This window comes from Dromiciops gliroides, chromosome 2 (assembly GCF_019393635.1).
Source record: "Dromiciops gliroides isolate mDroGli1 chromosome 2, mDroGli1.pri, whole genome shotgun sequence".
Lineage (NCBI taxonomy): Eukaryota > Metazoa > Chordata > Mammalia > Microbiotheria > Microbiotheriidae > Dromiciops > Dromiciops gliroides.
In genome coordinates, this window is record NC_057862.1 from 568507863 (window position 1) to 568579951 (window position 72089).

At 36.8% G+C, this 72089-nt stretch overlaps 1 protein-coding gene across 3 annotated transcripts; it reads right to left on the reverse strand.

Moving 5' to 3' along the window:
- Window positions 1-980: 980 nt before the first annotated feature.
- On the reverse strand, window positions 981-55210 carry BTBD3 (BTB domain containing 3). Of its 3 annotated transcripts, XM_043982484.1 has the most exons (5): window positions 55073-55210; window positions 12110-12368; window positions 11528-11618; window positions 10796-10914; window positions 981-4919 (listed from the first exon to the last, which is right to left on the reverse strand). In XM_043982484.1, the coding sequence occupies exons 2-5, from the start codon at window positions 12250-12252 to the stop codon at window positions 3887-3889; spliced, it is 1386 nt and encodes a 461-aa protein (XP_043838419.1). In that variant the 5' UTR covers window positions 12253-12368; window positions 55073-55210; the 3' UTR covers window positions 981-3886. The 3 variants fall into 3 exon arrangements, with proteins under 3 accessions (XP_043838419.1, XP_043838417.1, XP_043838418.1); XM_043982482.1 differs by lacking the exon at window positions 55073-55210 and having other exon boundaries at window positions 12110-12868; XM_043982483.1 differs by lacking the exons at window positions 11528-11618; window positions 55073-55210 and having other exon boundaries at window positions 12110-12249.
- Window positions 55211-72089: the final 16879 nt, after the last annotated feature.

A 72089-nucleotide genomic window follows, 5' to 3' on the forward strand; every position in this document is an offset into this window, starting at 1 on the left:
AGTAAGTACTTAATACATGTTAACTATGGGATCCCCTCTTGACTCTCTGTCATTATGAGGCAAGCAGCTTTAGCACCAACTTTCTACATTCACCAGGAAAGAAAAGATAATTCTAACCAGTTGGTTCACAAATAACAAAAAAGAAGGCAGATAGGTTCACTCCAACAGACCTTAATCAATGGTGAGGAATTTACATACTTTAAAGTAGATTATGATAGTGGTAACAGCTAAGCCATTCATGGAGATAAAGATTTTTTTTTTTGCAATTCAAGTTGTATCAGGGAATAAGTTGAAGAGGAAAGACAGTTCTTTTTCTCTGGAATATTTCCAAATACACTTTTTATAGCAGGTTTGCTTCAGAAAGATGAATTCTGAATAGATGAACTGGGTCAATGAACACATAGAGGCTTCCATAATAAACTCTTTAGTTCAAAAGTAGCAGAAAGATACACAGAGGTTATGATCTTAATTTAATAAAGGAACATAAAATGTAAAACTATTCAGCTGATCTAGTAAAAAATGTTTATCTTTTAACTTCTGATATGTTATTTGAATTTTGAAATATTTTCTAGCTTGGCATAACAGGGACCAGAAGCATGTTCATATCTAACATTAGATGTCACTTAGCCTAAGCACAATGCATTTGCTTTCTTAGTTTGGCAAGATTCACAAAAATTTTCTGAAGCTATAGTATCAAAATGTCAGCCAATAAGGAATTTAATAAAAGGAATATCTATGCATCCATGCACTCCATCTCATTAGCTTAAAAGTCAGTCTTTTAACAATGTAATTTATTAACATATGCATTGTTCCAGAATCATTCTGTCTCAGATTTATTTCTTCTTTGATAATTAAAGATAACTTAAACTGAGCAAAGCAAGTGATTCTATAGCAATATCTATACAAATGAAAAGTGTTAAAAGTAGACACTGTTCCTGCTTATTTCATAAGAACTTAAAAAATACTGATGAAAGCAACTCTACGAACCAATTTTATGTTTATTTGTATTTAACATGATTATACACATTCATGTGTCTAACAAGATCTGCACTGTTACATTAAAGATACAGTACAATAAACATTCAACATGAGGTACTTCATATTTATATATTTGTCCTTCATAAATAATGCTATAAGCCTGCTAAATTCAAGCACCCTGAAGCACAATTGGCTGCTGTGATCTGAAATTAGCTTAGCTTAAGCACCTTAAAAAAATTCAGTGCAATAATTATGTAGAAATTAAACCATTTACTTAAATACTATTTAAGATATAAAGAATGTTACATTAGAATGCTAGTCTAGTTTCCCTCTATCCCCAAATTTAACATTGAAATACAAAGACTGCCAGGTACATTTAAAAATAGCATCTACATCATGTTCTGTTTATTGAAGTTGTGTTTATATACCAAAGTTGCCTGGTTTAGAAATATGGTCTAGTTTTATAACCTATAACTACCAAGAATATACTCAGAAAAGCTAAAGCAAGCACATCAGTTTTCATTCCACTTTGTCTAAAATATTGAAGGGATAACAGATTTAAAATAAAGTGTTCTACTGTAAGCAGGATGTCCAACTTTAACTCAAGAATATCTACCTAAGCTCATCACATGGTAGACCAGCACTTTAAAAAAGGAACAGAAGATAAATGTAAAAGGAGAATGAGTTTACTGGCAGACATAAAAGAGGTATTATACCATCTGACTGTCATTGGGTTAATTCTTAAGCCACCAAGAATATAGCTATTTAAGAATAGCATGAACAATGAATGATTCACTGCACTGAGCATACTTCAGAATAAGGTTATTGTGTCTACCTCAACTTCTTGGTGTAATGCCATTTTCCTAGTTTCCAATACATTGCTTTTTATATAAGAATGTATGATGCCTAATCAGGCTCATTTTTTGTACTTGTTTTGTGGTGGCAGAGTAACAGGCAAATTTAACTATATTAAAAAATAATTTGCAGTAGTTTTCTAGGGAATATTTCCCTTTATTCCATTAGTATTTTTGGCTCTTCTCCCTATCCACAATCTCCACAATATCATATTATTGTTAAAGCTCTTGGAAAGCTGTCCTGGGGGTATTCTCTAATTACCAGTGACAGTCAACTCTTGATTGCATAGATGGGGACAGCAGCTCAGAAGACTTTGAAATCTCAGACAATCCACTGTCCTCCTCTATTAAATTAGGTAATGAGAAAGCCATCCCAGTTTTTTAGGGAGAGGGAAAAAAGTGCCCTGGCAGCACACTAAAGAGGGTGGAGGAAAACTGCCTAGGACCATACTAGGGTGAACAGAGGAATAATTTCTGTTTCACTGCCTAGCTGGCAGACACGGAAAGAAGTAAATTCCTGAGTGTGCAAACACACACACGCACACACACCCCAATACTAACCCCTAGCTTCAAAAAGCCAGTCTATGACTGTGCTGAGCAAGGGGAAGGAGGCAGCCAGAAGCCGCACTCAGGGTGGCGGGGGGGAAGCCATCTCAGGATCATACTGGGCAGGAAAGCAACCCAGGAGTGCATGGATAATTCACATGCAAATAGCCAGGAGGTCAATCACATTGAACACTACCAATAATGTAGGTACCAAACTGCCATAAGCCATTTTACAAGGGAGATTATTTCTTATAAAGCAGACATATCCTTATTTATGTTGTGCATAGAACACATGAAAAGGCCTGATACAATGCTAATGTTTTAGATATTAAGTATGATTTACTTTAATGCCTTCAGATCATATTCTATATTTTGTAGGTATATAATACCACTTTATGGTGGCCAGAGGGCACTATTCTAGCCATGTAGGAATTTTAGAGAATTATCTTAATGGATATATTATCATATGTTCAAAGTATACATTAGGTAAAAGAAGTAAAACTTATTGTTATATGTAGTGCCACTCTGTTAACTAACTGGCATTCAACCAATCCAAACAACTGTATGGTCCTCTTTTAACAGAGAATATGGAAAGATAACAGCATATAGTAAATAATCTAGACAAGCAACTCTTTTGTTTGTAGAGCTATATGGGGGGGGGAGTGAAAGAAGGTCTTTTTTTCCCTCCAAATTGTGAATTCTAACATGTGCTATGAATTCAGTAACTTTAAGATTCCTTTTTTTCCAATAAGTGACAAGCCTGCAGCCCTTTTCAGTTATGAATGAAAACTATGATTTTGAAGTTACTTCCAAAAGAAATGTATGTGCTTCAAAAAATTCTGTCCTTCTAGATTAAAGAAAAATAAGTTAATTGTTCTCAAGGAGTCTCTTAAAAAAAAAAATCCAGCCTTTCAATTTTCCATTGACACCTCCAGGGAAATTGCTACCTTTAGCTTAACATGTACCAGTCCAATTAATTCACATAGCAAGTACAAAGCAAAACTTGCAAAGCAGAGAAAAGGAATAAAATAAAAGTCAAAAGTGATTATTACCTACTTGCTATATTAGTCAAACAAACTTAAAACTATTACTTGTAGGTAAAAGAACTTTCTTCCAAACTAGTCTAATTTTTCTTGAGTCGTAAAAATAAAATAATCCTTCCCCCCTTTTTTATACTACATATTTACACTATGATCAAAATAAAGCCCAAAGGGAAATTTAAGACAGTTACATAAAGGTTAACTAGACAAAACTAGTTAAGAAAATGTACACAATTTTTCTTAGTATATAGACGCAACTCTTAAAATAACATAGCCTTAATCAGAAGTTGGCTCTTTTGAGCAGAGTGGAAAGCTGCATTTTAGGCTAAAAAGTAATTAGGAACTACCCATAACATTATTAATTATAAATTACCTGTACTGATCACCTATCTGCAGATAAGCAAAGCATCAACATGTCTGAACCAGATATGCATTTCACAGATTACACTTTCTTTTGGAAATGATTTTTTAAGCATAAAATATAAGTTCAGGAATTTGTCCTCCCTGCACACCAGTACCATTAGTACTGTCTGAAGAGCACTGAAACTGGACAGTCACTTTGCCACACTGAACCTCTGTCATTCCTTCCTGTCCAAAGTAACTCAACTCATTGCCATCCAAAATCACACTGGCTGTGTAAAAGGTGTCTGGCTCAATCTGCACAGGATACTCAAACCACACTGGAAAAGTGTTGCTAGATCCATCTGAAAAATATTTGCTTAAGTTCTGTCCCAAAATGACACCCTGGCGTTTGAGTTCGATCTTGGCACTGTATTCTGCTGAGCCACAACTGGAGCCATAGAGGCCAAAGCCAGCAATGAAGACCCTTTTGTCCACAGCAAACTGAATGCTGTCACACCGACCTCGGTATCGCCACTGGTTGCTTCGGTAGGCACAGGACTGGAAGCGGTGGCAGCGCTGCGGAACAAGGCCTTTACGGGCATTGCTCACAAACTCTAGCTCAGGTTTTTTGGCTGCTGTGTACCAAAGAAAGATGTCGTTGGTTTCATTCAGAGTCAAAACTCCAGACTGGGCAGCGCCATTTGCAAAGTCATCAAGGGCCATGGTGGGAATTCGGATCAAGTACAGTGCCTTTCCAAGGACCTTCCGTTTATTTTCAATGCTCAGTGACAGCTCCTGACGCTGACACTCAACTTCAGCCCAATTGAGAGCAGCTTCAAAAACAACAATCTCTTTGGCATTCAGAGTCTCCCTTCGGAGGATACTCTCTAATGTTTGGAAATCAATATCACAGAATCCCTCAGACTTGAGTGCTAGCTCAGCTTGGGCATCGATCACCTCCCAGCAACGCTGGGTCAGGTCAGGTTCTTCAAAGAGGCAGCTCTGGGAAAGCAACACACAAGCATTCTTCGCACTCAGACTGGTCTCCAGGAAATTGACGCAGGCACGGGCTAGATGAGGGACGATATACTTTTTGGCAGCATAAAGGGTGGCAAGCACTGTGTCAGCAGCCAAGTCAATTTCATCGCAGTAGATGTATCTAAAACAAAACACACACGTGTAAATGGGACTTCGGCAGAACCCCATAATTAGCAGAAAACGCAACAATGTCCAAGTTGTATGAAAACACACATAGACCTACCATAAATCACTCACAGTAAGTTAAGTAAAGTATATACTAGGTAAGTTAGTTTATTCTTACTGAAATATATCAGTATAGAATCAAAACAACCCAAAAGCAGGGGTTAAATATCTAAGGCTTCTTTCAATCTTTGATCAGCTTTGAGAATGTACAAGAGGGTATTTTCAGTGTTAGATGGAAGAAGACAAGCAAAAAATATGGGGGGTCAATGTTCAACTGGTAACCAAAAAATGTAAAAGTTCAAATGTTAAAAAATATCACACAAACATGAATAAGAAATTCATCTTAAATAGCCTGAGACTTCCTAGTGTAAGGGAAATAGATCCTTTTGTATGGAGGACTACCCAGAATTGGCTGGTACAATAGGAATATTAAAAACATTATAAGATGATAAGCACTGATTTTCACTATACAAAGATCTTTTTGTAACATTAACACATATTACAAACGAGGAGGGTTTATTAAACAGGAGATTCTTTGCAAACCATCTGGTAATAACTAATACTTGAGAAAATGATACTTGGATAAAAAGGTGAAATGAACAACCTGTCTCAGAGAGATGTTTACAGTGGGTATGTCAGATACTTTGAATCAACCTCCATCCAAGTATAATACAGTTCAGAGACTAAACAAACACTGTGAATATATGGCTATTGAAGCATGAGGGAAGATAATAATTCTATGTTTATTGAACCTAGTTTCCCTTCATAATTTTCTTCTCATTTCACAAGAAAGTTTAAGTTCAATACATTTTATATTGGGTGAGGAGAAAAGGTTCTTAGAATTAGTTTATGGAGAAATATTTGCATATAACATCATGAGAAATTTCTTAATTACTACATAAGGTTTTCTAAGATGCTGTCAGCATCAGAGATAAAATAATGCAATGCTGGAAATGGTGGAGAGACAAAAATGAGCAATCTCTGTGCTTGGCAGAGTGTGCACTCTACTGGGCAGGCTGCATCTGGTGTACTCTGTTTAGTTAGGGGATGTCTTATTTTGGAAAGGATGCTGATAAGGATGAGAACATTGGAGAACATAAAGAAAGGTGTCCAGAACAGTGACGAACTTTGACATCAGGCAGTAAAAGAATCAGCTGAAGAACACTGGTTTAGATTGTAGAAGAGAAGACCCGGGGGAACAGGATGGTTGTCTTCAAGTATTTTACAGGAGAATATGTGAAAGAGGTCAGACTGTTTCTGCTTACCCAAGAGGATAAAAATAGGAGTAATCAATGGAAATTGCTGAGGTAGACTTAGGATCACATGGAAAAATTTTCTAAAAATTAGAAAGTAGAAGTTCATTCTACATACTAGACTAAGTTGCTTTAGGAAATAGTGGGTTTTCCCTTACTAGAGGACAAGGCCAAATGGCATTTATAAAGCGATATTTTTAATCAGCTGTAGTTTGAACCAAGTGGGCTCTGAGGTTTCTTCCAACTCTGACATTTTATGATTCTGCATATCTAATAAATCTTTGCCTTACCTTGCACAAATAGGGTTTATGATAATAAATTAGATAATGTACATGAAGTACTTTGTAACCATAAAATACTATGCAAATGTGAGTAGCTATTATATCTCAGCAGAGAATGCATGTTTTCTTTTGTGGAAATACATTTCACTATAAATGAGTATGTTTTGTACACTCATTCAAAAGTGAAAGCAAACAAATTCCTCCCATTTAGAAAGAAGCTTATCTACATACACATCTTAATTTTTTAAAAAATCTCTTAGATTTTACTGAAAAGGTGTGATTTTTATACAGAAAACAATTCAGGTAGTTCTACAACCAGTGAACAATGCAGAAGGGTCTTTATTTAACCAAAATTAGCAGTTAACCAAAGATGAAGTTTCCTTAAGTTGTCAAGAATCTGGAATAATTATATAAATGCATATGTGTGTGTGTGTACATATACATATATGCATATATACATACACACATATATATTTATATATTCCTTCCAACCTCAAAAAGAAATAGCACATTATTTACAAACTTCATGTTTTTAAAATGAAAGAAAGCTAACTCAAGTCTGCATATATTTCTGTGATACCATGATCCTTCCACTGTTATTTCTAGAGACAAGTACCTTCAAGGAGTATAGGATCACAGCTTCAAGATTGCAGGATCAGATTTAGATCTGGAAGGAACGTTAGAGGCAAAATGGAAAACAACCATCAAATCTAACCCCTTTATTTTTACAGATGTGGAAACTGAGGGATGGGGTGTTACTTAATTTGCCCAATGTCAGCAGTAAACATGAGAGGCAAGATTTCTGCCCAGGTCCTTTGACTGCAGAATCTGGGAATGACCTAGAATTACAGCACACTTTGGAAACAATGTCAGATTTAGAACCAATTATCTGTCCCTTTTGTATACTATAATAAAACATTCAACAAATGATCTCCAAAAAATTGTTGCCTATTATGTTTACTTAATTCTCTTCCCCTGATATGGTCACCATTTCTCACTCTCAAAAGAAAATGTTTAAAAATAATAATATTATATATATATATATATATATATATATATATATTTTGTGGGGGGCAATAATGGTTAAGTGACTTGCCCAGGGTCACACAGCTAGTGTCAAGTGTCTGATGCCGGATTTGAACTCAGGTCCTCCTGAATCCAGGGCTGGTGCTTTATCCACTGCCACCTAACTGCCCCATTCATTATATTTTTTAATCTCTTTCTTTTATTCTGAAGTACTTTTTTAAGTAATTGAGAAATTTACATGGATGGAAAGATATACACCCCCTCAAAAAAAAAGATACTTAAATGAACTAGCTTTAATTATTATGGGATAGCTACCTGCTTTGAGAACCCCTTAGTTAAAACCACTGGATTTCTAAAGGTTCCTTTGGTTTTTCTATTATGATTCAATCTTGTGAAAGATGTAACTCAAGAAGTTAGACCCACCATCAGTGAGATAGTACAAAGAACCAAGGATGGTATTTGATAAGTGACATTACATAACCAAAATCATAATCCTGATCTATTATTACCAGGGATCATGTCTTTAGACTAAGTTGTTGAATAAATGTACCAATTGCTGAACATGACAAATAGACAACTGAATAGTTAGGTATTGATGCTTCAGCATCAGTTGAAGGCAGCCAGGTGTCACAGTAGATAGAATGCTGTGCCTGGAATCAATCAGGCCCACTTCAGTTCAAATCCAGCTTCTGACATTTACTAGTTGTGTGACCCTGGGAAAGTCACTTAACCTCCATTTGCCTCAGTTTCCTCAACTGTTAAATTGAGATAATAACAGCACCACCTCACCAAGTTGTTATGAGGATCAAATGAGACAATATTTATTTGTATATAGCATTTAGTACAGTGCCTGGCACATAGTAGGCACTATATAAATACCTATTCTTTTCCCCTTTCAATAGAATAATGAAGAAATGTTGATATCCCCATAGGGGATGGTCAGTGCTTACAAAATCCTCCTTGGTAGCACTATCAAGTCTCTCAATCTGAGACCACCAATGGTGAATATGATGTGCTACTGACTACAAAATTAAAGAGTAGCAATTATCTTCTGAATTCCATTTCCCTTGACTTTAACAGAATAACATATTGACTATATTAGTATTATATGGCTTAAGCCCATATTTTACAATTTGATAGAAAACTGAATATGTTCATTAGAAAACTATAAGTAAATCAACCCCCTTAGATATTGATATAGTTATTTATAAGAAGCTTAGTCTTGAAGCACAAATGATTATTAGGACTTCTTAAAGAAAAGACAAAACTTGTGATTTTATATAGCAACTTATTATATATGTCACGTAAACTACATTCAATATATTTCTTTTTTCTTTGGTCTTCCTTGTCATATTCTCTAACTGCTGAAGATATCTACTGATTCATATGTGTTACTTAACTCTTCAGTTAAGTCATAATGCTAAATTAATGACATACTGTTATTTTCTTCAGTAACAGAAGACAATGTCAAATATAAGAGGCTGGAACTTCACTGCAGAAATAATCTTAAGGTGAAATTTTTTTCACACGGACATATCTAAAATGACTTCAAAGGGAATAAGGAAATGGCTGTTTTATTAAGTTTTGAAGCTATATGTTCCTCTATATATCTAATTTCACTGTACTCTAATGTTAAAGTTATATTCAGCAGCACTACTCAGCTTCCAAAATTTAGCAGGCTTTCAAATCACTGCTAAAAGGAGAAACTAAATACTTTTAAGTAAAGTTTCAGAGATATCAAGAACATTTTTCTGTAGATACCATATAAAATGTAACATTTATTTTTAGCCATTCATGGAATCACAACAGAATGTGGTGGATTAGTTGCACAATAAATCAGTGAATAGTTGTCAACATGTATGCTTTGTATATATGCTTTTGATTCCAATGAATTGAAATCCCTGCAGCAGTTTTTTATATCTAGCTCTGTTCCCTATATTGTGGCATACTAAAGGTTAAGAAAAGATATTTGACAAGCATTATTTAGGATGACTAATGGATTAAAAGGCAGTAATTGAGAACTACAGCATTATATTATATAGCATTAGTACCATGCTACATAGGCTGATTATTTTTAACTGCTTAATGTACACATAATTCTGGGAGATACCAGTGCTCATTATATACCAAATGACTTTAATAAACACATAAAGGAAAAAAACAACACTGTGTAACTCTTTGTTTTTATATTTTAATATCCACATTTTTAAAAAAATAGTCTTTCTGGGAGCCTCAAAGTCAAGAAGACCTGGATTCAATTCTTGCCTCTGACATATACTAAATGTATAACTACTGGCAAGTCATTTAACCCAAGACTATGAGTTAGAGACAAGTTGCTGATATTCATTCATGGAGGGAGTTTCTACACCAGAAGTTCTCCATATAAACTGCTGAAAGTATAGGTTGGACTCAAAACAACAATAGCATAAAATGAAGATCAGTTTATTTCAAAAGGTAGTTCAAGTTCTAGATCTTGGTGATATCCTAAAAGGACAAGTCATCGAAAACTGAATTTTCTTGTACTCTGTCCTCTAAGGAAATGAGTTAAAAATACAAGTATAGTTTTAAAAATAATCATGTATCATCTATAGGCACTAGTCTTTCAGAGTTATGTGAGATCAAATACTTAAAAGTAGTCAGCATATGGAGTATGGCACTGATGATAAATAATGTTGTAGTGCTCTCCATAATTGCTTTAAATTTATTAGGTATTCTAAGTAATGTCTGTTTAAAAAAAAACTTTTTGCACTATCTTAAAAAGTCATTGAATTTTAGAGCCCCCCAAAGTCATCCTTTTCAAACCCACTATTTTACAGTTTTAAAAACTAAGGAAGTCCTAGAAAGAATGAGAGACATATTCAAGATCATATCTCTAATTAGTAACACCTCCAGGGCCAGAACCCTGATCTCCTCACTCCCAGCCCAGTGTTCTTTCCATTAAAGAAGAAAGCATTGTTGTTGTTTTTAAAGTTAAAGCCTAAGTTAGCTAGATCTATTCCTTTATGGATACTAAGTTAAAAATCAAATCAGAGCCACGTGTTCAAAGACCACATGATAAAATTTCAATTAAAAAAGTTTGTAGTATACAATGTGCCTTTAAATGTAATCACATACAGTTCTTTGGGGGTATTAAATGTAAATATCAAAAAGCAAACTCTTTTTCTATTCATGTTTCTATTGATGTTAAAATCGAACTCACATTTTAACTGTGTCACAAACAGAATAACCATACAGCACGAACAATTCTTTTCCAACACATAAATGATGCTTACTTCAGCATAGCGAGAAAAGCAGCAGGTTCGACATCTGGTATACGGATTTCATCTTTGTCCTCAGCAAGCTCTCCATAAAACATTGCATGGAATACAGAGCTCCCAACAGCTAAAACATACTGTGGAGAAAGGGAAATCTTATTTCATGCTCTAAATTGAAAGCACTTTTAACAAAAAACTACCCAGGAGAGTTACTATGAACAATCAGTTTTAATGGCTACATAGCAGCAAAACCAGCTCATCTGAAAAAGCAAAAACATTAAAATCTTACAGTAGTAATATAAATCCCACATGTAAAATAGCCTTTAAGTTACTAGTTGCCCAAATGCTTAAAAGTGACGACTGAACTGGCATCCACAGAAAAATCTTATCTAATAAGCCAACTCTCAGAGAGTGGTAAACACACTACTTTGCCAGCCTGTCATAGCAACTTCCAGTCACAACAGATTTTATCATTTGACTGGAACTTCAAGAGTGCATATATTTTCGAGGGTTATAAAAATGAATACTTGGGGGCAAAGAAAGACTTACTAAGCAGCCAAAGTACCTTACAGAAGCAGTTCCCTCCCTGATATGCGACTCCCCAATCCTCTAATAAACCTAATATACAACCAACCATGCAGTGCCTGTCAAAAAAAAAAAAATCTGTTCACAACTAAGTTCCAGCCTAATAGTTAAAAGTTTACTCTTAGTTATTCCCAGGTCTAAACTGATAATGCAGCTGTTGCTTACTTTGTGTCCTGGCAACCGCTGTGTCCCACCTGGTGGCCCAACCACAAAATGAACATCTGCCATCAAATCATTGTTGAACATCACCGCATTTCTACAAACAGAGGCAGTTCATTAATTCACAGCATCCAGCATTTTTTATACACCCGGTCCACATTCCCACTGGTCACAAAGATTGGAAAGCCAAGTAATATTTCAGTTACTTCAAGGTAAAAAATAATCAAGAGAAATTCTAAAACATATAACCATGCTTGTAATCACTAAAAATATTTGAGAACTAAAATTAAAATCTCATCCAAGCTTTTTACAGAGTAAAGAGTTCCCATTATCTAAGAATTTAACTATGCATGTCTCATGGGCACAACTACGTAAGTTAAATATTACAGCTTGCAAAAACATTTTTATCTTAGAGGAAAACAGCTGTACTATTTGGAAAAGATATGAGACACATTTCCATTAACAACAAAGCTTCTGAATAAGATAGGAAACACATATTTGAATTAAAAACAAGTTGCAGGATGTGCAAAAGTAAAAACTTCAAATGAATATAAACTTTTAAGTAAACAGAATGGTCTGTGTACTTACCTTTCTCTGATGGTAGGATAAAGCCCCTGCCAATTAGGGGCTGGGATAGTATTATTGTTATTGAGATTCTGCTGGTGGTACTGCTGGACAGTAGTTGTACTGGAGTTGGCTGGCTTCTTACGGGGAAAAATATCAGCAGCCATCTTCTTCTTTTTTTTGGTCTTCAAGGTAATGATTTCATAGCAAACCGGTGGCAACTTGCTGCTGTTGCTGGTATTTGCCTTCTTAGAGCTTTTCTTGGACCTGTTCTTGACAGTCTCTGGAAGCATCAAAAAAAAGGTGAGACATTTCATGTTCTTTCCCTTGTCATCTACCATGAGGACCGTATGTCTGCCTGGGTAGTTAGATAGCCTACATAGGTAAGATCATTAAGAAAAACAGAACAGATGCCAAGAATTTAAAAGTAATCAACAAAGCTGATATTTTGCTTCTCTTCCAGTGAGGCAAGGTGACCTTTTCACTATGATGAATAAGAAACTGGCTTTAAGTTTGATCCAGTACTTGATTTGTTAAATATATCTCCATTATGATTCTTGATTCTTTTATCTGCTTCTAAGAGCCTTTCTCAGTTTCCCAGTTCACCTGAAAATGCTACACTGTGCAAAGATGATATACATAGAGCTGTAGCACTTGTTTTCTGAATTAGGTTAGCAAGATGTGCTTGCTGTAGCAGTGAGAGTCTGTTCAGCTGGCTGAAGTTGTGTGTTGAATGGATCCGACGAGAGTAGGTAGGTATTACAGCCCTGCAGATGGAGTCAGACAGCCAGTGCTTTGAGCCAATAGCTGAAGTCACCGACAATGATTGGACCAAGAAACACAGTGACACCTATTGTAATGTGCATAGCTCCTATATTAAAGGGACAGCAGTTGCTTTTTCTTGCTCACTGTGCATTCAAAAAAAGAAATTACATACAGAGCACATTTAAAATGCAAGAAGTGAGTTTATGCCTATAGTGTGTTTTTTTTCCCTCCTCTATAGGCAGACAATTTTTTTTTTCAGGGAAAAACAAATAGCACCAATTAACAAAGGAGGTTTTCTCCTTTTATTTCTACCAGAATAATTTTCTAGGCAGCATTTAATTCAGAGTACTTTAACAGAATTTTTAAGCCTAAAAGCTTAAAAGGATTAATAACAAAACCATATGAAACAAATTTATTGCAGGAACATCTTTTAATAGTCTCTTTTGATGTAAGTTATATTATAGTACAAAATAACAAAGAGATGAGATCATGCATTTAGTTTTAACTTACTGTGTTTCTAGCTACAAAATGCTTGTTGATAGGAATTCCAAATCTCAACACATTTAATGAGACACTTATAGAGATCGGGTTATACTACATCATTTAAAAAAAAAGTCTAGGTGTTCAAATAAGATTCATATGAGACAGATTACATTGGTGTTTAAAAGGCTGTAATTCACTGAAAATACACAAGTTGGCATTATTTACTGGATTCAGAAATTTGAAATTCAACTTAGAGTTGATAGTCTTATTTAGCTTTGCCATAAGTTTAGAGCAAGTTAACCAAAAGCTTTTAATATCAAACTGGTAAGTAAGCCCAATTAAAGCTGTAAGTATTCTGCTGGGGTTTTTTGGTTTTGTTTTGTTTTAACGACAGGCAGGTTTTCCCTGCTTTGAGTCATAGAGATAGGAGCTACTGAATGGCTTATATAAGTTAAACATTCATTTCTGGCTACAGTAAGGGGCGTGGGGGGGGGAAGAGTATTACAGTCAAAGCACCTGTTCTATATTCTTAACATGCTTATTTGTAAAGAGGAGCTGATGAGGAGGATAATTTAATCTTATACCCATATTTATTTTGATTACCTCACTGGTTCATTCAAAGCACAAGCCATTTTCTATCTCCATGTATCTCACTGTTAACTCTTCTCTCCTCCTTTGTTCCTTATTATACCATCCTTATGAATAAATAACCTACTAAAGATCATACAAAATGAAGCAGTAGGGGCAGCTAGGTGGCGCAGTGGATAGAGCACCGGCCCTGGAGTCAGGAATACCTGAGTTCAAATCCGGCCTCAGACACTTAACACTTACTAGCTGTGTGACCCTGGGCAAGTTACTTAACCCCAATTGCCTCACTAATAAAAAAATAATAATAAAAAAAAAGAAGCAGTCATATATCATGAGTTCCTTCATTTCCCATCTTCCACACTAAAACTTATTTCTATCCTTACCTATCATCCTCTCTATTCTCCTGCTTTAAGAGAATGAGGTGGGCCCTTTTCCTTGCCAAGACCAGCCCATCCATTTGTACCCTTGATTCCATACCTTGCCATTTTACGAAACCTTAATCCATTCATCATTTATTCTCTTACATCTTTACAATCTTTCCTGTGACCTGCCTAAATATTCTTAGGGCTCTCTTATGCTAACACACACACATATGTGCACACAAATGCCCCTTTCTTATCCTGGAATCCATCTGAATGTCTTGTATCTCTCCTCTTCTTACTGTTAGACTTCCAGAAATAGCAGTTTATGTGATTTGTTGCTTCCATTTCCTCAATATCCACTTGTTCAAACTTGCAAGGGCTTCAGAACCCACCACTTCCTAAAAACTCCTAACTTCAAGACATCAGTGACCTCAACTGCCTAATCCAAAGGCAGGGTCTGATCAGACCTCATGTTCTCAATCTCTACCTTCTTGAGAGTTCCTCTTCCTTTGGTTTCCATGATACTCTTCTTTCCTGGTTCTCTTCCTACTGGTCTGACCACTCCTCCATCATTTTTGCTAGTTCACTTTCTTTTTCCTTATCCTCTGTCCACAACCTCAAATTCCCATAAGGAGTCATCAGATAAATGGGATTAAACAGCAGGTGACCAGAGTTAAAAATTGCTAATGTCTCTTCAGTCTTTTAATTGTGATAAGTTGAACTCATACTTTTTGATTTACCTGACTCCTTTGGAAATTAAGCACTGAATTGTACAGCCTAAAACCTTCAGTTCTGTCTCTTGTCAGCCTTTTTTGGATCTTGCTGAGAGTTTGTGATTTTTGAGTTTGCTATCTCTGATACTGCTTTCAATCTCTTCCTCCTTTTAGCTGCTTGGTCTGTTCACCTAATTTCAAGTCTGTACCATCTTGCCTACCCCTATATAAGCAGGGACATCTATGTATCCTCACTGCTACCCCTCTATAGCCCATAGATCTGACCCTATCATGAAGCTAGATATAATCCCTAAGTGTATGTATTCAACCCTCTTCTCCCTGTATTCTTTTTCTTGACCATCTACTTTTCATATTTTTGATAATCATTTTTATGTAGATGACTAACAAATTAATTAAACCAACCTTAGTCTGTGAGTCCCACATTTCCAATTGCCTACAGGACACTGATCATCAGATGTTCTACCAGTATCTCTAACTTAACATGGCCAAAATATGAATTCATCACATCCCCTCTAAAATCTGACTATCCCCCTTCAATTCTCTATTTTTGTTGGTGGCATCATGTTTCCAATCACTATGTTCAAAATTTTAGTATTTTTGATTCTTCCCTTTTTCCCCTCACCCATACATCTCATCAACTGCCAAATTTTTGAATCTACATCCGCCAATGTTTCTCAGACTGGTCCTCTACATTCTACTTACACTACCTTATTTTAAGCCCTTATGACTTCTCACTTGAACTACTGCAATAACCTTACAGCCATCCCTGTTGACAGTCCTAAGTCTACTCTTTTCCCAATGTATCCTTCCCAAAGCTGCCAAAATACCATCACTCCTCTACTCAAAAACATGGTTATGTATAATATAAAATATTAACTCCTTAGCCTGAGATTTAACGTTCTGCACATTCTGCTTCCAACCTACCTTCTCAGCTTTATTTCACTCCATTCTTGTCATATACTCGACATTACAAATAAAGCTGAATTTGACCTGCTCTTATCCCTGTACAGTCACTCAGGTGACATCCTACATGACTAAGATGTAGTTTCTTCCTCATTGTTCCCTTATGAAATCCAATTCTTCCTTGAAAGTCCAGTTAAGGTAACATCTCCTGCAATGTTTTTCCTGATGTTTCAAGCTAGAATGTGGTGTCCCTCCTCATATTTCTTGAAGTATGTGGTTTAAACTTCCCCTCTGCCAAAATCACAGTCTAGTCTATAACATAACTTATTTGGTACATGTCTCATCCCTACATTTGACTCATCTTTGTATCTCTGGTACCTAGAAATATGCTTTAAACACCTATAGTACTTAATGTCAAGTTTAATTGAAATTTTCCTAGATAAGTAGAGTCTCCTATTTCCACCATCACCATTGCTAGAGCAGTTTGTTAGAGCTACTACAAGAAACAGTAGTAGTTTCTGTCTTTCTTGGCCCAGTGACTCATGGATAAAACCACAACCTTTGACTCAAACTTTTCTACTATTATTTGAAAGAGACTGAGTACAGCAGCTTATTTACTAGAACAAAACAAACATTCAGAGTTTAGATACAAATGTAAACAAGGGCAATTTCAGATGAGGCCTTCAATAAAAAGCCACATAAATATCAAGAACTTAAATCAACTACTCTGAAAGTATATTATCTACCAGTATTTAAGACATTTCAGTAAGTAAAGAAAAATATGTGAATCCTGTCTTAGCTTTGCATAAGAAAAACAGAGAATAATACTTTACTTAGCCAGAGGTTTCTTACATATGGTAAATACATATTGCAACTCTGCTGAATAAAACTGGGCCAATTCAAATAATATGTATACATTTAAAAAACCTGAAGGAAACAAGCAAAGGTCTCTAAGCACCAGTGCCTTATGTTCAGAGGAGAAGTCCTCAGACCTTTTCTCACTCATTTCTTACCTAAGAAGTAACTCTTAGAGGCTCAAAGGTACCATCTAGATGGGATCTCAGAGGTCAAATCATCCAACCCCTGTCATTTTACATATGAGGAGGGACAGCTAGATGGCGAAGTGGAGAGAGTGCTGGCCGTGGAGTCAAGAAGACCAGAGTTCAAATCTCACATCAGACACTTACTAGCTGTGTGACCCTAAGCAAGACTGAACCCCAATTACCTTAAAACATATGGGGCCATTTCCAGTGGTCCTGATATATATCATGCTATTGGACCCAGATAGATCTAGAGGAGAGAGTGAGGTTGATGACCTTGCACAGACCTCTCTCACTTAAAAATTCAATTCAGTGAAAGTCATGACATCACCCCTGATGTCACGGTCCTCTTTGGGAACAAAGAACAAACAAAAACATGTAAGGAAATGGGAGGCCCAGTAAACGACTTGCCCAATGAAACCTCTAGGGGGTAAATAGCAAAGCTTAAAGTTAAGTCTGGATCTCTTTCCAGTGTACCAATCTTAACAAGGTTATTTTGTTTGAAAACCCATATCATATTAGAACATGGTATGGTGGAAAGGACAATCAGTCTTGCAGTCAACTCAACAAATTCTTTATTTACTTCTGTCAGTTAGTTGCTGTATATCTCACATCAAACCCCTTAAATTCTCTGAGCCTCATTTTCCTCATCTGTACAATGGCAATTGATGTCTATACAATGTCACTCTATAGTTTGTCCTTAAGTATCTATGCATGGGACACTACAAATGGTCAATGATTTGGGCCTGGAATTGAACAAGCCAACACTTTTTAAGTGTCTAAGGCAACTGCGTTGAGTGCTGGGGATACCCAAAACAAAAACAAAGGTAAAAAACAGTCCTGCTTTCAAGGAACTCACAGCCTAATGGGGGAGACCACACGCAAATAGCTCTGTACAAGATACAGAGATGGTAAATTGGCAATAATCTCAGAAGGAAACCATGAGTATTAAGGGAGAATGAAGAAAGGCTTCTTGCAGAAGGTAGGTCATGAGCTGAAACCTGCAGGAAGCAAGGGAAGCTGGGAGGCAAAGATGAGGAGAATTCCAGGCTTAGGGGTACGTCAATAAAAATGTCTGGATTCAAGAGATGGAGTGTCATGTATGAGCAACAGCAAAGAGGACAGTGTTCCTTGGTCACTGAATATGTGGAAGAGAACACATGAAAGGGCTGTAGTTTCTTGAATGCTATCTCATCAAAGAACAAACCTCTAGCAAATCCTACCAAGGAAGACCTGGTGACATATAGCTAAAGTACAGCCCGCCTACAGTCAGGGAAGCTTACTTATCCCCAGATTATCTACTAAATCATGAATTTTTTCATTACGGCGAATTCTCAAGAACCATTACTAACTCGTAAAATGCCAATAATCATTATCAATGGAAAAAAAAACCCCACACAAACAGAAATCACAGACACTTTAGGAAATGAATTAAAGTTTTTCTTGGAGAGCCTAGAGAAAAATGAGAAATTACTATATCCGGAAAGAGGAAGAAAATGTTAGTAAGTAAGGGTGGAAAAACATGTTATTCACTACCATCATAAAATAAGATAAATAGATAGAATACACAGCATACAACTTTAGAGCTAGAATACACACACACATACATATATATTTTAGTATATCTATTCAAACTTTATTTTATAGATAAGAAAAATAAAGTCCAGAGAGATCAAGTAATCCTTATTTCTGAAAACTTTCCAGGGGAGCAAACTACTTCTCAAATACACTTTAGAAAAGTTATTAAAGATAAATCTAAAAATAGTTAAATGGCTAGACTGAAAAAAAAAATGGCCATTAATAGTTCATTGTCAATTTGTAAGGAAGTATGCCCCTGAGACATTTGTTAAACTTGCACTAACATTTTTTGCTAATGCCTTGGATAAAAAACTATATGGTGCACTTCTCAAAAGTGCAGTGCACAACTGGGAAGAACGGAGCCAGTATCCAAAATAATCTTGACAATCTCACTGAACTGAATCTAATAAGATGAAACTGAATATGGATAAATGACAAGTCAAAAATCTGTTTAGGAAAAAATTCAACTGAACAAGTACAAAGTGGGAGACATCATTAGATGACAATTTAAGTAAACAGTGGAATACAGCAGCCAAAAAGCCAAAGTAAGATTACATTAAGAGAAGCATAATTTCCAGGGGTAAAGATGTGAAAGTCCATTTGTACTCTATCCTAGTGATACTATACTGTGAGCACTATTTGGTTTATAAGTACCACATTTTTAGGAAAGACGTGGAAAAACTGGAGAATATCTAAAATGGTGAAAAACTTTAGGTTCATTTCCTCTAAGTAGCAGCTGAAGAAACCATGGATATTTAGGCTGAAGAAGAAAAGATTTGATGGAAACTTGACAAGTGTCTTCAAGAACTGGAAGGAACTGTTTATGTTTAACAGAAACTTAAACTAGTTCTATTTGTCTCCTAAATCAAAAGTAGGAGAAGGGGGAAAAAGTTGTAAAGAGACAAATATAAGCTAGATGTCAGGGGGGAAAATCTCATTCAATTTAAGTTAAAGAAAAGGGGAATAGGAGATTGGAAGAAAATGAAGGGAAAGAGAGGAAATACAAGCAGAGGCTAGATGACCCATCATCAGGTATACTTCACAGGGATTCTTTTATTGGGGTCTGGGTTGGGCTATGTGGCCACTAAAGTTCCTTCCAATTCTGAAGTTTTGAGATTTTGTGAAGGGCTATATACTTGGAAGGCTATATAATGATATAAATTTACAAGATCCTAGAAGATCTAAAAGATAGGAAACATAAAAAGAAGAAAAAGAAAACTATTTACTTTCATTGAAAAATCTTTATGTAACCTTAAGAATACCTGAAAAGTACTGTGACCAACTTAAAAACATTAAACACATGAAAGATGATAAGTCATGTTAGAAATCAAGAGTTATAGGACCCTATAGAGCTAATACTTTATACTTTTTCTGCACTGTCAAAATTGGGTTTAAGGAGAAGAGGGGAGAGAGGAAGCCTGCAAGCTAAAGTAAATTGAACTTAATGTTATCTATATTATATCTAGATTTTAAGGGGCTTTTTTTTTGTATAATCACTATATTATTTTTCTTCCCCCTCCTCACACTTGTAACGATTGGAATGACGGCACCTGCTGGATACTTACTGTAGAAGAGTTCTGCCCATGAAGCGAAGGTCTTTGAGGGCAAGACCAGGAGTCTTTTCTTTGGGAGGAGGAAGGAAGAGACTGGTGCTGACTCTGGTGCTCTTTCCTCTGGACTCTGGTGGAGAGCGGAGCTAGAAATGTGCTCTCCCTTTAATAGATAGGAATCTAGGCCTTTTTCTCTCTCTTTACCAAATTCTTATTCTCCTTAATAAATGCCTAAAAGTTTAACTCTTGCTAAAGCTTATAATTTATTGGCGACCACTCATTAGATATTTTAGACAGTTTAGCTAGAATTTTAGCCCTTAACAGATGGCTGACCACGAAGAGGAAAGCTAAACCTCAGTCTTCTTCTGATCTTCTGGTTGGGTAAGAAATTTCCCCTCCCTCTCCCTTTAACTGCTAAGTACTGGCGTACTGGCTGTGTTTTCCTTTAAAATTTTTCGAATGGACCTTTTAAACTCCCTAATTACCCTATTTTTGATTTTAGTCTGTTTAACCAGACAAATGGGAGATAAGATCATGTTAATGCTTTGTTTTTGTGGATTTTCTATTTTTCTTTTTATTTTTGTTAAAAGAGCCAGCAACTTACTCGCACAAGGAAATATCTCTCCCTCTCCCAACCATGCTTTTTCAGAGAAACCTGAAGAGATTCCTGCAGCTTTTCCCAGTTCTAACACTAATTGTTGCTCTAATTTTGCATGCCTGGAGGCAATGACCCACCCTCTAGAAGCTTTTAATCCCCTAGCACCTGGAGGCAAAGTGGGGGAAGAGGAATCCAGACCTGAGTTCAAAATCAAGTCTGATTCAAATTGCGCTGGTCCCTCCCCCCCTCTCCAGACTCCACCCTCTACTCCTCCCATGGCCAAGCCCATTGCTTCCCAGGCCTGGGAAGTCCAGAGATCTAATGCTCATGCGCAACTTTCTCTAACTACATTTGCAGCTTCAGGCTCAGCCCTTCCCCAGCCTGGCTGTGCTTCTGAGACAACTTTAGAAAACCCTTTAAATTCCAGATATGCTCGATTTGTTCATAATTTTGCTAACCTGCTTTTGTCTTTAATTAGTAATCTTATAAAGCGTTTGTATGGTGAAAAGCCCGACAGACAATATAGAGGGGTTAAAGAAGAAAAACTTAAGCTGAATAAGAATGACAATCATCACCATAGTTCAAGACTCCGCTTCTTTTGCCATGGAAGGGTACATATTTTACAGAAATGTAGAAGTAAGCAGCAAGGTATTGATATGAGTATTGGGGATTTTAGATATCGGAATCAAAAGTGTTCTGAATTCACTCAGAGTATTAATGTCAGTTCAGAGGTTACATAGGATTTCTATGCTATTATATATACATTTTGAAATTAATGGTATGGGTTTATTTTCATAGAGATTTTCAGGCTTTTGAGATTGTGTCTTATACTTAGTTTTTAAAACAAGGAGAATATTTGTAAAAGCTTTTTATAGTTGTGATCAAGTTTATATTTTATAAGACTCATTAATATTAAGTTCATATTCATTTAGATTTCCCTAGTTTGAATTTCATTGTCTTTTATTGTTCCATGTGTATTTTCTTCTATTCATTTATCTAATTTTGAAAAAATTGCAAGATGGTTTTGATTTCATAATGCAATGTTAATTCTAGGAGTATTGTGCTCCCATATTCTGAGTTGTTTGTTTTTATTATTTTTTCTCAACTGATTATTTGATCAAACTCTTTAAAGCATTTCCCTGGCAAATTGGTTGCCATGGCAAGTGTAAATTGATTCTAGAAGTATTATTTTTGATAAGCATATTCCAAAAAAAAAAAAAAGAGGGGAACATTTGTAAAAGTTTTCTTTTTTCAAAAAAAAAAAGTTTTCTTTGAGATTCTGTTGTGCTTTAACTTGTATTTAAATATGTTCTGATTTTTCACAAAAGTAATTGTATACTAAGTAAAAAAAAGAGATATTATTTGAAATTGTTGCATAACTATATATTGTGTTCTGAGTCAAGATGTATTCACATTTTTTGCAATCATTTATTATCCTCAATTTTTAAATCCATATGAGACTTGGATTATGGGAACTTATCATTTAAGACACTAATTACCTTTATTCTGAGTTATCAGATGCCAGTTGGCCAAGATGCCATCCAATCACAAGAGTAATACAAGCAAGAGCAGACACTGAACTGTCACATGAGGGGAGACATGCATGAAGTCAAGGTATGGCCGAGAGAACGGCTTTTGACAAATGTTGAGGTTGGATTCTCTTGGTTTAATATTTTATTTTATTTTTCCCCACAATATTGTACAGATGGCTGGAAGTATTCATCCCACCCATCTCACTTCTACACCTGGCTTCTATGCTCCCTCCTATATGCCTGATGCCATGGACATCTCAATCCCATGCATCTGATTAAGTCTGACTAAGTTTTTTCCAATATGTTCGGTGGCATGGACATGTATTCCATCCACCTATTTTAAGCCTGGCATACTGTATGAGCAGTACATATTGCTCAAGTGTGGGAATGCTCATATCCCATCATTTCTCTGTTCTTTTATGGTAACCCCCATAATTATCTCAGGTGTCATGATAAATACAGTGTTGAATTTGGCCTTGACACCTGTTACCAATTATATTAGATTTTTTAATTTCTCATAACGGCATGAGGATAATTAGGCAGATGATGCAAAAAGTGATGAAACAAAGATAAAAAAATTATTTTTAATAATTAATATCGCAGCAATTGTCTTCTCAATTACCCTCCATAAGGGGGGGACTATAGTAATATTATAATTTTAAAGAATGGTTCAATTTTTGTTTTATTATATGTTTCATGTGTAACAACTAAGATTCTGAATTCCCTTAGACATGTTTTTGAAAACTTTCATTGTTTGATTTGATTATTGACAAAGCTATTTTAAAGTTGTGTTAAGCTCAATTTTGTAGGAAATTTCCTGGCTGATTACCAGCATCCACACATCAACCCCTGAAAAGACTTCCATTCCACGACTACACCTAGAGGACATCTGAGAAAAGACTTTCAGAGACTTTAAATGAACAGTTTTGATTTGTTGTTTTTGTTGTTTTTTTCTCTTTCTGTTATAATATACACCATCTGTAACATGTATTCTCTGCAGAGGCCCTCCCTTTGCAAGACTAACGTCAAAGCGTCGGTTCATGAGGACAAAAAAAAAATCGCCCCTCTGGACAAAACTTTCCTCTCTTCCTTTTCTATATTGTCGTTCACATATTATTAGTTAGCAATAGTTATTATATTCTTTTTACGTTCCATCAAGGAAACATTTTGTTTCTTGAGGAACAACAGGGGGGACTGTAACGATTGGAATGACGGCACCTGCTGGATACTTACTGTAGAAGAGTTCTGCCCATGAAGCGAAGGTCTTTGAGGGCAAGACCAGGAGTCTTTTCTTTGGGAGGAAGTGACGCGGACTAGTGGGAGGAGGAAGGAAGAGACTGGCGCTGACTCTGGCGCTCTTTCCTCTGGACTCTGGTGGAGAGCGGAGCTAGAAATGTGCTCTCCCTTTAATAGATAGGAATCTAGGCCTTTTTCTCTCTCTTTACCAAATTCTTATTCTCCTTAATAAATGCTTAAAAGTTTAACTCTTGCTAAAGCTTATAATTTATTGGCGACCACTCATTAGATATTTTAGACAGTTTAGCTAGAATTTTAGCCCTTAACACACTGCCAGGAATAATGATTTTCATGGTTGCTTCAAGGGTATGTTTTTAATAGCTAATGAAATAATTTCCCAAATGAATTTAAATTTTTATGAATATGAGTTTCTCTACCAGAAAAAAATATTATTTAAAAGCCACAAAGTATCTAGTTCAAACAACTGAGTATTTATTTGGGTACTGCCTACTCCTAATTTGATAAAGAAGTTGGGCAACAGAGATGAATATGGTATCTTTTTTGGTTGTTTCTCTAATCTCAATTTCTAGGGCAAATGGAGAAATCTGGATGCCTAGTTTAAAAAAAGTGAAATTGAAAATATTAATTGTGATTTTGAAAAAATCAGTCATAGAACTGCCATGACTAATATCAATGACCTGGGACACAATTTTATAGAACTTAAATATAACTGAATAATATTCATTATGACAAGTTCAAGATATATATCTTCAAGGACAGATGATGCTTTGTATGAAAAGCAGTATAATATGGGAGAAAAAAAATAGCCCTGGAATGGACCTCATGTTTCCTCATCTGAAAAAAGGGGAGGTGGACCATTGACTGCTAAAATACCTTTCCAAAAGAAGCAGCATGATAGGCAGCATGTTAGACAGAGCACTGAGCCCAGAGTCAGGTAGACATGAATTCAAATCTATCTTCAGACACTGACTAACCTGTGACCTGGGCAAGTCACTTAATCTGTTTACTTCAGTTTACTCGAATGTAAAATGAGGTTAATAACAGCATCTACCTAACAGGGTTGTGAACATCAAAGTAAGATAATATCTGTAAAGCATTTAGCCCAGTGGCTGCCACATAACAGATGCTATTTATTCCCTTCCTCCTTTTCACGTCTCAATCTTTTAATACTAAATTCTGATTCTGTTACTTATCATGTGACTTTGGACAAGTTGCTTCATTCCTCTGAGTTTCAGTTTCCTCATCTGTAATAAGGAACAACTAACAGTCATCCAACCTACCTACCTCATAGGGCTGTTTTAAGAATCAACTAAAAACAAAATAAGAATTAACTGAGATGATGCAGACATATGAAAGATTTTTTTTTTTTGTGGGGCAATGAGGGATAAGTAACTTGCCCAGGATCACACAGCTAATAAGTGTCTGAAAGTACTTTTTAATTAAAAAAGTGCTATAGAAATACTTTAATAAATTTTTTTAAATAGCTAAAATAAAAGAAACATAAAATCCCAAATCAGTATCAATTTTTTTCATCCCTCCTTTTTTTTTTATAAACAAACCTCAAGTAGAAATTACTGTTGAGGTTACCACAATCTTCACCATTCCCCAGGCTTGCAACCAAATTGTCTTCCTCAACTCACTCTCTCTCTCTCTCACTCACTCACCACATCCAATCTGCTGCACCAAGGTCTATTAATTTTACCTTCATAACATCTATCACATTCATCCTGATCTCTCCTGACACTGCCACCATCCTGCTATAAGTCTTCATCGCCTCATGCCTGGACCATTGCAACGGCCTGATGTTTGGTCTCCTTGACACAAGTCTCTCTCTATTCCAGTCAATCTTCCATGTAGGTATCAAAGTGATCTTCCTAAAGTATAAGACTGACTATTTCACCCCTATATTCAACAAACTCCAATGGATCCCTATCATAATAAGAGCTAACAACAGCTAACATTTATGTAGTGTTTATATGTGCTTAATTACTGACATTTTAAAAAAATGGATGTTTTGGAACAATAAGTTTTTATTTATGTTTGCTTCTGTTATTTCTATTCTCTGAAAGTAAAAGTTTAAAACAGAGCACTGATGACATCAGAATCAATACTCAAGTAATAAATATATTTGGAGTAGACACAAAAAAATTCAAAACTTAGCATGGGAAAATTCAGCAAAGAACTTACCTGCCATGTTCTATGGGTACATTCCCCTAAAAATAAACATTAATTTTAATAATAAAAATAAAGGATCCCATCTAACAGTGTTTAAGAAAAGGGATATTATCAATAACTCAGAAATAAGATTCACCTCAATGGGAGACTTCCCAAGGCCTATGTTTACTCTTAGAATTTTTCTCCATCTATTAGCTTGACCATCATTTCAACTGAAATCCTCCTGCATTTGGGAACTAAAGGTGTTTTCAATTTCATCCTGGTGAGATTATTTCATTAAGAGCAACAGAATCTTTAGATGTCTACGGCAATATATCAGCATGGCACCAAGTCTTAAAATTTAGCCTATTGTGTGGTTGCCACTATTTCTGCATCATACACAAGCAAAATTTTAAAAAATAACAAAATCAGCTATGAAGTCCTAAAGCATTTCAGTCTACTATCACCACAATTTATAGGGGTCATATACTTGACTCTGAAATAAGATGACTGATAGCCTTACAAAGTCCAACCTTTATATAGGCTGCCTTTATAAACTGCAAAAGTAAAGGATTCTTTAAGAGTTATATCTGCAAAGGTCAGCAAGATATCTATTCTGCAATCCTGTCTAGTCTGCATATTGTCAATTCAACAAGGAAACAAACTACAGGTAGAGATGGATTATAAGTGATATAAAAATATATAGAAGCAAAAAAGGAAGAGATCCACAGATAGAATGAAAGTTGGAAAACAGATCTACTATGGTTTCAACCAATTAATTAGATGCTGACAACTGAGATTCAAATACCCTACTAAGCTGAGAACTCAATGGTAAATTTATCACAACTCGATTTTGATTCGCTGCACATGTCTGTAGATGATAGCAAGCATCCTAAATAGCTACAACATAGTGAGATGAATTCAGGTTAGAAAGGCAGTACTACTGAATGAAAAGAAATATAGCAAGAATCTGCTAAAATGCAATATCTAATGGTCTGAAGAAAGACAATAGTAGAGGATAGCAATCTGATATACAGCAATCAGTAGCAAAGTAATTCATTCTGACCAAGGCAAAAAAAAAAAAAAAAATCACTGTAAAGAGCGAAAAAAAGCAAGAAAAATGGCCTATATATTTTCATAAATTTGAAACCACGATCAAGAGGAAAATATCCTATTCTGGGAAACAAGACCCAGCATATAATGAGCACTAAATAAATATTTTCAGAATTGTCAAACTGATTTTTACCCCTGGCTCTACCGCTAACCATCTGAGTGATCTTTTTAAGACACTTGAATCCTGTGTACCTTGATTTCCTCATCTGTCAAGCAGAGAAAAAATTTGTGCTACATAACAGTTATTTTGAGGATCTAAAAGAAGAACGTATACAAGAGCACTGGAAAAGTTAGAAGCTTTTTTTGTACAGCTTCCACTTTACAAAATATAAGGTTTGATTATTCATTCCACTATAATAAAAACAACAGCAATGTTACCTTTAATACAAAAGACAGTGGTGATATAAACAGAACATAATGAGACAGTAAATAAAGTCACCCTGCAATATGGTCTACAAATGGTGGAACCTGCTAGAGGCTTATTTTCCCAATGAATCATCTCTTCCTCCTACTGTGCAAAATAAGACCTAGAAAAAATGGTTGTGGAGTGTTGGATTGTTTGTTTTTCTTTCCAATTTGGAAAAATGCCTTAATGTGTTGAGTGCTTATGAAAACTCATGAAAGGCAGGGATCATGACTTTAAATAATTAGTATTATTCTAAATCGAATCTAACATGATGCCACTGCCACTGGGTTACTCAACTATATAATGGTCTGAACACAGTTTTCCTGGACACCAACGCATATTTAAAACACCAATTTCAATTTAATAAAAATTAGTTATTGGGGCAGCTAGGTGGCGCGGTGGATAGAGCACCGGCCCTGGATTCAGGAGGACCTGAGTTCAAATCTGGCCTCAGATACTTAACACTAGCTGTGTGACCCTGGGCAAGTCACTTAACCCCAATTGCCTCACACCAAAAAACAAAAAACAAAAAAATAAAATAAAAAAATAAAAATTAGTGATTGAATAACTGCTGTGAAATCATTTGAATTAAATCATATTGCTGCAGAAGTGCTTCTGAAAAGTCTGCTAATTATAAATGATTCTTAGATTTGTGAAGTGCTTCATATACATTATGTTTGGTTCTGGATTCCATACTTCAGGAAAGAAACTGACAAGCTGGAGAATATTTAGAAGAGATCAGGATGGTAAAGGGCCAAGAGTTCATGGTATATTAAGATCAGCTCGTGAGAGGTGATGGGCAGGTTGGATTTTGGAGAAGCCTGGAGAGAGTTGGATGGACTGGTGCTGGGTGAGGTGAGTGAAGCCAAGAGGGCATTGTGCACAGTGGCAGCGGCACTGTGTGGTGGACTTGGCTCTTCAAAGAGATACAATGATCCAGGACAATTCCAGGGAACTCATGGTGGAAAATGTTCTCCACATCCAGAGGGGAGAATTATGGATTCTGAATGCAGATTGAACCACTGTTTCTACTTTTTGATTGTTTCTTTTTTCTCTTTTGAGGTTTTCCCTTGTGTTCTGATTCTTCCTTTTCAGCGTGGCTGGTGAAGAGATATGTTTAATGTGATTGAACATGTATGGCCTGTATCGGATTGCTTTCTGCCTTGGGGAGGGGGTAGGGAAGGGAGGGAGGGAGGGAGGGAGAAAAGTTTGAAGCTAGACATCTTATGAAGACAGATATTAAGTACTGTCTTTACATGTGGCTGGAAAATAATAAAATGCTTTTATGATAAAAAAATAAAAGATCAGCTGAAGAAAATAAAGGTCCTTAACCAGAAAACAGAAGACCAAGGAGGTAGAGTCCTGGATGTTACTGTCCAATTATTTGAAGGCCTGTGATGTAGAGAAGGGATTAGTGTTCTAATCCCTCTTGCAGACAGTAGTGCCACAAGCAATAGGAAAAATTTGAAAAGACTTGATGTAAGGAAAAACTTCCTAAAAAGTAGAGCTATCCACAACTGAAATGGTATGCCTTAGGAGATAGTAGGGTCCTCCTCACTGTATGTATTCAGATAAATCCTAGATAATGACCTTGTCAAGAAGATTCTTTTTCTTGAAAAGAATGGGACTAGTTGGCCACTAAAGTCCCTTGCAGTTCTAAAGTTCTGGGAGTCTGTTATCTCATGAGCTCTTCACAAGTAAGACTGTGACATAAGTACTACAGCTACCCCCATTTTTCAGATGAGAAATTTGAGACTTAGAAGTTAAATAATGTGTTTTAGCGTCACACAACTAAGATGTGTCTGTGGAAAGATTCCTGACTACAAAGACCTGTATTTTATCCCCTACACCATGCTACTTTTATGCAATATGTATAGCTAACTTATACTTTAAATAAATTGGTATAATTTTTATTTAGGGGAATCTTGTGAAAAATTTTGTAAAGTGGAATGTAGTCTTCTGTAAAAGGAAATACTCAAGCCCTAATTTTTTTACATAATTTTAGTTTCATATATAAAAGGTTATACAAGGGGCATCGAGGTGGCACAATAGATAAAGCACCGGCCCTGGATTCACGAGAACCTGGGTTCAAATCCAGCCTCAGACACTTGACACTTACTACCTGTGTGACCCTGGGCAAGTCATTTAACCCTCATTGCCCCACCAAAAAAAAAAAAAAAGGTTATACAGATTGAGATAGAACAGTATAAGGTTGAGCATAAATTCTGCAATTTTTAGTTATGACTGCTTTACATTCTAATTTGATGACATAATATACTATTCATTTTTATTCAAGCAAGGGTAAGGAATCTTCTTTATAAGCTGGTCATCAACTACCCCTTGGAATATAGAATTCTGACTGAAATAGATTAGAATAATTGCACTTTTACCATATTGTTGAATGAGAGAGTATACAATCTCAATTCTCAACTGGTGCTGCTACTATGACAACTGTTCGTATGGCAAAAATTCCAGATATATATGCCAACATAGGAATTTCCACTGATTAAATTTGTAAAGACCTACTATCATCCTCATATTCCTAATGAAATTTTATGATACATAACTACAAATTCATAGCCACCATTAAGTCATGGAGAGTTACACTTGTCAAAAATATTCCATCAAACAATATAAATTTATAAATGCTTCAAATCTTTACATACTAAATACAGTGCAAAATTATTATATCGATATAATTATCTCTTATTTCCATATAAATAAGTCTACATAAAATATTATGCTAAGAATATAAACAAGGCTCATCAACATGTAAGACTAATCACATATAATACTATGTTTTCATGCTCTGTCTCTACATGCTTCAAAGATACAGATTTTTGTCAAAGAAAAAAAACAATCCTTTCCCTCCTAAAACTATCAGAGAAGACTGGAAATTAGGCTGCACTGGTGGCAATAAAATTACAAATTAGCACTTACACCCTATCAAAAATTCTGTAATGAATAACTTCCAACCTACATTTACTTCATAAACACTCTCAGAAAAGTCTGAAACTTTAGTTGATTAGTGGACAATAGAATTTTTGATTACCCAAAGGCAGAAAGTATTTACTTCACAGATATTTTAGGCTTTAGGTAATGAAAGTGACTACTTCTGTCACCACAAGACAGTATCCAATAATCTCACCTTAATGGTAAAACCTCAGGAATGCTCATTAAGAAAAATCAAGCAATGGTCAGTTTCTTATCTAGGAGATAAAGGGATCCCTCATTTCTACCCATTTTCTCCATAGAGGATATGAGTTAATGGATATATGAAATGTACAAATCAATGTTCTCAGTTGTACAACTGGGTGTCTGGAAAGAAATGTTACTTTTGTGAGTTCAGACTCTTCATCTATAAAATGAGGGTGGTGGATTAGATGACCTCTATAGTGATTTCCAGTTTTAGATTTATGATTCTATGATATCTCCTTCAAATCTCAATTTTAATAAGGCCTTAGTTCATAAAACCACAGATAATCCCTCTGTAAAAGGGGTTGTTGTGGGAATGGAATGAGCCTGCAATATTAAAATGCTATACAAATGCCAGCTATTATAATCAAAATTTGAAATATTGATTCAAAACAACCTGGATTATAAATTCTCTCTTCCATGGAGACATAAGTGATACTCATCCACCAGCTGAAATGATGTCCCATTTCCTCTGAACTCTTATTAGCATTTCATGTGTAGCACTGTTATGTACTTACTATACATCCCACCTTGTACTACAAAGTTTTTTGTAACTATGTCTTGTCTCCCTTAGTATATACAATAAACTCAGTCACACATGAGGGTGTGTTTCTTATTCATCTCCCTCAGCACATAGGACAGTACCTTGAACATACTTGAAAACAATTTGAGTACTTTCTCCCATAAACCCTCCAGAAGAGTTTACCCCAAATGCTGGGCATCTACCTTTAAGCTTCAACATTATGTGGGCATTAATGAAGCATACTGGCTGTGCTTTACAATCAGTCCACTTCCTTATACCTATCCAGCACTTATATGATTTTAAAATGAAGAAGCTTTGGATATTAAAATGTAACAGGATAGATTTGGGGCAGGCAAAATTATAATAAATTTTCAAGTTTTTTTTTTAATTTACCTAAAATTACTTTAAAAAACTAACAGAAAAACAAACATAGAAGTCACTAATATCAGGCTTTGACCAAATCTACCCAAGATCTAGGAAGCCAGATAAGTTTATTATAAACAAGCCAAATTAGTGCCAAGTGTGGTGGCACACACCTGCAAGCCCTATTATTGGGGTAGGCTGAGGCTGGTGAATGGAGCTCAGGATTTCTGAGCTGCAGAAAAATAAAAACAAACAATTGCATGTCCACACTGTCTGGCACCAATATGGTTGTGATAACTGTAAACTTTACATTGTCTGATGTTATAGTTATAATGATAGGATTCAAATGTGGAGTCACTTAAGCAAAGACAAAGTTTGTACTGTTCCACTTGCTTTTATTTATGCTAACTCTGTGTCAGGGAGATAATGCTCATAGCTTTTGATTGGAAGAAACTTCTGACCAGCTGCAGGGGTCTTAAGGCACTCCTCCTGCTGCCTTTGAAAGCCAAATCATACCATACCCTAGTTTTGGTCCCAATAAAGAAACTCCCTCTACTCAAACCTGATAAGTGACTCCAGAAACATTTCTATCATATATGGGTCTGATTAGGAACGTCCCTCCCACATTTGTTACTAATTTATCTGTTTTCAACCAAACCTATTCTTAGGGTATATAATTTTGCCACTTAAACCACAATTTTGGATGTGTTTCTTTCCCAACACATCTCCTTCCCCTTGCACTGGTTAAGTTTCTTGAGTCACTGGGGACAAACCTCTTTCTGTTTATATTGTCATGTACTTTGTAAAACTTTTCTTTGCTTTCTTCCTGCACCACATAATAAAGGTCTTTTTTATATTAGCTTACCAGGTACCAATTTTCTGCAAATTCTTAAACTCAGGTCTTGGCTTTAACCTTAGCCTTGAAGCCAAATAAAGTAATGGTGAGTCCTGAAAGAAAGAAAACCACCAGAATGCCTATGGCACTTAATAAAGGTTTACTGACTGAATGAAGCAACTAAATTAAAGAACATAGCTGGTCAAAGTTTCCTAGATGATCAACTGGATGGGCCTACAAGTGACCACAGTACTTTCAACCTGGTTAAGATAGGAAGATCCAGTCTCTAAATGAATGAATTAATCCAAATCAAATCAAATGGTGAAACATGTTTTGATCTAGTCCCTTGCTCTTCTTCCCATCCAAGAAAAGAGTACATAAGAACAGAACACTTGAGGACTATACTACAAGCCAACCAAAACCATATTAGATTAATTTCCTTCTTAAACCTACAAGAATAAGATAGAAAACTGCCAAGAGGAGACATCTCTGGGAAAGTAGTTTTAACTTTGTATGTGTGTCACAGAAGACCCTTTGGCATTCTGGTGAAGCTTATAAACCTCTTTTTACAATAATGTTTTTGAATGTATAAAATTTATAGGATTACAAAGGAAATCAATTATACTGAAATAGTTATTCAAATATTTTATTTAAAAAGTTCACGGGCCTCATGTTAAGAACTTCTGCTATAGAGGATTTACTTCTCCTGAGCAAAGAAGATGTGTTGAGAAAAGAATAATTTTGTGGTCAAAGGAAAAGGGAAAATGATCACTTCTATTACCAAAAAAATGGCGTTGAGAGATAGGAATAACTGGACCATCACAGAGGAAAGTCCTCTTCAGCTACCAGTGAAATTTTTGTGAACTGAAGAAGCTAGAATAGAGCTCCTTTCCATAAAAAGTAAGTTGGGGGCAGCTAGGTGGCGCAGTGGATAGAGCACCGGCCCTGGATTCAGGAGAACCTGAGTTCAAATCCAGCCTCAAACACTTAATACTTACTAGCTGTGTGACCCTGGGCAAGTCACTTAACCCCAATTGCCTCACTAAAAAAAAAAAAAAAAAACTAAAAAAAAAAAAAGTAAGTTGTGATTTTGCAGGGATTCTCAAACTTATTTTGTTATAGAACAACACTACTTGCTATGAGGAATCATGGAACACTGCAGGTTTAATTTGGCAACAAAAAAGAGTTCTCTTGCATTTGGCACACCATACTCATTATCCAGGCCTTGGAAAGCCTTACCTCTTCTCCCCACCCTTTCACCATCTTCTGTACTTCCCTAGGACTCAAAAAGCAGGCAGCAAAGTGTATTTTAATTTGTTTGGACTCTGATAGGTCATAACATTAATTGTAAGTTCAAAAGGAATTGAATTTATGGTCAAATGGGGTAGTTCATAATTCATAAAACTTTAAATGATTACATAGAAAGCAAGATTTCATATGCCATGACATACCCTTTGAAGGCCAATGGAATAAAGGGTTCTTGATACAAAAATGACACAGCCATTTAGATTTCTTTCCCTGCCCACAGTTTTCTTACCTGGCTGAGAGCCAACAGGCTTCTAGGACCCTAGGGGGGTTTTAGCTATTTGGGCTCCAAGTTGGTGGCAAAGGTGGTTGATATCTCGGGTACAGGAGGAAAAGGCAAAAACAAGAAGCCCTTCTCAGAATCCTTGACATATATTTAAACTCAAGCCCCAGCAGAAGCTATAGTCAGTGGTACCTTACCTCATTTGCTTGAAATAAGCTTTAATACAAAACTTACATATTCATGTTTTTTTGATTAAATAATTTTAAAATGCTAGGGCCCATGATGAAATTTCTAGTTGCCAAAGCAAGCTGATGCTTGGTATTTAAGAACTAGAAAAGCTTGATTTACCACCCACCCTCATTTCATTTACTCAATGTATCTAACTAAAATGAAGTTTATTTATTTTAGACAAACTCAGGAGAAAAACTAAAAATACAAGGTCTACATTGGATTAAAATGAGCAAATTCTCTGACAAAAAAATAAATCATAAGACATTTCAGGGCATTTCACACTCAATTCCTAAAATAACAACTTGTACATCTGATAATAGATAGTAGAAAAAAAAAAACAAAAATAAACCCCTAAACTAAGACACTGTGTAAAATTTCATTCTGTAACAAAATTTTAAAGTAGAATTAAAAGTCTATGACAAAGAGAGGGTTATTATAGAAATCAGCTTCTGGCTAAAACTCAAAAAGCTAAAGCTGTTCTGATTTTAAGTCCAAATTAAAGAAGCATATTTTATGCTGCTTTTAATTAGCTTTATATTAGAAAATTTCCTAAGTCGGTTATGAAGGATGCTATATAAAGGCATATTGTACTATAAATGTTGGCATAACCTTAACCACACTGGTGCCATTATAACTAAACTATTTACAGCTCTACTTCAATTGGATTCAAGAAATATATTATTTGGCACTGAGAAAGTATTTCCTATGTTTAATTTCACATGCTGTTGCAACAGAAATAATTTCAGTATGGTCTACATTTACATTTACCTTAGCCACAATCTAATTTAAGAGAAAAAAGCAAGCAAAATTACATATTAATATTTCTAACAGGATTTTATTTGTTAAAAATCAAGGTTTTCATATACATACAAGTTGACATAAATAATGGAATCTGATAGTCTGTCCACCCAATAAAACATAAGCTCCTTCAGGGCAAGGTTTTTTCTGTACTAGTTCCTAGTACTATTACTTATAACTATATAACCTTAGACAAGTTGCTTCACAGATATATGTCTCAATTTTCTCATCTGTAAAATGGCTATAACAATAATTTTATAATTATATAAATGCTAGTTAGGATTAATAATTTTCTTAGACACATGCTAATATTCCAATGGCTCTATGATCTCATCAATGTGAATATTCCCTCCAATGTTGCAACTTTTAACCTACCCATGCCTGCTCATCCTATGTGACTTTTGCTGATGTTCTTCCAAAAACCTGTCACACTGGGTCCACCCAAAGTGCTCGTGTATTTCTTCAAATTCTCTTGAGATTACATGGTCATATTACTAAAATAAAGACAAGACATCTGAGCCATAGAGGAAAAGAAAGGAAGCAGCTGCTGCTAATGCCCAAGAGAGGGCATTAGCCTTTCCCTAATGCTGGAGAAGCCAACTGTCAGTATGTAAAATTTGGGAGATACAGGGATTCTCTACTAGTTTTCATAAACCGTGCTATCATACAACTATAATTAGTTACCACTTTTAGGTGCAAAAGATACAACCTGAATGTGTATTTTGTAACACCTGATGATGTGTGTATGCCTGGAAGAAGTCTAAACCACTAAGCTGCTTGGGGTCTTCAGCAAAGAGAATGTTTAAAAATCTAGCAGTAATGCATCTGTCATAAATCAAATAGCTGCATTTTTGATACCTTATGAGTCATTTCCTATTTTCTCATGTATGCCTGTGTCAAAGGTCATAGAATCCTGACAGGTCAATTATTTGTATAGGAAACACTTTTATATTTGAGCTTTTGTTCATACTTTAGAATCATGCTATACTTGTTAACAATAAGGAATGAATTTCAAAACATTAAAATCAAAATGTATATTCTAAAACAGGTGACTGGTAGCTACTATTTCTTCCCATTTTACAATACACAGTGGAACAATAATTTCACCATTAAGTTAAATAGCTACACACAATAGTATAAGAGCCATAGCAATTATTATGATTGGAACCAGACCAAACATGACTAGCCAGTCATATAAAATGGTAAACAAAATTTATATCTGAACATTGGTCTCACTCTTGGTAGATTTTACTAGCTAGTATACTACATGCTACAAAGAGTCCTAATACAAGGGACCAGGTTAATGCTATTATCTTCTAAGGTATTTCAATAAACCTGAAACTGTAGCCAGAAAAGATGTGTGGTGGCACTAACAAACTGGTACACATCCATTTTTGAATCAAATGCAGAAGGTATACGAATCTAAAATACAATGTCCTTGTTTAAATATTTATTTTTCAAGTTTTTTTTTCCTTTCTTTCCCCCATCTCTTGATATAGGCATTATAGTAAACTGTCCTATCTCACAGTTAGCAAAACAAATCAGCATGGCTAATAACAGGATATATTTATTGGCAAGACCCTAACACACTTTAGAGAAAAAATATGTAGAATGGGTTCTGTGTTTTGGGGCAAGGCAGAGATGTCACTAGAAGGCAGTGAGAAAATGCTTTCACGGTTTCACCTTTTATGAGGAAATTTAATGACAAATTAATTATCTTTTTATCTTTACAGTCATTTTACTTCTAATCCTTTAGTGAATATATTACATAATTGTTTATTATTGAAATATTATCTTAAAGATTAAATGAAGAGATTTTGTTCTCATAATCATACCACACTGCTGTATATTTTCAAAGGAAGGCTATCTTAAAATTCAACTCGATGTAATAAATATACTGGAATTACAAAACCAAAAAAGAAACAATTACCAACCTCAGGGGTCTACGAGGAGAGAAACAACATATACACAGACTGCCACCCCTGCCATCTGTCCTGCCATTCCCATCTTAATTTTCCATCTCTTGCATCAGAAACCTTGCAGTTACTTTGAAATGTACTGTGACTGCACTTTCCATATATAGTCCTTACCACAGATCAAAAAGTGTCTTCCCTTGTGACCCCTTCCTTATATGTTGTCTACCCCTATTAAAATGTAAATTCCCTAACTGTCCCACTTTTATAAACTGTATCCCCAGCACTTAACACTGGGCCAAGTATTCCAAGTTCAAATCTTTCAAAATATCTGTAATTTCACCAAAGCAGGTAATATCTCCAACTGACACAGATCTTAATTTCTCTACAGTTAAAATTTGAGTAGCTATAGTCAAAATGAACATCATTTGGTGACCAAATATCTGATTCTAAATATTTATAAGGTTAGAATATATAGATATAGACATACATACACATGTGTGTGTGCCTATCTATCCCCCTCCTCTCTCTCTCTCCCTCTCCCTCTCTCTCTCTCTCTCATATTGCCCTCTCTGTCATCCCCACTCTCACTTTCAATTTCTCCCTCTACTAGCTCCTTTCCTACTGCCTATAAACATGTCTTCCCTGTCTTCCAAAAAACAAAAATCCCTACACCTTGACTTGATCCTCTTCCTAAACATCTTCTGCCCTTTGTAGTCCAATTCCTTGAAAAGGCCTTCTACAATAGGTGCCTCCACTTTCTCTCCTCTCACTACCTTATTAACTCCTTACAATCTGGCTTCTAACCTTATCATACCACCAAAACTGCTCTCTCCAACATTACCAATGATCTTTACTAACTACCAATTGACTTTTCTCATTCTTCCCAACCTCTCTGAAGCCTTTGATACTATGGATTACTCTCTCTCCTCAATACTGTCTTCTCCCTAGGCTCTTAGAAGAAGATTCTCTATGGTTTGTCCTCCTACTTTTCTGACTCCTCCTCTGCTGGATCCTCCTTGAGATCAAGCCCTCTAACAGATATCCCTAAGGGTTTTGTCCTGAGCCTTCATGACTTCCTCCTCTATACCATTTCACATGGTGATCACATTAGCTCCAATGGATTTAATTACCATTTCTATGTTGATGATTCACAAATCTACCTTTCCTGCACCAGCTTCTCTGCTGACTTTCAATCTCCAACTGCCCTTCAGACATCTCAAACTAGATGTCCAGGAGGCATCTTAAACTCAAAATGCCTAAAACAGAACTCATTCATTATCCTTCCCCCAAATGCTCCCTTGTCCTCCTATCTATCTTCCTTATTATTGTAAAGGACAACACCATCCTTTCAGTCTCTCAGGCTCACAACCAAGGTGTCATCCTGAACTCCTATTTCACACTCCCCATACCCAACCTATTGCCAAGGCCTCTCAATTTCACCTAGCAACATCTCTCAATCATATCCCCTTCTCTCCTCTGACATCTATCTAGTGTAGGTCCTTACCACCTCATAGCTTGATTGATTACTGCAATAGCCTGCTGGTGTCTCTGCATGCCTCATGTCTCTCCCCAATCCAATCCGTCCTCTATTTAGTCACTAAAGTGATTTTCCTAAAATGCAAGTCCAATCATGTCACTCCCCTACTCAAACTCCTAGTAGCTAGCTTCCTTTTTCTCCAGGTACAAATAAAAAGTGTTGTTTGACATTCAAAGCCCTTCATAACTTAGTGCCCTTCTACCTTTCTCTCCAAAACACACTTTTTGATCCTGTCATTGGTCTCCTCGTTGTTCTATGAATAGGACATCCCATCTCTTTGCTCCAGGCATTTTCTCTGGCTGTCCCCCATAACCTGGAAAACTCCCATTTCAACTTGGACTACTGAGCTCCCTGCCTTCCTTAAGAGCCAACTAAAATCTTATCTTTTACTAGAAGACTTCCCCAACTTCTCTTAATTTTAATGTCTTCCCTCTGTTAATTGTTTTCTATTTATCCTCTATGTAACCTTGCTTTGTATATCTTTATTTGCATGCTATCTCCCCCATTACATTGTAAGATCCTTGAGGGCAGAGGCTGTCTTTTGCCCTTTTTTTTTTTTTAATATCCCCATTGCTTAGCACAGTCTTTAGGACATAGTAAGCACTTAATAAACATGTACTCATTGATTATAAATTTGACTAGAATGATCCTCAGAGAGCAAAAATCCATTTCTAGGCTCATACTTAAAAACTTTCTAGCTTGGGAAGACCTGTTTACTACTATTATAGCTTTCAGGAACTCATGGTCATGTCCACACTGTAATGAAACATCAGAACATGACTTTACTAAAGGATAATTCTAAGGACTATGAAAACAAAGTATGTTTTCAAAGGGAGCTATTTTTGTAAGTGATCATAATAGAAGAAAAGGGTAATAGTGCAGAATGATAGGATATTCTTTCACCTAATGATCCTTAATTCAACCCATGCCAATATAATTTGACATTCATGACTCTAGATCAAATGGATTTTAAATATTCTATTTTCACACTGGCCATTATTCATATTACTAAACCACAGATTTGATCCTAATTGGAAGTTTCAAAGAATAAGCACACTTAGAGCTTAACTGTATTTTAAACTGTCATGCTATTGAAATTTTATTTCAATATATGTAGAAATTTTATCTGTATATATAGAAATATGTGTAGAAATGTTATGTCGATATCAAGGAACATTAGTTTCAATAACAGGGCAATATCAATCTTACACTTGAACTACTTCAAAAAAGGAATGAAAATAAAATACATGAGAACTTCAAGAAATACTAAATATAAAATTAGTAAAATTCAAAGACAAAATAACCATTGTATGTTAAGTACCAAATTTTAGTTGTACATATTTTCAAAAAAAATATGCACCATAGTCTTTCTTTCTTCATTCAGTGCTCTTCTATTATATATCCAATACAATAAACTCCCTGAATATTATAGTAATTATTTCCATATTAGCTGAAGGATCATGAAAATATTTCTGGCTTTATCTTAATATAAATAAATTCAAGAAATCTGATGTCTTTTAAGTGGTAAACGATTTCAAAGACGATTAAGATGCAATATTGTCATACAGTTGTATTCAGACTTCAAGATCACCCTTTTCATATCTATTAACCATTTGTTTTTTCGTTTTCGTTTTTGTTTTTTGGTGAGGCAAATGGGGTTAAGTGACTTTCCCAGGGTCACACAGCTTGTAAGTGTCAAGTGTCTGAGGCTGGATTTGAACTCAGGTCCTCCTGACTCCAGGTTCGGTGCTCTATCCACTGTGTCACCTAGCTGCCCATTAAAAAAAAATATATTATTGATATATTTTTAACATTCTTTAAATAAAATAATTTTGAGTTCCAAACATTCTCATTCCCTACTTCCCTTCCCCTACCTACTTGAGAAGGCGGTGTATCAATTATACATGTGTAAAATCATGCAAAATATATTTTGATATTAGTCATATCACACAAAAAGCAGGAAAATTTTAAAAAGTAAAAAAAATCCACTATGCTTCAAATTGCATTCAGAATTCATCAGTTCTTTCTCTGGAAGCGGACAGCATTTTTATCAATAGTTTTCGATTGTCTTGATCAACATAATGCTCAAGAGTGGCCAAGTCTTTCACAGTTGATCATGATTACAATATTACTGTTACTGTGTACAATGAATGATCAGGTTCTTCTCACTTCACTCGTCAGTTCATATAGGTCTTCTCATATTTTCTTGAAATCATTCCCCTAGTTTTTTCTTATAGCACAACAGTACTCTATCGAAATCACGTGCCACAAATTGGTTAGCAACTCTCCAAATGATGATGAGCATCCCCATAATTTCCAATTCTTTGCCACCACAAAGAATTGCTATAAATATTTTTGTACACATATGTTCTTTTCCTTTTGATTTGATATCTTTGGGATACATGCCTAGTAGTAGTATTGCTAGGTCAAATGTTATGCAGAGTTTTATAGCCCTTTGGACATACTGCCAAATTATTTTCCAGAATAGCTGACCACTTCACAATTCCACCAAAAAAGTCATTAGTATATCTATTTTCCTTCATCCCTTCCAGCATTACTCATTTCTGATAGGTGTGTGGTAGTGCCTATGACTTGTTTAAATTTGCCTTCTCTAATAGATAGTGATTTTTTTATGTGACTATAAACAGCTTTGATTTTTTCTTCTGAAAAATGCCTATACATTTACCTTGACAATTTTTCAACTTGAGAATGGCTCTTATTTTTAAAAATCTCACGTACTTCCCTATATATTTGAGAAACAAGGCCTTTATCAGAACTTGCTGTAGAAATTTTCGATGTTACTTCATTATCTATGTTACCTTTAAATTAAATTGATTTTTGTTTTTCCTTTGAGATCATGATTGCTACCCTTGCCTTTTTTACTTCAGCTGAAACATATTATGTTCTGATCCTGCCCATTATTTTAACTGTTTGTGTATCTTCCTGTTTCAAGTGTATCTCTTGCAAACAACATATTGCTGAATTCTAGTTTCTAATCTATTCTGCTATCTCCCTCCATTTCATGGGAAAGCTCATCCCATTCACATTCAGTCATGATTACTGTTATTTCCCTCCATCCTATTCCTGTTTATCCTTCTTTCCCTTCCTCTTTCCTGTTCCTCAAAATCTGTTTTGCCTCCATCCATTGCCTCTCTTAATGTGCCCTCTCTTTTTATCATCATTCCCTCATCTTATCCCCTTTCCCTCATTTCTCTGTTGGGTATGAAAGAATTCTATATCCAACACACACACACACACACACACACACACACACACACACACACACACACACACACACACACACATTCCCTCTCTGAAGCATTTCTGATGAGAGTGAAATTCAAGCATCACCCACCACCTGACCCATTTTCCCCTCCACTGTAAAAGCTCTTCCTTGCATGCCTCTTTTATGAGATACTTTCTCCCATTCTTTCTCTCCCTTCTCCCTTCTCCCTTCTCCCAGTGAATCATTTCCCTTCACCTCTTCATTTTATTTGAGATCATCCCAACATAATTCACACCCATGCCCTCTATGTAGACTCCTGCCCTAATAAAGAAAAAGTTCTTAGGAATTACATGTATCATCTTACCATAAAGGGCTGTAAATAGTAACTTTGTTGAATATCTTATGTTTTCTCTTTCATGTTTACCTTTTTATTCTTCTCGAGTCTGGTGTTTGATGTCAAATTTTCTATTCAGCTCTGGTCTTTTCATCAGGAATGCCTGAAAGTTCCCATTAAATATCCAGTTTTCCCCTGAAAGTTTATACACAGTTTTGCTGGGCAGGTGATTTTGGGTTGTAATCCTAACTCCTCTCTGCCTTCTGAAATACTATATTCCAAGCGCTCCACTCTTTTAAGGTGAAAAGTACTAAATCTTGTATGATCATGTCTTTGGCTCCATAATATTTGAATGTCTTTGGCTCCATAATATTTGAATTGTTTCTTTCTGGCTGCTTGGAATATTTTCTCCTTAACTTGGTAGCTCTGGAATTTCGCTGTCATATTCCTGGGAGTTTTAATTTTGTTATCTCTTTCAGGAGGTGATCAGTGGATTCTTTCAATTCTATTCTATCCTCTGGTTCTAAGATACTGAGGCAGTTTTCCTTTATAATATCTTGAGATATAATGTCTAGTCTTCTCAAATCAACCTATCCTACCCCACTCTCTGCTGATCTAAAATCACACATTAACAATTGCCTTTTTAAACCGGATATTCAGTGATAACTGAAACTCAGTATGTCCAAAACTGAACTCATTAACTTTCTCCCTAAACCTTCCCTACACCTCCTACTTTCCTGATCATTGTAGAGGGCAACACCATTCTCCCAGTCTCTCAGGCTCACGACCTAAGAGTTATCCTGGACTGCTCACTCTCTCACCCCACCCCACTCTCAGCCAATCTATTGCTAAGGCCTGTCAATCACCCTAGCAACATCTTTAGAATATGCCCCCTTCTCTCCTCTGACACTGCCACCACCCTGGTCGCATCAGACTATTACAATTGTCTGCTAGTAAATCAGAGTGCCTCAAGTCTCTCCCCACTGCAATCCATCCTCCATTAAGCCACCAAAGTGATTTTCCTAAAATACAGGTTTGACCATGTCGCACACACACAATTATGTACAGTGGCTTCTTATTGTTTCCAGGAGCAAATACAAAATGCTCTTTTAGGTATTCAAAGTCCTTTATAACCTAACCCTTCCTATTTTTCCAGTGTTCTTACATCTTACTCTTCAATATGTACTCTTCAGTCCAGTGATCCTGGCCTGCTGGTAGTTTCAAGAACAAAACACTACATCTTTCAGTTCTAGACGTTTTCTCTGGGGGTCCTCCATGCTTAGAACTCTCCTTCAGTCCAACTACTGATGTCTTCGGCTTCTTTTAAGTCACAACTAAAATCCTACCTTTTAGAGAAAGCCTTCCTCAACCCCTCTTAATTCCAGTGCCTTCCCTATTAAGTATTCCTTATTTATCTTGTATATAGCTTGCTTTGTATGTTTTTGTATGTGTTTGTATGTTTGTATGTGTTTGTATGTTATCTCCCCCAATAGACCTTGTGGGCAGGGACTGACTTTTGCCTCTTTTTTTTATCCCCAGTACACAGCACAGTACCTGGCACATAGTAAGTGCTTAATGTTCACTGAATTAAACTGATTTAAATCAGGTTTTTATGGAAGAAAGTAAGATTCTCCCTGTGGCATTTTCTTTTACCAGGAACATAACCCACCATAAATGGCTTGATAATGATGCCTACTGCCAAAGGAGCAGTGCAGTATGATGAAAGAATATTTCTGGATTCTTCATTCAACCACTTACATAGCCATGTGAGAAGACTAATAAATTCTACGAGCTTCAGTTGCCTCATCTATAAGAATGGAGACAATTAAGCCTAGTTAAGGCTAGGAGTTAGACAAAATGATTCCTTGAGATTCTCTAAGATCTAAGATTCTATTAGTAAATTATAAACAAACAGGAAAATGAAGAAGTAAAGTTTCAGATGTCATGAGTATAGAATCATGGAATCCTGAAGGCAGGAGACAAATTTCTATAAGCTGACATAGGAGCAAGAAGGTTGTTACAAGCAGACTGATTAGCAATGCTATCCCAAAAATATTGCAAAGAAAAAAGGGAAATGATAGATTACAGCTCTTACTAGGCATAATATTGTTAGTCCTCGATAACGGCCAATATACCAGGGGGCCTGGATGCCATTATTATCCTTTTCTTTAATTAAAAAAAAAAAAAAGGTCAATAAGTATTTCTTAAAGACTTAAGTGTCAAACACTCTGCTAAGCACTGGGGGTACAGAAAAAGGTTAAAAGAACATTCTTTGCCTTCAAACAGCTCAAATTCTAATACAGAAGACAACATGCAAACAACTATGTACATATAAAATATAGAAGGGAGGCATGGGCTTTGGGAAGAATGAGGAAGACCATTTGATGAAAGCAGGACTCGAACTGAGTTGGGTTTTTTGGTTTTGTTTTGTTTTTTTATTATTTAATAATATTTATTTTTTTCCAATTACACATAAAGACAGTTTTCAACATTCATTTTTGTAAGATTGAGTTTCAAATTTTTTCTTCCTCCTTCACTCCTCCCCAAGACAGCAAAAAATCTGATATAGGTTATATAGTACAATCATGTTCAATATATTTCCACATTGGTCATGTTGTGAAAGAAGAATCTGAACAGAAGGGGAAAACCAAAAAACAAAACAAACAAACAAACAAAAAAGTGAAAATAGTAAGCTTCGATTTGCGTTTAGACTCCATAGTTCTTTTTCTGAATGTGGAGAGTATTTTCCATCATGAGTTCTTTGGAATTATCTTGGATCACTGTACTGCTGAGAAGAGCTAAGTCTATCACAGTTGATCATCACACAATGTTTCTGTTACTGTGTACAATGTTCTCCTGGTTGTACTCACTTCACTCAGCATCAATTCATGTCAGTCTTTCCAATTTTTCTGAAATCTGCCTGCTCATAATTTCTTACAGCACAATAGTATTCCATTACATTCATATACTACAACTTGTTCAGTCATTCCCCAATTGATGGGCATCCCCTCAACTTCTAATTCTTTGCCACCACAAAAAGAACAGCCAGAAATATTTTTGTATATATGGGTCCTTTTCCCTTTTTTATGATCTCTTTGAGATATAGATCTAGTAGTGGTATTGCTAGGTCAAAGGGTACTTGACGTGACTTTTGAAGCTGGAGAAGCCAGGAGTTGGAGGTGAAGAGCAAGACTTATTGCAAGAATAGGGGACAGCCAGTAACATGTCACAGATTCAGAAGATAAGGGAATAATCTGAAAGAAAAAGCTAAAGTCAGTGTTCGTGGATTACAGACTATGTGGAAGGAAGTAAAATGTAAGATCAGAAAAGGAAAAAGATGTCAGGTTGTAAAGGTCTTTAAATGCTAAATAGAGGATTTTATATTTAATCCTGGAATAGGCAGCCACTGAAATTTGAGAAGGGAACAGCATGATTAGACCTGGGTTTAAAGGATGATCACTTTGGCAATTCAGTGGAGAATAGATTAATGTTGATAGATACTTGAAGCAAGGAGACAACAAGGAGGCAATAATCCAGGAATGAAGTGACGAGGGACTGTACAATATCTTATGTAAGAAACTAAATGCTAAAGGGGCATGGGTGGTGTTTTCATCAAAAGCAAGGGATGTGCCTCATTTAGTTTGGACAATGCTGGAGAAATATTCTGCTCCATAGTCAAAACGGTCAAAAGGTATTTTTTATGATGTAACAGGAAAATGGTTTTATGGAAATTGTTCTACAACCAACTTTGCTGGAATGCATCTATTGCATAAATTGAGAAATGATCATAAAGGTAATACTAATGGTATCAAACATGTCACATAAAAGGTGACTAAAGTTTTAATTAAAACTAGCTAATAGTTTTCATCATAATTTATATTACAAAGTCTAAAAGTCTTAAAAAATTCACCAAATATTTAAAACTAAAATCCTAATCCACTTATTAACAAGGTCCTACAGGTCTAGCAAGGATATACGAATAATTTGTCTATGAAGTCGTTTTTGTATTGAGTTTCTTTTTAAGGAGGAGAAAATTTTTAGTTTAGTTTAGAGCTAACTGTTCCTTTCCCTTGTTATTTTAAACTATCACCACCTTGTAATTACCCCAACTTTAAAAGGGAGGGGGAGAAGGCACAACTTCCAAAAGTCACCTAGCAACAGTTTAGTTTTGACTGTTTAAATTTATCTTCTACAGAAAGTACTCAAATTTATTAAATTCTTTGACTAAAGATTTTACAACAGCATAATTTACACTTCTTGGTATATAAAGTATTTTACTGACCTTATATTTTTAAGTAAAAATGCTAAATAATACAATTATTATGTTTATCCTATACAGAAAAAAAAATGAACTGAACATCTGAAGCAGACAGACACACTGTCTATTCCAGAGGTTTGAAGGACTACTGGGTTTTCCCACATTTTGAAACTGTCAAAGATATGTACCAAGATCAAAGATGGTGCAGAGTCTGGATAAAGCTTCTATAAATGCTTAGTCATGAGTAACACAGATGATCCACATTACTATTTTGTAGGGCTGTACAATAGGCAGTTCTTTAAAAATGGGCAAAAAACATCTTTACCTTAAGAAATAATAATGAAACTCAAGCCTCTTCAATATTCACACCTTCATATCTAGTGCAGAATGTTGTACTAGGCATTTGGTAGGAAAAGAAAGAAAGTTGAGACTACAGATAATCACTACTTGAAAGGGATCATTTCATTTGTGTAGGACCTCCTAGGAGTAAACTGTCTAACAAAGTTGATCATCAACTAATCTTCAATATATAGCCTTCTTTGTGTTAGGAAGGTTTTCTCTACCTCAAGCCTTAATCTGCCTCTAGACAATTTTACACACACACCCTCCCCCCCCCCCATATACACACACCAAGGAGAACAAGTCTAATTCTTCTACATGACAACTCTTCAAATACCTATGTCACCTGTAAGTCTTCTCTTCTTCAAGCTAGTTTCTTCAACTGATGGTCATATGCAATAATCTCAAGGCCCTTTATCATCCTGGTTGCCTTTCTCTGTTATACATCTTCAACTTTATCAATGTTCATCCTAAAAATACGGCACAGAGAACTGACCATGATATTCCTGATGGCACCCAGAATTGACCACAATATTCTTGAAGATCAATAGTTAAGCTAACCCAACAGACAATAAGATACTCAAAGGAAGAGACTTTCATTTTTGTCTGTATTCACAGTCACTAGCACAGTGCCATAGTACATAACACACATTTAATAAATGTTTGGTCACTTGAAATGAGAACACACTTAGAGATTCCCTAGTTCTGGATAGTGATGGCCTCTCATAAAAATCAAATTAGGCTTTTTGGTAGTCATGTCACACTACTGATTCATTTGGTCATGCAGTTCACTAAAATCTCTAGATCTTTTATATATGAATTATCATCTACCTAATTTATCTCCATCTTGTACTTGTGAAAATTTTGAGTCCAAATGTAAAAATTGAAATGTAATAAATTAAATTAAAGGTAATCTTATTAGTTTCAGTCAAAAGTTCTAAGCTGTCCAAATACTGTTGGATTCTGTTTGTCCTCCAACCTATTAGCCATCTAAACTGAGTCATCTACAAATCTGATAAGCATGTCATCTGTGTCTTTATCCCAATCACTGATAAACAACAGTAGAAATAGCACAGGCTAAGGAAAGATCCTTGGGAGTCCTCTACTAAAGACTTTTTTCCTTCCATGCTACCTCTCATTCAAGAACCTTCAGTAGTTCTCTACTGGTGGCCCAGTGAATAGAGTACTGGGGCTGTAGTCAGGAATTTCAAAGTTCAAATGTGGCCTCAGACATTTCTTAACTCTGTGACTGCCTAAGTCACTTAAACTCTGTGTGTCTCAGTTTCCTCAACTGTAAAATGGAGATAATAATGGGGAGACAATAGCACCTATCTCCTAGAGTTACTGCGAGGATCAAATGAACTAAAGGGCTTAATGCACTGCCTGGCACATAGTAGATTATTATTAAATGCTTGTTCTGTTCCCCTTTCCCACTGCTTCAAGCATAAAATGCAAACCTCCTTACCATTTGAAGTCCTTCACAGTCTGGCTCCAGCCTCCCTCTCCCAGCTTATTCCCCAGTGGAGCACTTTGCTGCCAGCCAAACTAGACCAAAGCTGTTCTCTAAATCCAGTGCTTCATCTTCACAACTCCGGTGCCTTCTCCACCCAGGTTGTCCCAAATGGCTGTTATGCACTCCTGCCTTACCACCATTTCTTGGAATCCCAAATTTCTTTCAAAGCTTAATTCAAATGACATCTGTGGAAAATCTTTCCTGATGTCCCTAGTTGTTCGCGCTATTTCTATCCTCAAATTACATTGCGCTTATTTGTTCAAATGTCATATCCCCCGTTGAATGTCGGCTCCTTGAGGGAATGGGGCTTTTGGTTTTCATTTGTGGCAAGTAAAATTAAATGTGGTCGCACTATAATTGTCCCAAGTTTAGGGAAAGTAGCTGGGGTTTATCATATATTTGTTACTTAGAAATTAGAGGCTACTGCACTAGTTTTGAGGCATTAAGCATTTATTAAAGCATATTAAGTATTAGTAAAGATAGAGCACATGGCCCTGAAAGTAAGGAAAGCCTAGCTAGGATCTAGGTGAGAAAATCATCTGTGTCCTGCCTCCTTGAACGTTCCTGGGCCAAGAGACCAAGTCAATGTGTAAGCTTACTGAGGGCAGGAGGAGAGCCTGCCCTTACACACTGCTCAAAGCCAATTGGCTAGCATCATTCAAATCCATTGTTTTACTGGATTTGAGGGTGGTCTGCCTGATGTCAGAGTAAGGAGAGGTCCTAGGGAAAAAGCCTTCAGCTAGGTGTGGTTTTAATCCCTATTCACAGTCCAAGGTCCAACCATATTTCCTTTGAAATTCTCCTGACTCTGGGCTGGCAGCAAGAAAGGTCTGGCCAGGCTCTCTGGGTCCCCAAATGCCCTATTATTATTTTTTTTTTTTCAGGGCAACGGGGTTTAAGTAACTTGCCCAGGGTCACACAGCTAGTAAGTGTCAAGTGTCTGAGGCCAGATTTGAACTCAGGTCTTCCTGAATCGAGGGCCTGTGCTTTATCCACTGCGCCACCTAGCTGCCCCCAAACACCCTATTATTAATCATTTTTTCACACATTTCAGTATTTGGACTGCTGGCCCCAGAGCACAATGCCCTGCACAAAGGAGGAGCTCAATAAATTCTTGTGGAAATAACATTATCCCATTAAGTACTATTTTTTGGGTCCATCCACTATTCCAGTTCATATTATACTTAACTGGACTACTGTCCAGCCACTATCTCTTCAATCTGTCCACAAGACTATGAGATACTTTGTCAAATGCTGGATAAGTGAGTGTAACCTAAGACACAACTAAAACTCAGATAAATATGACTAGAAAACCATTTTATAATAAAAAGACCTAATCATTCATTTTTCATGGCTGAGTTATACTATGCCAATAAAGTACAAATGACAATACTATCCAAATTACTCTGCAAATTTAACGCTATAGAAATCAAACTACTAATACACTTTATAGAATTATACAATAACAAAATTCATTTGGAAGAAAAAAGGTAAGATATCAAAGATAAAATGAAAACAGTAGGAAGAACATGGTATTGGTGCTAGTTGTAAAACTACACTACAAAGTAGTACTTAAATAATTTCATACTTGATAAACATGTGTGTGTGTGTGTGTGTGTGTGTGTGTGTGTGTACACACACACATACAGTGATTATTGGGAAAAGAGTAGCCAACCAAGACCTAGGAAAAAATACAGAAACCCAATGTTAAAAAGAAAAATCCAGAAAATAATGGAGAATTCTTTATTCAAAAGAACTTAGTAAAACAAAGCAGTCTGGAGACTCTAAGTTGCAGAGAAGGTATGAATCTTCATTGGTAGAAGTTCTCTATATCAATAGAATCATGGGTCCAGTCCTGTTTAACCAACTGTATTGGGGAAAAGATCAAACTATGAATAAGACCACAGTTTGGGCGTAGACAAGAGAATAATAATAATAATAGCTAGCATTTGCCAACGTGCTATTTTTCAGAGAAGTTAGCATCTGAGACAGGATTCTATCTTAGATCTTCCTGACTCTAAGTCCAACATTCCAGGGAGCCACAGATATCCATAAATAACTGACTCTATAGAGAAAAGGCTAAGTACCTTGCTCTTACTTTGCTTCTGTTTTCTCTTCTAAGGAGAATAATTTTTAGACTAGCAAATATAGACCAAAAATGATGGATAGGGTAGTCCCAAAATAAGTATAGAAGTGGTACAGAGCTACCTCCTTTTTCTTGATGAATTCAAATCACTTGGCCCATACAACCTAAATATAGTGACAGAAAGATGACAAATTCTAGTTTGTGAACCTGAATGACTAAAATAAAAACAAAAACAAAAATAGGAAAGTTATAGAGAGACTTGGGTTTAGGGAAGAACAAGTTATTTTGTGTATATTGAGTGTGAAATGTTTATGGGTTATTCAGGTGGATGGTAATGTAGAGAAGGATGGAGATGGCTATCTGGGAGTCATCTTCATAGAGACATAAGATTTGAAACCACGAAAGCTGTTCAGATCCATTTTGGCCATCTTCTTGCCAGGCCACCCTGCTGATACTGCTACTAAGCCCCTGCAAAAAGGGCTCTCTAAGTACCAGAGGAGCTCAGCCATTCCAATTTGGAACTCCCATTGTGAAGCTATACTGTCCTCACTGATAAAAGCCTGTCCTATCCAGTCAGTCACATACCCTCAATCATGCTTTACCCTGCCACTCTTCTGGCCATGCTAAGGCATAAGTAACCCATACACTTTCTAATCTGGAGAGAGAAATCAAATCCACACCACTATTCCCTCTACAAAGGGTAGGCCAAACAATTTCCCTATGGTTCTACTCACTACCCATATGAGCGGACCAAAATACCCTTCCAATAACCACCACTCCCCAATATGTGCTGGCTTACCTTATTCAAATGGAGTTCCTTGAAGACAAAGTCATGTTTTACATTTGTACCCTTAAGACATAGCAGTGTCTTGGGGGCAGCTAGGTGGCGCAGTGGATAAAGCACTGGCCCTAGAATCAGGAGGACCTGAGTTCAAATTTGGCCTCAGACACTTGACACTTATTAGCTGTATGCAAGTCACTTAACCCTCATTGCCCAGCAAAAAAAAAAAGACCTATCAGTGTCTGGCACATAGTGATCACTGTGGGAAAGTGAGGAGAGAGATACATGATTATAACTTGAGAAGATGAGTTCAGATCTGACCATGCTTTGTAGGCATCAGGGAGGGCACCAGAGGATAAGGAGATGTTGAAGATTGGAGAAAGGGGATGAACAACCTCCTTAATATCAGAAGGGATGGAATAAAGGACACCAATATAAGAAATAACATTAGCAAGAATAAGGACTACCTTTTATACTGAAATGAAAACAGAGGGAAGTTGTTAAAGTGATCAACTCAGAGTATATGTGGGGGGGAGGGTTGTATGGGGGCAAGAAGACTGGAATAGGTTGGGGTGGGGAGATGAGGTATAAAGAAGGTTTGATGGGCACTGAACACCAAACAAAGGATTTTATATTTGATCATGGAAGTAACAAGTAGCCACTGGAGTTTCTTGAATAGAAGGGTAACATGGGCAGATCTGAAGTGTTTTTCTATAGGGAGAACATTTTGGCAGCTTTGTGGAAGATGGACTGGAGTAGGGAGAGACATGCCGCAGGGAGACCATACAGCAGGCTAGATCTGAGATGCATCAGCATACAGATAATTGAATCTATGAGAGTTGATGAGATCACCAAGTAAAATGATGTAGAAGGAGAAGACAAGGTAACTGAGGACAGAACCCTGTGGTATACCCACAGTTTGTGTAACCCAAGGATGAGCTGAAGATCAAGCCCAGGAGACTAAAAAGGAACAGATAGGCAGGAAAACCGGGAGAGAGTGTCATGAAAACCTAGAAGAGTATAAGTATATCAAAAGCTGCAGAAAGGTTGAGAAAAATGAGGATTGAGAAAAGGCCATTAAATTTAGCAATTATGAGATTGATAGTAACTTTAGCATTTGTTTCAGATGAATGATATGATCAGAAGTCACACTGTAAAGAATTAAGGGACTGAGAGGAAAGGAAGTTAAGACACTATTATAAATGGCCTTCTCAAAGATTCTAGCCACAAAAGACAGCAGAGATGGGATGGTAGCTAATGGGATTGAGTGGATCAAGGGAGTATTTTTTGAGGATGGGGGAGAGATGGATATATTCATAGGTAATAGGGAAGCATTCAGTAGGCAAAAAGAGATTGGAAATTAAGTTAAAGAGTGAGGATGATAGAGGGGGGCAATCTGTTGAAGGAGAATGGGATCATTTATGAATAGAAAGGGCTTTGCCTTGGCAAAGAGAAAGATCACTTCATTATGTGAGACAAAGATAATGTAGACATAGTGGCAGAAAGAATCTGGGAGATGCAAACTGCAGATTAGGGGAGAAGAGGACCTCAATTTTTTCAATGAAATATGAAGCAATGCTGTCTTGCCAGAATTTGTACTCCATGACAGAGGCTTCAAGAGGCAGCACCTCCACACAATGTGGCATTAGAGTGAGACATTAGTGAAAAACAGTTCAATTATACTTCGATATATAAAAAAAGACATCAATATGGATTCTCCCTCCAATGGTATATATCAAAGCTTCTTAAAATGTGGGTTGTGACCCCATATGGGGTTGTATAACAATGTGTGGGTCACAAAAAATCTGGCAATAAATGTTTGATTTGTATACCTATTTCATATAACTATATAGCGGGAGTCATGTAAAAATTTCTTGGGCAAAAAGGGGTGGCAAGTGGAAAAAGTTATAGATAACAACCCATATATGACATGGTAATAGACATTTACTTGAGAATCTAAGACTTATAACAATTTTTTTCTGGGAGAAAATATGCTCTTAGGTACAAATAACATGCTATAATGGACAAATCACTGAACTAAATTGAAGCAGGAGACTTGGGTTCCAGTAGTGGCTATGTGACCTTGGTATGTTATATCACATCTCTGGGCCTCATCTCTAAAATGAAGGCTTCTGGTAAATTAATCATTGGAAGGGCTTTCCACCTTGAAAATTTCATAGTTTTATGAATTGCAAAAACCAACATTATTTATTGTAAGGATATGAGCTCTTAAACTTGAATTTTTCAGAAGCTTGAGAAAAAATTTAATTTCAACCACTATAGACAAAATTTTTTCTCAAATGTTCAGCATATTTCCCTGTTTTCATAACCAGTTAATATGGAACAAAATTTAACCTTTTCCAATCCTCTGGGTCATGATTATATAGATATTGTACTATGCTGGAATTATAATATTGTCTGTCTTCCAAGATTTTTGAAGTATCCTTCCACTAAATGGCCCAAACTGCTAAGCTTCTAAGTAATTTCATTTTCTTGTCTTTTCCCTGGTCAGGATGATAACTATAATTTCCTCCTGCTATTAGTATGCCTGTCTCCAAGAGGGGCCACTTCTAATTTGTTTGCTACCCTCCAACTCTACAATTCTATAAACTAGAAAACCAAACCTATCAGAGCTGTACAGGAAGGAAAAGTAAATAGGCTCTTCTAAACGAACAAGGAACTCCTCCTTATGAGTGGAGTATATGCTAGCATAGTCTTTGTAAGATTTTGGTTCTTCTGAGGTTTTTGATTCTTAAGGAGGTATGGCGGGGCCGGGGGTCTTCTTTCCGGTATCCTAACTGTATTCTAAGTAACTGCAGCTGTTCCTGGATAAAGTCACTTTACTAGAGAAGAAATCTCTAAGAAGTTAGAGACTGGCCTGCTCTCAATTTTTACTGGTTGCTCTCACTAATATCCTCAAAATACTTCCAATATTATTCTTTAGGAATCACCTCTCTTCCCAACATGTTAGTTATTAGTCATTTTCAATCATGTCCAACTCTTTGTGACCCCATTTGTGATTTTCTTGGCAAAGATACTGGAGTAGTTTGTCATTTCCTTCTCTAGCTCATTTTACAGATGAGGAAATTGAGGAAACAGGGTTAAGTGACTTGCCTAGGGTCACACAGCTAGTAAGTGTTTGAGGCAAATCTGAACTCACAAAGATGAGTCTTGACTCCTGGCCTGGAACTCTTATCACCTAGCTGCCCTTACTGCACCATGTGCATATGCACACACAAAAAAAGTGTATGTATGTATGTATATATATATATATATATATATATATATATATATACAAATCCATATACATATGGAAATAGATGTATGTGCATATTGTGGTCATTCAATTGGGTCCAACTCTTTGTGACCCTGTGGACCACAGCACACCAATATTGTCCATTGGTTTTCTTGGCAAAGATATTGGAGTGGTGTGCCATTTCCTTGTCCAGTGGATTAAGACTAACAGGTTAAGTGACTTGCCCAGGATATGAGGATAAATTTGAACTCTGGTCTTCCTAATTCTAGGGCCAGCACTCTAACCACGAAGCTACCAGCCTACCTCATGTGTATACACACATATAAATACAAATACATGTATGTCTACAAACAGGTGTGTACAATACGCAAATACACACATATCGATACAAATAAACACGTACACAGAACTATAAACGAGCACGTGTTAATGTCTACACGGACACGCAGTGGAGAGAATCAACAGGGAGAAGGCAGCAGCCTTAGGAGAGATTCAGAAAGGCTTCATGTACAAGGTGGGACGTGGGCTGGAACTTGGCAGGAAGAGGGAGTCGGGGAGGGAGTGCATTCCAGGCACCGGGCGGGATGAAATTCTCAAGCCCATCCTCGGAATGAGGCTCCTTACCCACCTCTGCTCCGCAGCACTGGGCTGGGCACGAAAAAGCGCAGGGAGGCACGGTTCCCCCCGGCTCCCCAAAGTCCTGGGACCCCTACAATGAGCAAGGGAACTTGAGCTTCGGCTGCTCTCCCTCTCTGGGACACTTTGGGACGGAGTTCGACCCCACTTCATGCGAAGTTTGCTTTCGCTCTCAAAGCACGGGGTGGGGGAGTGGGGGCCAACCCTGGTGGAGGGCGCCCCTTGAGGGTCGTTCCCTGCAGGACCCCGCACCCTGACTGCACCCGCACCCCACCAGCGTCCAGGAAGCCCCCTCCCCATTTTCATTCCCCTCACCCTCTTCCTCCTCCTCCTCCTCCTCCTCCTCCCCCCCTCCAGGGGCCCCAAGAGATGCTCCGCCGCCCCCGCCCCTTGGCGGCCAGTCTCGCTCTCAGAGCCCGGCCCGCACCCCGAGGCCGCTGGTCCCCAACCGACTGGGAGGGCGCGCGTGCTGGCGCCGCCGCCCTGCCCGTCCCACTCGCGAGGAACGCCTCTTCCCCGCCCCGCCCCCCTCGCAGCTGCCCACGCTGGTGCCCACTTGTGCCACTCACCGTACGTCGTGTCCGAGGGCCGTCTCGTCGCGAGGGCAGGGGCAGTTAAGGAGAAAGCGCCCAGCGGGGGTCCGCGGGCACCCGCACGCAGGGCACGCTCCGGCGAGAGCGCGAGGCGAGGCGAGGCGCGCGGCCGAGGCGGCGCTACCGCCGGAGCTTCCCGGGGAGAGGAGACGCGGAGCGTGCGCAGTCCCGACCCGGGCCGTCACCCTGTGCCTGTCTTTGTTGGGTCTCCTGCGGTCCTGGGTCGGGGCGGGGGCGGAGAGAGAAAAAGAGCAGGAGGGTGGTGGTGGTGCTACGCCCTGGGGAGAGTTTGAACTGAGGCAGGCCGAGACAGAAAGAGGACCAAGGCAAGCAGTGGACGGAGCATCCCCAGCCTGGGTCAAACAGTTGGTACCTTTGTACCCAAAGGCCCATTGTTCATTCATTGACTCTTCCTTCCACGGACAGTTACGGAGCGACGCCTGCTACCCCAGGCACTGCGCTAGGTTCTGGGGAATACAAAGACATCTAAGACAGAACTGCAGGACTTGGAGCAGGAAGGCACCTTAGGCTCCTCTGACCTTCTCATTTTACAGAGGAGGAAACCGAGGCCCCGAGAGACGAAGGGATTTGGGTTCGCTCAAGATTACAGAGATAGTAAGTGGTAAAGTCCACCACCATAGCAACAGTAACAACAACAAGCATCTATATATCTTGGCACAGGCTCCTGTGTGACTTTGGGCAAGTCTTCATTATCCCAAGGCTAGGCCATGCCGTTTTTATCTGCAAAATGAGAGTGCTTGAGACTAAAATGAAGGAATTGTAAAGAGAGAGATTTAGGCTTGATGTCAGGTTAAAAAAAAACAAACTTTCTAACAACGAGTGCTGTTCATAAGTGGAACAGGCCGTTTAGGGAGGTGGGTGGATTCCCCCTTCATAGAATTCTATAAGGAGAAACTGGAGGACCACTTGGGTATTATTGTAACTACAATAAGGCTCTGAATTATAGCAGTGACCATTGGATTTGAAAGGTAAAGACAGATGTGAGAGACATTGAGTTCACTTCAGTAAGTGTGTGCTATGTGCAAGGCATTGTTAGAAGCCACTGAAGCAAGATTCCATAGGACTTAATAATGCATTGATTTAGAGCAGGGGTCTGTTAAGGTGGCATCAAAAGGAGTTCTGAATAACAGGCAGACTAGTTTCATTTTAATAGGTATTATGTAAGGGACTGTGCTAGGAGCTTTACCAACTTAGTTTTAAAATAGATGGATTGACTTGTGAAGATACAGGTGGGAAAGATTATACATGCCCTAAGTCAGTTCCTTGGCCTGTTTGGGTTTTGCTCAAATTGTTCTTCATTATGAAAGATGGGGGAGGGGAGCATATGATGGAAAGTTTTGTAAAAAGGCATAGATATTAATTAGAAAAATAAATCTTAAAAAAGTATGCAAAGCTCCTTGCATTATTGAAACCATGACTGAGACAGACATATAATAAACAGTAAATGAAGAAGAATTAGTACTTATTTTACAGAGAAAGACATTACTATTTTTTCAAACATTACCAGTGATTTCATCATCATAGGAAGAACCCTCCTATTCAAATGCAGAATGAGCTGCCTCAGAAGGCAGTGGGATCCTCTTTACTAGAGGTTCTCCAAGGAAAAGTTGGTATTTCAGCTTTGTGATAAAATAATTTTTATTGGGGTATAGGTTAATCTAAATGGCCTCTGAGACAACCCTGAGATTCTGCAAAGTAACCCAGTTATTTCCCAGAAGTATCTGTTTTCTCCTCATGAAAAACAACTTTTCAGTTTCTTTCAGAAACACACTCCTGAAGCTACTGATGGCTTGTTAGTTACTCAGTTAGCTATTAAGAGCTACAACACAAACAAAACCCTGTCTATTTTTGATACCCTACAGCTCACATATGGTCGCTCCATAATGGATAGATTCCATCATACCTTTATCAGTATAAATTCCCAATAAAGATTTGTAATATCATAATTATGATTAATGTTAATGATGATGTTCTAGTTGTAACATGTATTTTAAATTATTGTGCTCTCTCTGTTTTTGTTTTGTTTTGTTTTTTAATTAACAGATATACTTAGCATGTTCTGCCAACGCCTAATGTTTGCCTTCATGGACAATCTTCCTGGTAAAGGATCATTAACATGTTGTTTCTTTTCTTCCAAAGTGTTTAAGGCTAGGATAGAGTGAACAGAGAAAAGGCATTTTGGGGGCACAAAACAGCAATCATCCAAGAAACTTCTAGTGAACCCTACTAGACAAATTTCTTCTCTTATATCTAGATCATTCTGTCACAGAAATGACCCTGGATTCTTGAAGGCAAGGTCAGGGAAGTACAAAACCTGGATAATGATACCTATACTTAGCTAGAAATTATTTGAGTACAGGACCAGTGGTGGAACAGGTATCTCTCACCTGAAGAAGAAAGTAGTTAAGGCCAAAAAGGATATCATCAGGTTAGTTGTGGAATGATTTTTATATTACAAACAGCTCCTACAGACTATCAACTAAGACATCTTAATTATTTCACAAGCTCTTGTTAGTCTCTAAATATGCACCAGGAAACAGATACAAAGCAAAAAAAGAAAGAAAGAAAGAAAGAAAGAAAGAAAGAAAGAAAGAAAGAAAGAAAGAAAGAAAGAAAGAAAGAAAGAAAGAAAGAAAGAAAGAAAGAAAGAAAGAAATAGGGCAGCTAAGTGGCACAGTGGATAGAGCACTGGCCCTGGATTCAGGAGGACCTGAGTTCAAATCCGGCCTTAGACACTGACACTTACTAGCTATGTGACCCTGGGCAAGTCACTTAACCCAATTGCCTCACCAAAAAACAAAAACAAAGCAAAAAAAAGAAAGAAAGAAAGAAAGAAAGAGTCCATGTTCACAAAGAGCTTACATTCTATCAGGGTAAACAACTTATATTTGTATAGGTAAATACAAAATAAATAGAAAGCAAATACAAAGGATTTTGTTGTTGTTGTTGTTGTTGTTGTTGGGGAGAAGTGGTAGTGGTTCAGGAAAGGCTTTGTATAAGGTAGGAGGTGGTGATTGAGTTGGGCTTTTAAGAAAGTTTGGGATTCAAAGAGGTGTAGGTGAAGAAGGAGTGAATTTCACATAGGAGATACAAAGGCACAGGGAAGACAGAGAGGGATTACAATTTACAGCATTGGAGGGAGTACCCCTACTACCCAAATCCCAGATCATTATAGTATTAAATATCAGTTATCAAAGGTCATAATTACATGAAATCACCATATTAATTAGGAATGGTGTGGTTCTTTTCAAAAAACCTTTCTTAAAACATCACAGCTTTTTTATTATTGTGTCTACAACTGGAACAGCAATTTGATATGGGGCTAAGTGAATCTGATAATGAACAGTTCCTCAGATGATTGCATATCTTTAAAAATCCTAAATGTCATTCTCTTCTTCTTCTCTAAAAATCACAGGATCATAGATTTAAAGTTGAAAGGGGCATCAGAAGCCATCTAGTCCAACTCACTCATTTTAAAGAGGAAGAAAGTGAAGCTCATAGAAAGTATCTGCCCAAGGTCACAGAGGTAAGTAAGTGGCAAAACTGGTAGGAGAACTAGGGTGCTCTGACTTCAAACAGTGTTTTCCCCCAGTGTACCATATTTGCTCCTAAAAGGACTAGGATGAACTCATAATTCTAACCTCTTCACCCTGGAAGACAGCTTCAGCTATAGAATTCACTCCTTGAAGATACCCTCCACCCCTCCCTGTATCCCTTCCCTTTTATTGGATGGCTCCTCCCAGAATTTCCATTTAAGGAAGGTACTTAGACTAAACATCAATTCATTTCTCACCAGACTGAACTCCAGATTCCTCCATTATATCTTCAAACTGGGCACCTTCCTTTCCCCACTATTCCCTTTTCAACTTCCTTTTATGTGTTGTCTTCTCCCATTAGAATACAAGCTCCTTGAAAGCAAGGACTATCTTTTTCTATTGAATTTATATTCTCAGCGCTTGACACAATCCCTGGCACATAGTATTTAATAAATACTTGTTGAGTGACTAAAAAATAGAAAGCAGAGCATTTTTTTAGTTTTAGTTCTATAATTAGGACGAAACACACTGCAAATGCCCGGAGAATGGGGCTTCCATTAGCCAAACCTCATTCCAATTGATAACCAAAAAAGCAAAACACACACACTCTTGAAGACTTTTCAGCCTGATAGCACCTCCTAGAATGTGTGCTCTGCTAGCAATGCCTTGGAGAATAGAGGGTTATTTCCATGCTTAGGAGAACCTCAGGAGAAAACAGGGAATGTACTTCAAAAAAATAAACATTTGTACCAAAAGTGAGATGCATATTAAACTAAATTTTCATGTGTAACCAGAAGCAATAACAGCACAACAACACTCAGCATTTTGCTGATCCCTGCTGTTATAGATACTTCATTTCCTGAAAAATGAATTCTTCTTAAAAAAAAAATCCATCTTCTCTACTAGGTGTAAACACATTCTTCATCAGATTTTTTTTTAATCATATAAATATTCAAACCTTCCTTTCTGTATTCTGAATTCTATTTCAGTGAGGCAGTGAAGGCTTTTTTATTTCCTTTTGAAGGTGCACTCAAACTTCAAATATCATGGAGTCAGTGACCTGCATCATTTTTTTTTTCTACACTTGAAACCAATAGCTCTTTAAAACATGCTGGAAATTTAATATATTCTTAAAAACAGCCATCAAAGTAAAATGCATTTTATTTTTATCAATAAGGCATATGACTAAGCTGTGTTTTAAGAACATAAAATAGGCATAATTCTTACTCTGAGATTGCTTATTTGGCATCCTTGGAGCCTCAGAATCTTATAGTCAAACCATTTCTTTCTTTTACACATGCGTACAGAATTATTTGTTCTTAGATTATAACCCTAAAAGAATAAATTGCCATTCAAAGAGTTTTGAATTGCCACCCAGTATTTAGTGCCAATGTGAGAAGATGACAAAAAAATAGACTAAGAAAACAACACCTGCGTATGTTATGATGTTTGCCCTTTTAAAGGGGTTACTTCTATTTAAATCTCCACAAGGAAGGAAAAGCCAAATGTCACAGCTGGAGAAGGCGGTCTAACAGAAGAAAAATGAATTTGGAAGAGGGAGTCCCTTGAATGCTTGCCTACCAGAGTTTACCTTATAATCCTTGGGGAACCAAGACAAAGGGTGTCATGGAAACAGTACAGCCTGCTGGCCCAACTGTTGACCCCACCCAGCTCAGTGTTGTAAAGGGGCCCTTAGCTGGGAGTTTCCCTCCCCTTCTTGCCCTGCCTACTCTGTTCCTCTCATAAGTCAATCACATACAATAGAGGGAAACAACTAAACAGAAAGATATACATATTGGGCAGACATTCACTCTAGCAAGGGAAATACAAAGAATACAAGCTGCACCAAATCATCCACCAGGCTATTTTTATCCTCTCTAAAGAACATCTCATAGCTGATATCTGTGATACTGCCCAGTGCCTGATAACATAGTAGGTGCTTAATGAATACTGATTGATTGATGCACCACTGGAAACATGGTCAGAATTTGGGGATCGGTAAAAGAAAAAATAACCAGATAACTTACTTCTTTGTCATCATCTGTAAAGCTGGAAAACAGATACAGGAAGTAGGATCACGAGGTTTAGAGTTACTCCAACTCTTTTACAAACAACTCCCTTCTATAGCCTTAAGATTTACATAGCATTGTCCTTACAACAATTCTGTAAAGTGGGGAGCAAATATGAATAAATGAATGAAAAAGTATTAAGTGCTTACTATGTGTGCCAAGCACCTTGCTAAGCAATGTGAATACAAAAACAAAACCAGAGAGGCAACACATGTAGGTGAGTGTTCACAGAGGGATAGATATTTTGTTCTGGAAAATCAGAAGATAATGAATAACATAGGAATACAATGATTTGCCCTTCTCAGTAGTAATAGCATTATTAATTTGATTATGGCTCTAGAACTGCAGCATTGCAGGGACAGAATATGACTGGGTCATAAAGTAAAAGAGTGATATCAAACTTAAATAGAAACCATAAGAATCCCCACAGGCCATGTATTGACTTAAAAACTATATATTTATATTATTTATATTTATTATATTTTTATTTTGTAAAATATTTCCCACTTAGATTTTAATCTGATTTGGGCAGTAGTTAGGGATGTTTCAGGCGTCCTGTGGCCTGTGGTCCCAGTGCTTGATACCTCTCAAGTAAAACATACCTGAGGCCACCTAAATATAGCGGGCTGTATGAAACATTTATTATTTACAACAGTGGAGCACCATGGTAGGAGTTCCCTAGAGCCGAAAGTATTTGATATTATTGTCCCTATTCTACTCATGTGGAAACTGAGGCTCAGAGGTAAAATTGTATAATCATACAAGCTATCAATTGTTTGAGATGGAAGTCAAATCTTGGTTTCCTAAGTCTAGGCCAAGCACATTATTTTCGGCAATATTTTTTTCCAGAGGAACTCAAACATATTTCTAAATGCAGAAGAAAGTACATGTGAACTAGAAACTCACTTTATTTTGAAAATGTAAAAGGATCTAAGAAATGTGCAGAGTACCTTTGCTGCTACTCCCCATGAGGTGGAACCTGATTTAGGGAGGAGTCTGCCTAAAGAGAAATGAAGTCTACCTTAAAGAGACGGGCATGCCTTCAATTCTGTAACTAGCTCCAGTCTGCTAATGATGTGGTTAGGGGAATCCTTTCCTATTTGTTGCATAGTTGGAACTGTGAATGCCTTCAAAAAGCACTAGGGACCAGAGCCTCAGATATGTTGTGTTTTTTTTTTTCTTCCCTTAGCTGCTAAAATACTCTTGGTTTGACTCCTTTGTTGAAAGTGTCTGGGGAGAGAAAATACCGTAAAGATAGTCTGTGAACCCTTCCCACTGAAGGTAACATGTGACTTCATGAAACTTACTTGACTTAATTTGTTCTTTTAAGTTTTAGTCAAAGAATGGAAATGACAACTTTGTGAGTTTTGAAAGATCAGGAGAGCAAACCACTGGCATACATACTAGCATCTCAGCATTTGGGTTTTGCAGCATTGATGCACAAAGGATCTGGACTAAAATTTGGTGGAACCAATTCCATGTAAGAACTGAGCTAAGTTTTAGTATAACTCCCTAGAGCGCAAAGTGAGACAGGGGAGATTGTACTGCCAAAGTTTGGGAAGGGGGAGATGTCTATATTTTTGCTAGTACTCTATCTTCAAAGTAAATTCCTTTCGCAAAAGCTAATTGCTATTTAAGTGGTTTGATGGAAATGGAGTGCTAATCTAATTGATTGAAGGGCAGGTGAATATCACCAGTGGGGGCTCAAGTCAATGAATGGCATTAGAGAAGAGACAACTCGACAACCCCATAAGGGTGCTCTGAAGGGCAGATGTAACCAGCATGGTTCTAGAATAGTGAGTCAGAGCAAACTTAAGAAACCTAAAGTGAGGAGAAAGGTTGTTATTTGGACTCTTCACATATTCCAAGTTCATAAAGATTAGCAACAAATCCTAAATCCCAAGAATGATTACTGATGAATAGAGGTAAGGCAAAAAGAACAGCTCCTTTTGAGGCACCAAGTCAAGTATGGAAGATGCTAACACTCAGTGATTAATTCCTGGAAATTTGGTTGAATGAATCAAATTATATGTCATCTGATGCCATTAAATCTGAGTCCCTGCATTGCATGGAGACCTTTAGCTGCTCAAGCTTTCTCAGCCTATGAAATTGAACATGTCATTTATAAGCTATCATATAATTTTCTGTTTTCTGAAACAAAAGCAACAATTTGGGTACACAAGAAATTACTGTATAACTGACAAATCTGCTTTTGCAACTTTAAAATTAAGATAGTTTTAAAATAATAAACTACTAGAGAAAAGTGTTTTCATTCTAGAATGTCTTTTTCAATTTAATTATTAGTAAGTATTCTATTTTGTAAGATCTAAATTGAAATTATCCATGTTGGAACCAATAGTATGTTAAATATCTCTATATTGCCCCATTGGTTTAAGTAGAATACATCCTGTAAAGAACATAGATAGGGAAGAAAGTTCAAAGTCTTTAACCCAATTGAAGTATTTATTAAATACCTAATATGTGCAAGACACTACAATAGGTATCTTTCACCTTTCACAAAAATAAAATAAAGTAGTCCTTATTCTCAAGGATCTTATAATCTAAGAGAAGAAAAATCATATAATAGAAAGAACCCATATCTTTTTCCAGTACAAAAGGGTACTAGTCTCATTTCTGTCTTTTACTACTTTGTGTGACTGTGGGCAGATGGTCTACTTAGCCTTCATTTCCTCATCTACAAAAATGGGAATAGTAGTTATTACTATATCAATTCACATTTATATATTACTTGAAGGTTTGCAAAGCACTTTCCTCACAACAACCTCATGATGTGGTTATTGCCAAGTATTATTTCCATTTTTACAGATGTGGAAACCAAGACTCAGATGTTAAGGGACTTACTTGAATTCACACAACTACCAAGAAGAAAAGGTGAGACAAAGCTCTATTCTGGGTATGAGTCTAGTGCTTTGTCTAGTAGATTGCCTCTCATTATTTAATATTCTCATTTTTTATTTAAGGGAAATTCTTATTTATGTTATTGTAAGTGAAGTGTTGTATAAATATGAATTATTATTTACTACTAATAGTGATAAAAGAGATAAGCCATTTAGACATGCAATTGCAAGTTAAACCCATGCAAAATAGTGGTCCAGACAAATACTAGGAAGAATTGAAGAGGAAAACATTACTTTCCTTTTTAAAAAAATAATAAACATTTTTATTTATAGTTTTGAGTTCCAATTTTTATCCTTCCTTCCCTCCCTCCCTTTCCCCTGCCCCCAGGCAGTAAACAATCACATATGGGTTATGCATGTACAATTATGTAAAACATTGACACATTTGTCATTTTGTATAAGAAAACTTAATAAAAGAAAAAAATTGAAAGAAAGTGAAAAATAGCATGCTTCAGTATGTGTTGAATCAATATCAGTTCTTTCTTTGGAGGTGGATAGTATGTTTCATCAATAGTCCTTTGGGATTGTCTTGGCTCATTGTATTGTTGACAATAGTTAAGTCCTTCACAGTTCTTCATCAAACAATATTACTGTCTCTGTGTATAATGTTCTATTGGTTCCACTCACTTCACTATTCATCAGTTCATACATGTCTTTCCAGGCCAAAAAGATCACTTTCAACTGGGGACATGATGGGTAAGGAACCAAGGAAGATTTCATGAGGAGGAGATGCCCAGGTTGGGCCCTGAAAGAAAGGGATCTTAATACATACAGATGTGTAGGTGGCAGGGGAAATGAGAAGAGTCCATTCCAAGAATGGGAAGGAATTTGAAGAAATCTATGAGAATGGAAAAGGGCAGAATAAGAACAGAACATGGTGAGAAATACAGTTTGGCTGGGAATTTAATGCAGGACGTAGAATAGTGCAAGATGAATGAGTGAATGAATGAATGAAAAAAGCCTTTTTTAGCTATCATGCTTTGTGCAAAATATGGTGCTAAGTCCATTAATAGAAAAGCAAGACAGTCCTGGCTCTCAAGGAACTTACATTCAAATGGGTAAAACAACCCATATAAGAAAGTTCATCTGCAAGGTAGATGTAAAGCCCTGACTTCCCTATTTTGATTTTTGGTAAGACAGAGTGTTACAGAATGAGCAGGAACAGGTCAGGTTGTGGCAGACCCTAGAGCTCATTACATTATCATTTTCCCCAAACCTCCTTTTCTAAACTTCCCTATTACTTTGAAGTTCACCATACTTCCCACAGTCAGATTCACAACCTTGGTGTCATCTTTGACTGTTCATTTACATTCACCTCACATATCCAATGAGCTTCTAAAGCTTCCCAATTCTATATCCACATCTCTTCAATCTGTTCCCCTCTCTTCACTCAACCACCACCCTAATTCAGACTTTCATCACCTCTCACCTTGACCTTTACAGAAGCCTTCTAATCGGTTTTCTTGCTTCAAGTCTCTCTACTATCCAATTTATTCTTCATACAATGGTCAGTGATTTTCCTAAAGTGTAGGTCTGACTTTGTTCACTCAGATTCCAGTGGCTCCCCAAATATTAGCTCATCTTTCACTTGTTCTTTATTAATGTCTATTTTCTTTAAGTTTAATAAGGTATATAATTATTAGTGCAGTATAACATATTTAATCTAGAAATAAGTATTTATACCCATATTGAGGGTTTATAGTCAATTTTTTTTCTGATAAGGGTGCACAGTTAAAAAAATTTTTGAGATCATGGGCCTAGACTACTGATTACTAGGAGAGGTGTTCACATTTTTAGAAAATGAAAAATAACCACAATGAACAGGGTTAAATTGTTCACTATCTCTCAGATGGTGCTAGCCCTAAGCAATAATAATTATTTGTCATGTTTACATGGTTCCTTATAATTACAGAGCACTTTATCGTAAATTATCTCATATGAGTCCTACAAAAACACTGACAAGTAGGCATTTCAAATATTATCTCCATTTTTTTCATGGAATCAGTGAATTACCCCTACTCAAAGCATGAATCCCATCTGTGATGCCCCTGACATACGGACAGCCATCCTGCACCTGAAGAGCTCCATTCACAGGAAACTCATTCCATTTGGGGTAGTTCCAAAAGTTGATTATAGTAACCAAAAGCATCCCTGAAATTATGACACATTGCCCCATATTCTATTTCAGATCAAACAGGGCAACATCAACAACAATAACAACTTGCAACTACTCATATGTAAGGTACATGGTGAGTGTGCTATCCTTATTTTAGAGATGAGCATATGTAAACCCTAAAAGGTTAAATGACTTGCCCAGGAACAAATAGCAAATAGATGTTTGAGGTAGCACTCAAACCAGGGTCTCCTGACTCCACGTCTAGCATTCTAGCCACTGGGCTCCATGAGGTACAGTTCAGAATTTGAAGTCACAGGATTTGAGTTCAAAACTTGACTGCTACTTTCTACCTGAATGGCCTTAAGAAAGTCTCCTAACTACTTGATGTGCCTTCTTCCAGATCTATAATTCTATGAGGTTTTGCCCATTCCTCTTCTCTTTACATAAGACCAAATTTTAAATATTTAAGGGAAATTATTTGTCTGCCTTAAGTCTTCTTAAGGCCAAATCTCTCTAGATCTTCAAGTGAACCATTATTAATTCTTTAACTGATCCTAGCTCCACAGGATTCAAAGCTGTAAAAAGTTTGTACATAACATTTTCTAATATTTTCATAAATGACTAGGCTCTAAGTTATTAGAAGCGAAGGGACTCTTTCATATACTTCTTTTGTCTTCCCCTCTCTATGCCTGGCAGCCTTCTGGGCATGTAGCAGGAACTCCATAAACATTTACCAGACTCTTTCCCACTGGACTGGAAAATGCACAGCTCTCCAAATTAGGAATGATCTATTTTGCTTCTTTCAAACCTTTATTATGCCTCATATTCTGATGTTAACCTTATTGAACCTTATCTAAAATTACTTAGAAATGAAGTCCAATGACTCAAGTAAATTATTTCAGTCTACTAGAAACTTTGATGTATGAAAAAAATGCTTAAAACACAGAAGAAAGTAGGAAGAAGAGTGTGAGATTTGGAGTCAGAAGAGCTGGGCTAAATTCTATCCTATCTACTTACCACCTCTGTGACCTTGGCCCAGTTTTGTCATCTGCAAGATGAAAAAATTGGACTCATAGCTCCTTTACAACTCTAAATTCCTATGACCTATACAATATAGTCTTTTTCTCATGCATATTCTTGGTGAGGTAGGATTTGACCTGTATTTTCTTTTCATTAAATTTTGTGGGGACATTATTTTCTCTCATAGTTAAATGTTTTACTTATTAAAATACTTTGAAATAGTAATGTCATAAAATAGTTTTTGACTGAAAACAAGGGCAATTTCAAGACATTAGGTGTTGTAAACCTAAAATGTGAAGCTCTACCCCACCCCCAAGAAGTTTTTGGGAGCAAGAGCAACAAAGTTACACTAAGTCTAATCTTTGAGTTCTGTTTCTCCGGAATGATTGGACTTCCTCAATCACAGTCTCTCTCCAACATTCCTTTACATCCCATTACATCTCATTACCTATACTTCTGTGCTTAGAGATGATAGTATATGACATTTTATATATTACCTTAACATTATTATCTCATCTCATACAACTACCTTTTGAGGAATATACCATAGGAATGATTACCCCACTCTCCAGATAAGCAAACCGAGGCTTGGATAGTCCAAATGACTTGTCCATGGTCCACAACTAGGAAGTGGTGGTGAAGCAGACACCTAAATTCAATCCTTCTGACTCCAGGTTCAATGGTTTTTCCATTATACCATGCTACCTTTTGATATTGTCTTATAGTATTCTCTTTTATTTCACTTTATTTAGACTTGTTTTCCTTTGTAGATTTAAAAAAATTTGTCTTCAGCCTCTCTGTCCTCTTGTACTACTCTCAAGCTATGCAGGGCCTCCAATTGTAACAGTTCCCTTTTCTCCTGCATTCCCATCCCATCTGATCCCATCCCAGTCACTATCTAGCTATCAAGTGTCCAGTTCTTAAGGTTCTCTGAAGGCTCAGTTCTTTTTATCTTTTTTTTTTAAGTTAATGGGAAGCCGATCTTAATCTATTCTCATATATTAAATGGAGACCATGGATTGACATGTTATTCACCTAGGCTAACATGTTCATTTTAATAGGGCATTTTAGGAACCTCCTTAGAGTAGGTACAGTTTTTCATATTGTTCTTGTGTCTCCAAATATAGCACAGTGCTTTGAACATAATAAGCACTGAGTTAATGTTGAACTGAAGTGTTGAATAGCCAAACAGATGAATTATAATGGAAGGAATTTCAGGCACTCTGTTAAAAGTTATTGAAACTCTCTTGGTGATGCTTGAAAGCAGTGAAGAATAGTAGAGACCAATTTATCTTATCGACCACTATATGTATTTAGAATCATTGTATATAGTCTGGGGCTAGGGGGAAGGAAAGACTAGCCCTAAGAGGGCACAGAGGCAGATTGAGGATCACAAGGGACAAGTATTTTCTATACACAACCCCAGGGACATTCCACCTTCTAAATCATAGGATTTCTGTATCAAAATTAGGCCCCTGAGGAGTGGCACTTAGCCATCTTACAGCAGAATACAGACTTGTCACAGGGAACACAATGAAAACAACACTTATTTTAGGGAACAGGAGAGATTGTTTGGTGTACACTGTGCTCACCTCCCCTGAATGCCACCATCTGTCTCCCAGCATTTTGCTCAGCAATTTTATTGGATGAAAATCAATATGCTATACTAGCTCTATTAGGGAAAAAAAGGAATAATAGTGATTTGTCTCTTAATTACAAGGCAATTTGTTTATTTGCCTTGTGATGATAGCTTCTGTTGATTTAAAACTCAAAAGATGACTTTAGCCAAAAACAAAAAAATGGCTGCAGTACAACTCAACTCTGTGAGTGAGTGCAATAGTTGGGGATGGAATATTGTTTCAGATATATTTTATGCAGATATATCTAAAATATGATGTTTCAGATAGTTGATAGATCATAGATTTGTAACAGGAAGGGGTCCCAGAAGCCACCTATTCAATTCTTTCAATTACAGATGATGAAAATGAATTCAAAGGAGATTGAGAGACTTGTCCAAGGGCTCACAGGTAGTAAGGTAGAATGCAAACCTAAGCCTCTTGACTTGAGTCAGTTTTCTTTCTCCTGTATTATATTTGAAAGAACTTCTAAAGGAATCCATGTAAAAAATTTTTTTACCTGAAATCAAACATCTGGGGAAATAGATTGACTCATTTTTATTTAAAGTATAATTGTTATATATCATCTGTATATAAAATGGATAAAACATAAAGAGCTGTGACTTCATGGGTATGAACACTCAGTCCAAGCCACTTCAAAGGTTTGTTGAATTGAGTCAGATAACTTACTAGGGCTCAGAAAGGTTCAGTTACCTGTTGACTTTCTCCTCTCTGGCCATTTTTAGTGGTAGTCCCTAATGTCAGGAATGTTCTCCCTCCTCATCTCCACCTCCTAGCTTTTCCAGCTTCCTTCAAGTCCTAGTTAAATCCCATTGGAAGCCTTTACAAATCTCTCTACTCTACTGCCTTCCCTGTTGATTATTTCCTAGTTATCCTGTATTTAGTTTGTTTGGACATATTTGTTTGCATGTTGTTTCCTCCATTTGATTGTGAGCTCCTTGAGAGCAGCTACTTGTCTTTTGCCTTTCTTTGTATCCCTGGTACTTAGCACTGTACCTACCACAAAGTAGGTACTTAATAAAAGCTTATTGACCTATTACTGGTCATACAGACAGGACATGTTAAGGGGTGGAGTTTGAATAGAGTTCCTATTTGACTTTAAGCCTAACAACCGCTCTTTATGTGGTGGCAAGGAATTGGAAGTTGAGGGGATGCCCATCGATTGGGGAATGGCTGGACAAGTTGTGGTATATGAATACAATGGAATACTATTGTGCTATAAGAAACGATGAGCAGGAGGAGTTCAGAGAAACCTGGAGGGTCTTGCGTGGGCTGATGATGAGTGAGATGAGCAGAACCAGAAGAACATTGTACAAAGTATCATCAACACTGAGTGTTGATCTACTGTGATGGACTATATTCTTCTCACCAATGCAATGGTACAGAAGAGTTCCAGGGAACTCATGATTGAAGAGGATCTCCAAATCCAAGAAAAAAAAAAACTGTGGAGTATAGATGCTGAATGAACCATACTATTTCTTTTGTTTTTGGTGCTGTTGTTTTTTCTATTTTGAAGTTTTTCATCATTGCTCTGATTTTTCTCTTATAACATGACTAATGCAGAAATAGGATTAATGTTATTATGTATATATATAATATGTATATATGTATAATATATATTATGTATATATATGTATATATACATATATGTTATATACATACATGCATACATACACACATATATATATATCAGATTACCTGCTGTCTAGGGGAGGGGGAGGGAGGGGAGGGAAGGAGAAAAATCTGAAATTGGAAAGCCTATATAAACAAAAGTTGAGAACTATCTTTACATGTAACGGGAAAAAAATAATACTTAATTAATTAAAAAAATAAAATAAACAAGGAAAAAAAAAGCCTAGCAACCCTGGGAGGTCAGTGCTATTATTATCCTTATTTTACTGAGGACGATAGAGATTAAATGGCTTGCACAAGGTCACAAAGCTAGTAGGATGTGAACCCAGGCTTCTTCTGACTCCAACTTCGGCACTCTTTCTACTATAGAATTATGACTATTCCCTATATTGAAAGGGTTACTAATACACATTTCCATAATACCTATGCATCTTGTCAGAGAGAGTTGTGAGGGCCAGATTTAATATATATGGAGAGTTAATTGAGTGGCTTGCCATATTATTGGGGTCCCAGAAATAATGAGGGACTTCTAGGTCCAAAGCTCCCTCCCCTCTGAACTGCCTTTTTAGATATTTCTCCCAGGCCAATAAGAAAGGAGCCTAACAGCCTCTTTTCCACAAATGAATCAGGTTTTATTAATGAGAATGAAATAAACAGCGAAGGTGAAATTATTAAAATCAAAGACAAGGAAATAGGGAAAAAGAAATAAGGATAATCCTCCTAACTCTAACCTAAGTCTATATAATCCCCAAACTCGCTTCAAGTTCAGCTAATTCAAAAGAGCAGGGCTCATATGTTAACTCCCCACAGGCCTGCAGGACTTGTCTGCTGTTGCTACTGCTCATGCCACTGGGAGGAAAGTGACTCCAGAAGAGCCTGAGCTCCCCTCAGCGAGCATTTAATCTTCCTCCCCCAAAAGAGGAGGTCCTTCAAAACTGCCTGTGGAGAGTGGTTTCTGCTCCTGACATCAGCAGCATATGTCACTTCAGGGCAGGCCAGGTGTGGCTCATCCAATCAGACAGCCAAATTCCAATCATCTTACCACATTTCCCCCTTTGTTTCTTTGAGTAACACAGGGTGTTTCCTAGATGAAACAGTAAAAAATAACAGAATATAATACCCTATGCTAACAAATAATAAGTTAATAACAGTATAGAAAAGGGAGAAAGGGGAAATTTTGTCCAGAGAGGCAGTCCCTCATGAACCAGCCCTTTGACACTGCCTGCAGAGGGAGGTCCTCTGCAGAGAATACATATTACAAATGGTGTATATAATAACAGAGTGGTGAGATGTCATCAGGAAAATTGTACTCTGGTCTGGACTCTGGTTGTCTCTGGACTCTTTTACTTCTTTAGCTGTTGAACTGCTGGATTTTTCACTAATCTTTAGCATAGCATTGTCAGTGATCAAATTAAACAGTGAGAGTTCTTCAAAATATAACTCATACTCAAACTTGATACATATATATATATATATATATTATTACATTACCCCCTTTATATAATACAGAGTTGAAGTGACGTATGCTGCTGATGTCAGAAGGAGGAACCACTCTCCACAGGCAGTTTTGAAGGACCTCCCCTTTTGGGGGAAAAAGATTAAACTTAAGGGCAGGCCAGGTGTGGCTCATCCAATCAGACAGCCAAATTCCAATCATCTTACTACAGAGTGTATATACAGTGTTAGATACTTGAAGGAAGGCAAAGTTAAGAATGTGATCCTTAATGGTCCTATCCTGTGTAATTCCCAGGGCCATGAAAGGGCTGAAGCAAGTTCTGTGGAGTGCTTAGAGCTTGGTCAGGCACCAAAGATGCCAAGGTCATCCACTGTATCCAAGGCCATCATCAGTCATCCTGACTTTTGTCCTGCCACTGGACTTCTGTGACTCTGGAAGAGAGAATGAAGCTGATGCCTTTGCCCAACTCTAGCTCACTTAAATCTAATTCAGGTGCAAGTCAAGACATCACTCTTCAGATACTCTTTTACCCCAACATGATGATGTCATTGGTCCTCTTCAAAAACAAAGGATGAACAAGATCCATTT

Excerpts from the sequence above, each read along its gene's own strand:
- BTBD3 (XM_043982482.1), bottom strand. The coding sequence starts at position 12,426 with ATGGTAGATGACAAGGGAAAGAACATGAAATGTCTCACCTTTTTTTTG. Across the intron at positions 10,915-11,527 it reads AGCGGTTGCCAGGACACAAA|TATGTTTTAGCTGTTGGGAG; the intron begins GTAAGCAACAGC and ends CTTTCTCCACAG. Across the intron at positions 4,920-10,795 it reads GCTTTTCTCGCTATGCTGAA|ATACATCTACTGCGATGAAA; the intron begins GTAAGCATCATT and ends GTTTTGTTTTAG.